Source organism: Sceloporus undulatus, chromosome 1 (assembly GCF_019175285.1).
Source record: "Sceloporus undulatus isolate JIND9_A2432 ecotype Alabama chromosome 1, SceUnd_v1.1, whole genome shotgun sequence".
NCBI classification, from domain to species: domain Eukaryota; kingdom Metazoa; phylum Chordata; class Lepidosauria; order Squamata; family Phrynosomatidae; genus Sceloporus; species Sceloporus undulatus.
Window position 1 is genome coordinate 213,388,265 of NC_056522.1, and position 72,089 is coordinate 213,460,353.

The window sequence follows — 72,089 nt, forward strand, 5'->3', positions numbered from 1 at the left end:
TAAGGTTCCAAGCTCTGAAATAAATACCAAGCAGCACTTTTTCTTCTGTTCCTCGCTTGCTTTCACCTCCTCTTTATTACTATTTGCAGCAACTATTAGTTCATATTAATATGTCCCTATGATATAATATTTAAATAAGATGATGGTTTGTTCTGTATGTGCTTAGAAAATAAGTGGTGTGATTCAAAGTTTCCATGATACTGCTGACTGGAGGCAGGATGCAGAAGTGGCAGTTTTAGGCACAGAGACCTACAAACCTACTGACCTCAAATGGAATTAGATAGACAACTAGTGGTAATAAATCACATTTCACAGAGGGCTCCCACAACAAACCACAGGCTGTCACAGTCCTAAGGATACTGATTAGCTTGTATCTGTGCAAGTCTGATGCAGCAGTATCAATTTGTTGGAATTTATAGGACTGGGGTTTTAAAGAAGTAGAAATGGGTCACTCTCGGTTCTTTGTTTTTCTGAATGATGTGCTAGAAAAACAAGGTATAGACTCAACTGCAGGGTACTTGGCCTGGGAAAAGCAAAGAACACAGTAATGAAAGAATGCTTTGGCCATGTGCTGATCAAGTGGTTTGGAGGAAGCTTGTAACTTTCACTCTCTCCTTTTCTCCCCATTGAAGTTTGTGGCTACTTTATTTTGATTAATATGGGGGTAATGTTGCACTTCAGAACAAAGTAGGTTAGTGAAATGGGACAGGCATGACAAAATGGAAGTCAACCAGAGGCCAGCTAAGATTAGATGAGTCTTGAGAGACGTTCCCACATTTTCTGCTAAAAGTACATTCTTCCACAGCATAAAATACAGTTGGCCAGCTTGAATTAATTAATTAGGAGTCGTCACTGTTTTGTTTTTTTTAAATCTCCAGGGTCTGGTTAATGGTGTCATCACTTGACAGGAAATATATAGGCTTGCTAATACCACACAGACGCTACTGGTGATTTAGGCTAATAACTTGAACTAGGGAGGACTAAACGCATGGAACTGACCAGATCAAGCACTTAAGTGATCATTCAAGGCTTTGTTTTTGCTTCAATGCTACTTTCTAAAAGGCAGATCTGGTTGCTAGTTAGTTCAACTAAGAAAAACATGAAACATTACACTTTCACAGCACCAAGCTATGGAAAACCGTAATACTCCTTCTTTCCAAGTGTAGGGCCATATAGGTGTTCTTCCAGGATGCTGCTAAATACATGTGACAAGTAGAGTTGCCAGAGTCCATTATTATAAGGGATGTCACTTATATGAAGGTTGGAAATCTTTTCCTTTTGTATAGACTGAAGAAGATTCCTCTGAAATCCCATATTTTGAGGTGTTGGTCCTTCATACAGACAGAAATGTGTGCACAACGTAATTCATGCACATGGAGAACATTTTAATTTTACCCAGAAACATGTGGCTAAGTTAACTGAAATCAGTATTTTTATTTGGAATTTAGATAGAACATGCACTTGTTAATAGCTGCTTCTGGATTGTCAACCATGCATTTTATGAATTTTAACTGCCCTTTATTGCTGTTTTGAAAACCTGACAACATTACCAAAAAGTGAGCGCAGAGAATTTGAAAATGTTGTGAGGCCTTCTACAGAATTTTATTATCTTTATAGGTTCACAAGTGGCCTCTGTGGAAGAAAGTGCCTCCCAACAGCACCAGTTGCCAGCAGTTCTGAACAGGAATAGGGACCTGTGTTCTGGTAAAATGATGTCTGGATTTCTGCAAATGCTTTCTTCATGGGGTAGCCTTTGGAAACTGTTATAGAATCATAGAATCGTAGAATCGTAGAGTTGGAAGAGACTGCAAGGGCCATCCAGTCCAACCCCTTGCCATGCAGGAAATCACAATCAAAGCATCCCTGACAGATGGCCATCCAGACACTTCATTTGGTGCAAAATACTGCTTCTGGACTTCTGATTAGGACCAAGCATCTGAATTGTATTTTATTTTATTTTATTGAATTGACACCCTGTCTTTCTCCCAAGAAATTCAAGGCAGCTGTTGCCAGTTTTAAATCCAGCCTATTGCCAGGTACAATTTGAATGGCTCATTCTGATATTTATGGTAATATATGGTTTAAAATCAGTATATCTCAACATCTGTTTTCTTCCCCATGAACTTACTTGATAGTACGGAGACTTCAGGTTGTCTGATGTTTTCAGGTGAAGTAGTGATGAAAATAGTATTTTCAGTTATACATTTTCTGTGATTTTTTGTTTTAAGTGGGTTTCCCCATAGTCATAAAAACCCAATGGGAAGAATAAAAGAGCAGTGAGATTTTTGTACATTCTTTTCCTAATTTCTCAACACCCCAAAATATTCCACAAGAATTATTCTGCAGAGAAATACACTTTTTGTGCAAAAAATTCTGCACATGTTTTCTCTGCATAAAATGTGTTTCCTGCACAGAAAACATGGGAGATTTTTTGAGCTAGATAACCCATTTAATTCTCCACTGAATACTCATTCTGGAAAATCTGGGGATTGCCTACTGGGAGAATATTGTGAAGAAATATTCATTTTCTCACACACTGAGGAGAAAACTTTAGTAATTATTCTTCCTTGCAGGCAAGGATGAAATAGTGAAGGAATTGAATTCTTTGGCTCATGCAAGAAAGTACCTGTTCAGTGTTCATAGTCCATCTCTAGACTGCTTTCCCAGGAAAGTTCACCTGGTGCCATCTAATAATAATAATGATGATAATGATAATGATAATGATAATACATTTATATCCCGGCTCTCCTTGCAGATCAAGGCAGGTAAGAACAGAATAAAATACAATCATAAAAACCAAGACAATTCCCCAAATCCCCCAACCCTCTAACTCACCCTTTTTACAAATAATACTAAAACCTTACAATAATAAAAATAAATAAATAATATGAAGGCAAATTAAATTTGGGCAGGTGGGACAGTTCTGATTTTTTTTTTTTTTTTTTGAAGGGAGGTCAGTCTGGGAATGCCCGCTGAAAAAGATCCTTCTTGATCACCTTTTTAAAGGCACAAAGAGATGTAATAAGATGGATCTCCTCCGGCAGGTCATTCCAAATTTTTGGAGCAGCAGTTGAAAAGGTCCTTCGGGAAGTTGCAACCAACCTGGTCTTCTTTGGCTGCAATAGATTCTTTCCAGAGGACCTGAGTGTGCAGGAAGAATTATATAGAAGGAGACGTTCGCGCAAGTAAGCTGGACCCAAGCCATGTAGGGCTTTAAAGGTAATAACTAATACCTTGTACTGTGCCCTGAAGCTAATAGGCAGCCAGTGTAAGGATTTTAGAACAGGTGTTATTTGGTCGCATCTAGATTTTCCCACGACCAATCTGGCTGCCATATTTTGAACCAATTGAAGCTTCTGAACTTGGCACAAGGGTAGGCCCATGTAGAGCACATTGCAGAAATCGAGATGAGAGGTTACCAGTGAATGTACTGCCATTTCTAGGTCCCCTAGCTGCAAGTAGGGTTGAAGCTGGCGTATCTTGGATATTGGTGCCTAAGGAAGACCTTAGTATGTGTCTAGACACTTTTGATGATATTTTAATAGAGTGGGTGGAGGCCTGTAGGTCAATTTTGCACCTGCAAGACTCACTGGAAAATGTACCAGAACCTTGCACAATGGGGAAACTAGAAGAAAAACAAAACAAGAAGAGGAATGGGTGGAAGTTTTCTTTGAAAATGATTATTTAATATGAAAAAGTTGTGGGTGGATGTACAACCTGTCCAAAACATGTAGTGTCACTCCTTGTAGGCATGACAATTCACCTTCTAAAAATCCCTCCCCCAGTTTTTGTTAGAGTTCTTTGGGATGGGTGTCCACGGTATAGACCCATTGCAATCAAAATCTAACTGCTGTAATAGTTTGGGTCTAGTTTTGCAGGAAAATCCATTGCTGCTTATCTGCTGTTGGAACATTGCCTGGTTTTGTTTTCCAAAACGTGGTTCATAGAATCATAGAGTTGGAAGAGACCACAAGGGTCATCCAGTCCCACCCCCTGCCATGCAGGAACTCACAACCAAAGTACTCCCAACAGATGGCCATCCAGCCTCTCTTTAAAGATCTCCAAAGATGGAGACTCCACCACTCCCTAAGGGAGTGTGTTCCACTGTCGAATAGCCCTTACTGTCAGGAAGTTCCTCCTAATGCTGAGATGGAATCTCTGCTCCTGGAGCTTGCATCCATTGTCCCAAGTCCTGTTCTATGGAGCAGCAGAAAACAAGGTTGCTTCTTCCTAAATATGACATCATTTCAAATATTTAAACAAGGCTATCATATCACCTCTTAACCTTCTCTGTGCCAGGCTAAACATCCCCAGCTCCTAAATCTCTCTTCATAGGGCATGGTTTCCAGACCCTTCACCATTACCCAAAACTGTGCTTCCTGATGCTCAGGAAACTCCACCCTCTGATTCCATCAGCAAAAGACTAGGAACCTTATCACACCAACAAAAAAACCCAACTCCTCCCCAACAGGATACAGTCACCTTTCGCATTGCTACTGGGAATTCTCGCATGTAACTTGCCACCGATGCTGCCAGGCGACTGAAACCCGCATGCAGCCTGGGTCCAAGCTGCACTCACCTGTCTGCTTTTCAAAAATGGGAAGCTCCCATTTTTCAAAAAGTAGCTGGCTGAGTGAGGCTGGGACCCAGACTGCATGCAGGTTTCCATCACCTGGCAGCATCGGTGGCAAATTACATGTGATAATACCCAGTAGTAACCCAAAAGGTGACTGTATTCCATTGGGGAGCAGTCAGGCTTTTTGTTGGTGCAATAAGGTCCCAGCACTTACATCTTATGTCAACACTGGTGAAACAGTCTATCCTCCACTACAACATTGTAGCCCATGAACCCCAGGACAAATTTTGGGGCACATTCATTTGTAAACATCATCACTTATTTCCTGGGGCAGCTACCTCAATCTACCTAATGGCTGAGCTAACCCTGTGGAAATCTGAGACAACCCAGTTGCTTGGTGCTTTGCAGTGATATTTTGCTGCACATACTTGAAGTTTTAGATTTTTGGCATAAAACAATAGCTTTACAGTGATATTAAACTGACCCACTAGTAGTGTCTTCAGATGGATAAAAAAAATCTCAAAAAGAGATGTTCCCATTGTTTTTGTACCTGCACATTCATGGGTTTGCATCAAGTCTCTGTCTTGAAAAAAGTACAGGTTTCTTTACTTTTTCCTCTACTTCCTCTTCCCCTTCCCACTGATCTTGTGTTATATCCATCCTTATGCAACATTTCAGAAGTTGATTTTCACCAGTATCCACTGAGCTTTTATATTATTATTCAGATTATAGTGCTACATTCGAAGTGGTACATTTTACACTAGTTTGGCATTAGGATTATTTTCTTTTAGTGCTAACATTCTTCTTTCATGTACTTGATTTCTATTGAATATCTGTCCTGGAAAGAATAGCTGTGTTTACTTGTTGGTGACCAGCTTTACTATGTGTGTGTGTGTATGTGCCCCCAAGCTCCCTGTCGACTTATGGTGACCCCGTGAATTTCATAAGATCTTACTAGGCAAGCAATACTCAGAGGAGGTTTTGCCAGTTCCTTCCTCTGAAATACAGTTTACAGAATCTGGTATTCATTGGCAGCCTCCCATCCAGAGCTGACTAAGGTTAGCTTCCAAGGTCAGACAGGATCTTGTGCCATTACACAAGTACAAATGCATTTCATTTCCAAAAGTGCTCGGTTAATTTAAAGTGACCTAGGAAATAGGAAGAAGATTCTTTCCTACTGCTAGGAAGTCCAGGAAATACTTCAAGGGAAATGTCATGGTTTGTACAAGAACAAAATCTGGAGACTTCTAGAGACCCCCCCCCCCATCTGAAGGTGCTCTAAGATTTTAAAACGCTGTGGATCACACAAGGCTTGAAAAGAGGAATTAGAGCAGGAGAGTAGCATCTGTGACTGTACAATATCACACGACACTGCATCTGTCCAGTAACTGTCTGTGGCCCATCCGTTGCTGGACCACTCCTTTTCATTAAGAGGCAAAACCCATCAATGTCTCCTGATCGGGCTGGTTTTTCACTGTTGATCCACGTGTGAAACATTCCTCCTGAAGCAGTTTCAAAATGCAAGCAGTCACCTGGTGCAAATGGACATGATTCTGCTCCTCTCCCCCTCCCCCTCACTACTCCCTAGCAGACTGTTTTTCTTTTTTTAAAAAAAATTACTTGTCTTTTTCTTTCTTTTTTTCTTAACTGAATGGATTGCCATGATTATGCAATTGTGCTAAAAATAAAAATGAATAAAAATAAATACAGAACAAAATGCATGCTGGGAAGGGGTTATGGCAGGGAGTTTGAGTTATGAGGCCAGTGTGAGGAAGACAAAAGCAGCTCCATCACACTTTTGAAGAGCTGTGGAGTAATGACTCCCAACCCAGTCTGTTTGTGTTTCCTAAACTAATGTGAGTGTGGCACGTTATGAGCCTGGTGTGATAAAGTCCAAAGATTGCACTGGGGTATAGGGGATCTGGAGATACTCAGTTGTTTATATTCCTGTGCTCAGTCACCTGCGTTCCTCTTCTGATAACTCAATTGCCATTTCTTTGATTTATCCTAAAGAAGAATGAAATTACTCTTTTGTTTCAGAGATGATATTACTGAAGCATAGAAAGACCATGGTAGCACAGAACAACACACTCAGAAGCTTATTTTTAGTAGTTTAATTCAGCTTAGGTTTTCCTGGTCCACTGAGGATGCATCTACACTGTAGAAATAATGCAGTTTGACACCACTTTAAGTTGTAGCACCATCTTATGGAATCCTGTGATTTATGGTTTTTCAAGGTCTTTAGCCTTCTCTGGTAAAGAGTGCTGGTGTTTCACACAACTACAAATCCTAGGTTTCTGTCAAATGGAGCCATGGCAGTTAAAGTGGTGTCAAACTACACAGTGTAGATCTATCTAATGAGAAGTATAAATTGTTCCCTATAACATGGCAATGGTTATGTCCAACCTGGACATTATTGAAGATGTTGAGCTGACTTACACCATCCAGTTTAGATCTGAGAGATAGACACTATATTCAGTTAATAGATGAATGTAGTCTTGTTGCCAACATTTGGACTTATTGTAACAGGATCAGAACTAGAAAAAAAGAGTGTCTTTTGTGTGAAACATGCATGTGATTTACAGAACAGTTTTAATGGAAAGGAGTAAATCTCACTGAGGCTAATGAGATTTACATCTTAAAAATGTGTTTAGTTAGATTAAAAGAGCTTGTGTGGTGTAGTGTGTGGTTTGAGTGTTGACTAGGACCCCGAGAGAACAGGGTTGAATCTGTGCTCAGCCATGGAAACCCACAGGCTGACCTTTGGCAAGTCACACGTTCTTTCAGCCTCTGAAGAAATTGTGTCAAGAAAACCCTAGGATAGAGTTGCCATTAGTCCATGTCATCTTGAAGGTACATAAAACAACAGTAAGATAACAGCCTATGAGCCAGATTTAATTGTTAGTCCCAACTATCATTGAACCACTGAGTCAACAGAACCCATGTACTTTTTGTAAGGTTCCCATTAATTCAATGTGTCTGCTCAGTTTGGAGCTCACAATTGGATTTAGGGCTTAGGAGTATGATTACATATTTAATGTAGAAGCAATCAGTGTTTTTTTCCCTGCTTAATTTTTTTCATTTTTCTGCTTTAATTTAATTCACAAAACCTGATCAGAAGCATGATTGTGGGTTTTGCTTATTTTTAAACATCCCTTCCCCCAGGAAAAAACAAGTATAATGTTGGATTTCCTTCTCCTGCTTCCCTAAGTGTAATATCAGACAGCACAGCAATAGTTTCACCGTGTGTGTGTGTGTGTGTGTGTGTGTGTGTGTGTGTGTTATGCATAAACATTAGCCACAGAAAAACTGCATTGCAGAGATGTTTTTAATAATATAGTGCCTGCATTGGTGTCCATCTCTTTAGTGAGAAGAACAAAAGTATCGAGCTAGGAAAGAATAACAGGAGAACACTCGGCTGTCTCCAGAAATTGATGTAAAACTTTGGAACCCCATGTCTTCAGTTTCCTTAGGTTTTTTTGCCAACAAACCCATGACCGGAGACATCCAAACAAAACAGACCTTACTGGCAGGTAATAGAAAAGGTAATCTAGCTTTAAAAGTTTGAGCAGTGCAGCCTTTGTTCCAGACCAGGAAACTGAATTGTCTCCTTACCTCCACTGCAAAATGTTGAATTCTCATTGGTCAGGGTGACATGTTTTTTGGTCAGTGCTTGGATCTGCTTTACTCTGGACAGATAGGTAGTGAGAGAAATAAGTGATCTTGATCATACCAGACTCCCAAAATCCACAGTTGATGGCTTTTTGCCCCTGAACTAAATGTTGTAGTAAGAGTAAATTTCTGGTGCAGATTTAGCAAATGATATAAGCTACTTCATATATGAAGATATGAAGAGAAATTTAAACTGCATTTCAAAGAGAAGGAGACTAGTTCCATGCTGGAACAAGTTCCATGCTGGAACCAGCTTGGAACACATTCCAGTATGTTTAATATTTGCAATTGCTTATTATTTAGATAGGGATCAGAAATATTTACTCTTTGCACCTCAAGTGGAGTTTGCTAGAATTTTGGAAAAGATCCGGTGTGCTAAAAGCCAGAGCCATATAGTTAAGTAAGTTGTCACGGTAACTAATGGTGTTTCCAGAAAAGGGAGAATCTCTAAAATCACACGATAATGACCCTAATAGACCTTAGCAGGTGCCTTCAATGCAATTCTAGAACTCTTGGTTCATGTACACATGGTATGATGCTGTGGTGCTTATGCAGTCAATGAGGAAACCAAAATAGCACTGAGCCTGATGTACCATGCCTGCATTTTTCCACATTTTCTTCCGCTGATTCCATCTTATCCTGTTGGGTCTACTTTTGACAATATTGTTTTTTTAAAATATATTTAGAATAGTAGCCAATGTTCATTTTCAAGAGGGTAAATAATTTATAGGAATGCCTCTACCACTGCCCCCTACTTCTATAATGATGACACCCAAATATACTTCTCTGTGTCTCTGATTGATGCAGTGACCAGGGATGGCATCTCTCCTCTAAATGCCTGCTTGGAGTCGGTAATGGGCTGGATGAGGGAAAACAAACTCAGCCTGAATCCAGAGAAAACGGAAGTACTGGTGATAGGTTCATCGGGTCCGGGTAGTGGAATTTGTTCACCTGTCTTGAATGGGGTCACGCTCCCCCTGAAGGATTCAGTTCGCAGTCTGGGGGTGCTTCTGGACTCGTTGCTCCAACTGACATCTCAACTGGATGCGATGGTCAGAAGCGCTTGTTATCAGCTTCGGCTGATATGCCAGCTGCGACCCTACCTGGATCGAAGGGACCTTGAAACTGTAGTACACGCTATGGTAACCTCTCGATTGGATTTCTGTAATGCGCTCTACATGGGGCAACCCTTGTACCAAACCTGGAAGCTGCAGATAGTGCAAAACATGGCAGCAAGATTAGTCGCTGGTGTTTCCAGGTCAGACCATATAACACCTATTTTGAAAGATCTCCATTGGCTGCCTATTTGCTTCCGGGCACAATACAAGGTGTTGGTTATTACCTATAAAGCCCTAAATGGCTTGGGCCCAGGGTACTTGGAGGACCGCCTCTCCCCATATAATCCGCCCTGCACACTCAGGTCTGCAGGGAAAAACTTGCTGGAGGTCTCAACTGCGCGTTATGTGAGGACCTCGCAACGGGCCTTTTCAATCTCAGCCCCGAGAATATGGAATAATCTCCCTGATCTTTGGACTGGTTTAAGAAGAATCTCAAGACCTTCTTCTTTTCCCAAGCTTTCCCCCCATGAGATGTGACTTTGGTTTTTCCCCTCTATTTGGTAACGACTCTGGCTATGTTTTTCTGGATTCCCCTACTCAGCTACTCGAGTATTAGTTTTATATCTTGTTTTATCTGTTTTATTGATTATTGTAATTTTATCTGGATTTGTACGCCACTTTTATCTGAATTGGAAAAGCGGGATAGAAATAAACTTTTATTACTTTATTATTATTATAAAACTTTTCCAGTTGAAGGAAATCGTAATTTTATAGGGTACATTTTTTGCACTTACACCTAATAGCCATAAAATAAAAGCAATTGCTTGGCTTTCTTCTTTGTTTATGAGAAATCAAAAGACAGCTGGAGATCTAGTGTGTGCCCTTCTGCTCTATTTATTTCCAACTCCAGATAGTCAAAATAGCATGAGGAACCTGTGCTGTGCCCACATTACACATACAATGAGGATGCATGTGAAACTCAAACTTTAGCCCAATGTGACAGAGAAAGTAGAAGTATGGCACCACTGAACATTTTTGTAATGAACCCAGCAAACACAGACCTTTCCCCTCCAGGATACACCTTGTCAACTCCAGTAATGATGATTCCTTAACTCAGCAGGAAAAGATGTGGTCAACAATTTTTTGCATGGTAGGTAAAAATGAAATGATGGACAAAGCCAGGGGCCATCAATTTGTTTGGCACTGCAAGATCAAGGAGTTTAGCACACTGTACTTTACTTTGCATAGTACAGGAGAAGTCCAGATCAAGTACAAGATGCCTCCTGCCTGGGCATAGAGACATGTGATAAAATCTGTTTTAAAAGGTTTCAGACCATGCCTGGCTTGGGGGAAAGGGCAGTGAGATACATTCCTTACTTTGTAGACATGGGGGGGGGGGGTTTGAGGGGGGCAACAAGAGCTGGACAAGAACCAAAGATGAGTCAATACTATTTACTGTTGTGTACTTCTCTCCTGCACATAGAAATGATAAGCATGCAGTCTTTCAGAGATATAGTTTGTACTAAAGTTTGGATATAGACTTGGTTGACATTATTGGATTGCTCTGAATAGCACAAAGATCTGTCATTTTATCCTTGTTGTAATCCCTCCACTAATGCAGATCACTACTATTCCACACATTAACATTTTCTGTAGTGGTTGTGGCCAGTTCATTAGTTAGTAGGCAGCCTTCTGGCAATGACCCTTTCTTTTGGACAAGCCAGGCTGGTCCTCAGATGGGAGGCATACAGTCCAATACTGAGCCATTACTTAAAGCCCTAACAGCTTGGTAGAATCTGTCAGTTGATTATTGTCCTCTGACATATCCTTTAATAAATCCACATCATGCAAAATTCAAGAAGGTTTAAAAAAAAAGAAAAGAAAAAGTTTGTATATTGCATAGATCACACATTTATTTCCAGCCTTCTTCTGGGAGCTTGGGTTCACATACAAAGGAATGTTCAACTTCAGCCTTACAACAATCTTGTGAAGAGCATTTGGAAAAGGTTGGGTTCAGCTCAAGTGAGCTTCATGGCTGAACCTGGATTTGAATATAGATCTTCATACCTAGCTGTTTAGCCACTGATACTCTTTGCTGTACCCACAGTGAGTTATGTATCAGTCCTGCTCCACCTAAGCCAGGCTTCTGAAATGGAGAGAGCTTAGGATAACCAGGAATGGATTTCTGTACAAGAGGACAGTGAGTGTATTTCACTTTTGGTACTGGATAATCCTGCCTCTTGTCTGACTGTTAGATCCTGGGGTTTTAGTAAAACAAAACAAAACAATGTAGATCAGACAAGACTGAAATCTGCAGGCTACTAGAACTGCAGGCTTTGTGGAAAAAAGTGGGTTTTGAGGAACAGTAAGAGAGATTGAATTTTATTGGTGGCCTAGGATTGTTCTTCATATCTGTCCCCTTTGTCACATTCTGTTGTCTGTTTGTTTGAGCTGGTTCACATTATACAAAAATGATGAGTACTGTATTAAGTAACAGTTGTCTCTTTTCTTCAATGGCAATGTATGAAGCAGGAATTGCACATCTTACCTGGAATCAACTCTGGAACTCAGAAGTCTTCTCTTCATTAAGAACTGCAAGCTCTTAATTCAATTCATGATGCCTTGCTGAAGCAGGGAAACAAGAGGTGGAGCTTAAAAGTCACTATGTGAGAGCATAAAACCTGGACAGGTTTGAATCTGAGCCATTGGGTTTCTATTTGTGGGGCTGTGGGGAAAATGAGAATTTTATAATATATGTTGCCTTCCATTTTTTCTTTTGTCTGTTTCCTTTAAAATGTGATGATGCTTTCTACTGTATTATAGATACAGGCTTCTTTTGATATTCTTGCAAAACGTCTGCACTGGATCATAGTACATAGCATGCCCTCAGGACTGTAAATGAGCTCTTCTCAAATGCAATGTAATTTTGTCATGGCCTTGTTCATAGAGAGGCCACATGAATGCCATCTGAGTGGCGCTGAAAAGATGCCTGGTGAAAGAAAGGCTCCATTGGTCCACTTGAGAGTGTCACCACACTATTGACATTTCTGTTTTTGAGACCGGTTTTAGCTGTTTTCAAGTTGTTATGATGATTAAGAAATTGCAAACCAAAGGTCCAGGGGGCATTTCTTAACCCAGCAAACAGGGCCACCTATTTGACACCAGCATCCCTTCTTGAAACTACCAGGAAAAAACACAAACCCCCACACAACCCTGTCAGGAAGCTTGACAGATCTCTTGACACTCCTTGTAGCTCTCTAAATGAATGGGGGCGGGGAGCCTGAAATTTGAAATAGCTCTTGCCTTTTATGCAAGTAATTAGAACTTCTGGGGCTTAGGGAAAACCTCAGTGATGTGTTGCTCAGTGGAAAAAAATGATAGTTCCACATACTTCAAATTGAAGTGAATTTGAAGCCAATTTAATTAAAGACTATAGAACCTCTTCAAGAAGTCTAGCACTTACACATGCTATTTTTGCTTTGCTCTTTATACTACTCTCATTATGACTCTGACTGGTCTCAGGCTAACAGTAATGAACTAGATTGGCTTTAGATTACTTTATAACTAACTGTAATAGCTAATGATTGTTTACTTTGGAAGAATTCAGCAGCACAATAGCAACATTAATTCAGCAAGGCCAGGATCCTCAAGGCATTTGTTTCAGAGTAATCCTTTTAGGTACACTGGGTGAGATCCAGATGTAGTTGGAAGAGATCCATTGCATTAAGGAGATTTCAGTTAGTTGTCTGTAACTACAGTCCAACTGATTTTAAAGGGTCTACTCTATGCATAACTGAATCTGATCCAACTGAGCAGATGGGGGGGGGAGGTTTGCAGCCAGTGTCATGCTCCTATATGGCATAAGTTCATGTAGGGCTGCCTCATATGCCTGCCTTCATAGGGAAAGGGATTCTGGAGGCACAGAAAATTAAAATCAGTTCTTTCATACCTGCCTCTGCAGTTCCATCACTTGATTTTTCTACATTTGTTGACTGTTCACTTGAAGACTGACAGCTGAAATGTATGGACTGACTCCACTGAAAAATCTTGCAACGTGAACAGCTCTCATTTCAACACTGCTTTAGAATTCCACCCTGTCTGTAACACCAGCATTTGTCTCTGCTACTTAGCATGCTTTTAAAACTCCTTCACTATTAAGCCTGTTCCTTCTGTTTGTATTAACATCTTGGCATCATGGTTGGCCTTTGCAGCTAACAACAGTGCTTTTGCAGATGTTTCTGTGACAGTTGTGTTTGGCTTCCCTTTCTTCCTATTAAGAGTGACGATGTGTTCCCCGCAAATGTAGCAATGAAAGGGAGTCACCCACAAGGCACGTACCATTTGTCTATGCAACTCTTTTGTTGTCATTTCTTCTTGCCTTAACTGTCGGAGGCACCCGGTTTAAGTAGAGTTCTGCAAGACATCGTCAAGACATAATACTGATAGAGCTGTCTGTGATATTCATAGCTGTTAGTTTCAAACCCAGATGCTAGAAGAGTATAATGTTCATTGCTTTTTCCAAGGAGTCTTTTTTCCCCTTGATCTTCAGTAACTTCTGCATTTCCTCACTGAGGGTACTACGGTAGTTTTGGGGGACAGTCCTGAGACTGCCTTAGTGTATTACAACAGACAATGAAAATGCCTTTGAATCTTACTGATCTTAGCCTTTATCAGATAGGTCACATCATTGTAAATGGCTGGAATCTGTTGGGCAGTTGCAAATGTGTAGTGTAGAGTTATGCATTTCTGACTGTTTAGTATTCACGATCCCTAGCTTAGGAGCTATGTAGGGACTGCAAAAGTTCCTGAAATCTCACTTACTATTCCCCAGTCCATCAGAAACCAGCAGGCTGCTTTCCGATCAAGCACTCCCCAGCATAAGGGGCAATTGCAACAGAGACCCAACTTCTACCAATCTCATGAGTGATCGCTCACAGGGAGGGGGGATGTCAGTCAGTTGCTTCCCAAGTAACAGGGCAACTGATCTTCATCAACTACAGTGGCTGCTTCCCGGTAAGTGGGATTTGGTGGAGTTGGGATGGGATTCACTACATAAAACTGTAATGCTAGTGTTTATGCATACATAAATGCCCAACAGGATTCTGGCCAAAAATATTGTTCAAGTTCAAGTTCAACTTTATTACGGTCATAGACCAGCACAGGTAAAAATGGGATACAAAATAAAAGAAGGCAAAAACAAGGTAAAAACACAGGTTAAAATCAGTATTTAAAGTATCTTTTTAAAATCCAGTGTGGCAAGATTGGTACTAACCTACTTCGGAGGTCATTGCCTAGTCAAGGAAATTTGTTGTTGTTGTTGTTGTTGTTGTTGTTGTTCTGTGACTTCATGTCATTTAAGGTGAACCTATCACTTGGCAAGTTTCTTCAGAGGGGGGTTATCATTGCCATCCTCCGAGGCTGAGAGAGTGTGATTTGCCCATGGTCACCCAGTGAGTTTACATGGCCAAGCCAGGATTCAACCCCTGGGTTCCAGAGTTATAGTTCAATGCTCAAACCACTAAAAATTGAAAAGACATAGCTTTTTAAAAATCGCATCTTACAAAGGTGAATGGTAGAATTAAATGCTAGCAATAGAATTAAAGCAGTTAAAAGAATGACAATTGAACAGAAAACAACAAATATCCAGTTCAGTCCATTTGGTAAGGCCTTTTCCCCTTAAGCAGTCATTGCTCAAAGGACTGCCTAAAAGCAGCCCCGATTGACCTCAAAGGGGTGGGATATAAATTATTATTATTATTATTATTATTATTATTATTATTATTATTATTATTATTTATCCAAATCAAGTTTTGCATCTGATACTTGCAAACGGAAAATAAAAGCTGGAATGCTGTTGATTTGTCCTGGCTATGGTAACCCACTGAATCAATTGCTGAACTCTCACTTAACACACAATTAAATCCCATAGAATCTGTGGTTCTGCTCTAGTTGAGACTCACAATAGGATTTAGGCCCAAACTTTGGCAATTGTGATCAAGGTATGATTTAAAAAGGCACATGATTCATATAAAAGACAGCTCTATAAAGCTCTGTGTAGCAGTGTAGATGTGTGTAATATGGAAAACATGCAAGGTACATAACATAGTGTTCCTAAACCATAGCAACATCTGTTGTGTGGGCTTTTTGTGGAAGAGGCTGATTAATATTGAGCTCAAAATTCAGCACCCTAAATATTTGTTTTTTTAAGTGTAACAGAAGATGACTCAGGCAAATTCACAATCAGAGAGACTCTCTATTAGGTTTTCTCTTCTCATATCAGTACAGTTAATACCTTAGTATATGTTGGGGTTTGGTTTCAGGACCCCATGTGCATAACAAAATCCATGGATGCTCAAGTCCCATTAAATACAATGGCAGAGTAGAATGGTGCCCACTGTATAAAATGGAAAATCTAGGCTTGCTTTTTGCATATATATTCAAGCTGTGGATAGCAGAATCAATGGATAAACAATCCATGGATATGGTGGGCCAACTGTAATTTTGTTTGTTTTTAATCCCTTTTATTATTTGGCTATTTATAGTGCTTAGATACTGGAAGTGCAAACAGTGTGTGCATGTTCTTGAACTACTGTGGTGCAATGGTTAAAATGTGCCACAGTAAATTTGCTAGTATTTAAGGTACTATATGATACTTTGTTATTTGGAGTATTTGGACACATGGACATGGTTGACATTCCCCCCCTTAAACTTCCTTATCTTGTCAAACTCTTTGAACTGTATTGGTGTAATTGCATAGAATAAACAATTGTCTCTCAATAATCAGAAACCTTGCTTTTTGAAGGGAAAAACAGGCATGCAAACTGAGACGAAGGTCATCCTGTCGAGGAGGACACTATGTGGGTTGTGAAAAGATAACATTCTGCTGTATGTTGTGAAGAAAAGGCACATTACACTAGGGATGTATTTCTTCACTAATCTTAAAAGAAGCACAGAGTAATTTTCACATTTTTTTTCCTGCTGCGAGAGAGTATCCAAAAACCATATAACCTTCAAAACGCATTTGCAATTTGGACTTATTCTGTATGAAATTCACCAGTGGCTGTTTTGCACAGAAAACAACATTTTCGATGCAGGAAACATTTTCTGCACAGAATATAATGTTTCTGTGATAAATATTTTCTGCATATAAAATTATATTTTTGTGTAGAAATATTAATTTCTGTGCAGAAAATGCTGTTTCTTTTTCTGTGCAAAATACCTATATTTGAATTTTGCACATCATAAGTCTCAATAGTTATCATTAGTCCAGGATTCTTCTCATCCTCATTTCTCAACACTCAAAAAACATGTTTTTGACCATTTTTAAATTTTTTTAAAAAAATTCTGTCTGTCCCTACCTTACAGCTACAGTCATGGCACTGTCCTGGAGTGTGGTTGCAGAACTATAATTTCTGGCACTGGCCAACTTCTGTCATTTGTGTGGCCACACAAATTGCTAGAAATTATAGTTCTGCACCTAAACCCAAGCCAGATATTTTATGCTACACCTGTGAGAAAAAGACCTCTACTGGTTTGAATGAGCCTCCTGAGAGAGTATGTGTTTCACACCTAATCATAACCTGGGCCACATTCACACTGTACAGTTGTAGTGGTGTGTTATCAATTGAATTGCCATGGCTGCCTCCTTCAGAATCCTGGGGTGTGTAGTTTGGTGAGGTACCAGAAGAGCTCCCTGGCAGGGAATTCTAAATACCCCACAACTACAAATCCCAGGATTCCATAGGATGTAGCTCTGGCAGTTAAAGTGGTATCAAAATACTATAACTGTGTACTGTGAAATGTGTGCACATCAGATCTCTCTCTCTCTCTGGCTTTGCTTCGCGAACGAAGATTCAGGAAGGACTCATCCCGCGCTTTGTACAAGCGCGTTGGTGACTAAAAAGGCCAATTCGGGATAAACAGGTCCGGTTGCAGAAAGCACAGCAGAAAGTCTCCTTGGGTGATGTTACCAAGTTGCGGTTCTTTCTGCGTTGTCGTTTCTCTTCGAGGCTTGTTCGGCTTGAGCTTTCGAAGAAGGCTGCAGCATCATGGATAGTGCATCTCCATCCCTCCCGATGCGAGGCCAGGGAGGACCATTGTTGGTGATCTATCTGGCCAAGCCTGAGATGTTGTTTCAGGGAGTCCTTGTATCTCTTCTTTGGGGCGCCCCTCTTACGCTGACCCGTGGCGAGTTCACCGTAGAATACTATTTTGGGGAGGTGATGGTCCTTCATCCTAGAAACATGTCCTGCCCAGCGCAGCTGCGTCCTCAATAGCATGGCCTCAATGCTGGTGATCCCTGCTTGCTCGAGGACAGCAACATTTGTCACATAGTCAGTCCAGTGTATATTTAGATAGATAGTGGTGAGAATAAACTGCCACAGAATATAAGGATTGTTGTTGTGAAGTTGAAACAGTGCAAAACAGTTTTAAATTTTCAACAGCAACAACAAAAATGTGCTGAGGTGCACAACATTTGGAAGACACCTTTAAGTCTCTTCCTTTTAAATCAATGAGAATTAAGTGCTTCATTTTGGATGGATCATGTTCTTGGCACTGACCTGTTGTGGATAAATGTGCTTTATTTCCTAATAAATCCAATGCTGTTTTGCCATGTGCTGCCATAAACGAGAGGGGAATGGTCCAATGCTGTGGAACAGGAGCACCTCTGGTACCATGTAGCAGTGTGTGTTTAAATGTTAATTTAATGTCTTCACAAAGTGGTCCTCAAAGGGTGAGGTGGGATCCCCTGGGCTGGCTTTGAGAGTTGCTCAAGAAGGGCATGAGACTTGGAGCCTCTGATCCCTCCTCCTCTTCCCAAACTTTTTAATGTGTGAAATTTACACAGGCATTGAGTTAAATATTGAATTTACTTAAATAAAACTCTCCTAATTTGAATAATGTTCATTTCATTTCTATGCCACCTTTCTCCCAGAAAGGTACCCAAGAGTGCTCACAAATAAAACCATTTTAAACATTTACAACAGAACTTTACAGTGCTCGGCCCTGAAAACCCAGTAGGTGACATTGGCCTAGTTACACTCTCTCAGCCTTAGAGGAAGGCAAACCTCTGAAAAAAAAAAATCTTGGCAAGAAAACCCCATGATAGGTTTTAGCATTACTGTAACTTGAAAACAACTTGAAGGCATGCAGCAACAACAGCAATAAAAATTTAAAATTAATAAATAAACAACCCAAAGGATTTACTCAAAATAAAATGAAGTGTATTGTTTGTTTCAGGACTGTTCTAATGTTTGCATACTTGTGTTTGCATTGCAGTTTTTGCAAAGCTTTTATTAATGTTTCAAGTACTTCAGAAATTCTAATGTGTATGCCAGCAGATGCAGTTCCTTGCTAAATGTTGGGAAATTGTGATGGTAGACATATTTAATATGTTTACATGTGTGTGTGTGTGTGTGTGGCTACCATATGTAATAGTATCCATATTTAAATCTAATAATGCTGTGAAGAAAAGTGCTGGTTGCTCATAATACTCGCCTTAATGTGTTGTATGTCATCATCTGATTTTTTCCCCCTTTAATATAGTACAGTACTATGTATAACCTCAGGTAATACACACACACACACACACACACACACACACACTAACTGGAGCAAAATAGCTCCACTACTCGGAATGCTAATTTGTCAGTTCTGGGGATGTTATAAGTGGTTGTAGCTGCACTCTCTTAGCCAGTTCGCTCAGAGAGTTCATTAGGCTCCCTATGAGGTGCAAAAGAGGGAAAGGAAGCTGGTGTGGAGTTATTCATTGTCTTATGACTCAATTCTAATCACTTCAGTCAGTGTGACTGACAGAGAAATGCTTTCCACTGTGATTGAGAGTATTGATTCCTCAGCCCCTTTTGGGGCACACGGGAGAGACACAATCAGAGCCTTCACGTTCAAAAAACCTCTTCATCTGCCTTAATCATCTGATCGATAATCAGCATCAGGACTGGGGATCTTCAACAAAGCTTTTGCCAATGTCTTTATTTTCTTCCTTCTATTTGGCTACAATTCTTGCTGAGTCAAGGTGATCGTGATAGATCAGAAAAGTGAACAGTAAGCGGCATTGTTGACTATCTTGAGAGATTTTTCTCTCCTTTATTTCTTCCTCTCTCTCTCACTCTCCTTTTTTCCTCTTTTTCTCTTTCCTTTTCCTTTTCCTTCATGGACCATTGGTTACCATGCTATCATCTTCATAATACTGCTGGGAAGAAACAGAGACTACTAGTGTGAGTGACATCTTTTCTCTGAGCCACCCAGCTGGAACTGGAAAGAAACAGAAAACAAAACCACCCTCCACAATGGGATAGCTCATGAGTAACCTCTTGGACAATGGCATTTAGGTGAAACTAAATCTGAACGGCATTTGTAGATGAGACAGTAACTAACTGTGAAGTCCTTTGATGTCATGCCTCGCTTGATGGTAGACTCTGTATCTATGAAGTCTACATAAATTGGGGTAGAGGGTTGCTCAGACTTGTAAAACACACACAAAAAAGAAAGTCTGCCTTTCGTTTTACCCATCTGCATTATTTTATGGCCATTCTGTGAGAATCAAAAGAATGGGTTTCTTCACATTCAAAAAAAAAAATGACAGCTTTATGCATATTGCAATTATAAACAATTTCCTTTTAGTTACACAGGAATTGTACATTTTATGTGGCTTGATTTAAGAACAATTCAAAGTGGCAAATTGCAGATGGCTTAAAGGATATATCTTCACTGGGGAGACAAAATGACATTTATCAAAAGCTATCTACATTGCCTAAATGGGAAACGTTTCCAATTAAAATTTCATCCATGTTTAACCAATTTTTCAATTGAATTACCAAAAAAAAAAAAAAAAGGCAGCCAAGAAGAAGCATAAAACACACATAATCTAATGTATCCTCTATGAAGGGAAAGCCTTTCTTCTGCCGATTTCAGAAGAGCCTCATCCAATATAATCACAGCATTCATTCCAATTTTGAGAGCAAAGTTGTCCAGACTTCTTATATGTTATGCGGTGTCAAGCAGCACAGTGCATAGCACTAATTCCTCAAGTGAAAGAGGCAGCGGTTTCCCACAGCAGTTCCTTGATTTAAATTACAGAGCACATTTATTATGCTTCTGTTCCTCTGACTGTGAAATACCATAGTACAGTAGCTTTGTTCTGACCCCTTCTCCAAAGCCCTGCCTCAAAGTGTGACTAATCTAGTGCCGGATGACAGCTAACTTCAACATCAGACAACACGAAAATTGAAGATACTTTTTATCCTCTTGCCAATCTGTGAGTGTCTGAATAAGCCTCGTCAACTTCATTACAAACTCATCATCTCTTGTGTAGATAATGATAGCCTAGGCTGGTGGAGAACTCAGCTTCTTGTTGTTTTTACTGACTCTTTCTGCCTTCGGGCCAAGCATCTGCGGGGATAATGAATGGAGCGATTCTTTTGGCACAAAACAAAAGGCTCTTGGGGTGGGGAAAGGCCCATGGCGTCAGTCTAGGCCCGGGCTCTTACAAACTCAAATTCTTTGTTATGAATTGGTTTTCAGAAAAGAGCTCTGTAGTAAGCAGAGAAAAAGAAGGACACAGAGTAACTTTGTACTATGTGGCTTGGAAGCCCGAAGGCAGTGATCACGGGAATGCGTTTTCAGAAGGCCTTTCTGTATCCTGTTTTAGGTTGCTTTTTGTCTGAATGCCATCACATTGAAAGATGGTGACATAATGTAAATACAACAAGAGATTTTATGTGGGCTTGCACACTTATTAACAATCTGGCTTAAGTAACAAGCCTGAAAGTATTTTGTTCAGTATTCAGGTACAATGATCATTCTCATTCTCTATCCCGGCCCATGAATAGTTATTTTGTTGCTAATCCATCGGATAAGCTGCAAGACCAAACCATATTTGTATAAGGCCTGTGATTCTAATTTAAAAAGGATTTAAAAGAAGATAATTAGGAACTTTTCCAGAATTGTCTACCCCTCCCCTCTCTACTTTTAAATCTACATTCATTAAAAAGAAAGCAATTGTTAGGTACAATTTATATTATGTTTGTTTCTGACAGTACCGGGTTATGTGCAAAGCAAGTCTCTTGCCAACAGATAAGAAAAAATCTCTTTAGAACTCCAAAACCATTTTACCAAGGACTTATAAATAAAACAAACTCCTTGTGTTACATAGAACAAAGGCATCAAAATAATAAAAGGTAACAGCAGCAGCAACAATAACAACTGCAGCAACAATAACATCAGCAATAACAAATTGATATTATTGTACTGCCTGCTTGCAAAGATCTGCTTGCTATACGCAGGGTTGGAGGACTACCGGAAGAAAGAAACAAGAAAAAGGTCTAGCTATATATAGCATTTGACAACGGTTTGAAGGACTGATTAATGTCCATAACAGAATTGACAAGTCCCTTCAAATCCATCAGCAAGTGGTGGGGATTGGGTAGTCCTCACAATGATGGTGGTCTGAAGCTCCTATCCTATATCACATCTTATGTCATATGGGGCCTCCACAATCACATGAGTGGCGTTTCTGGTGATCAGCGGGTCCCCGTAACCATTCTTCTCATTTGTCACATGAGGAAACCCACCCTCAGGAGAAGCAGTAGCACACTGGACACCCTGTTTTTTTGGAGCTCTTGCAAGTATGGCCATGGCAGCCACAGCTCTGGGAACAGGGGACAGGATAAGCATGTCAATGTGGTGTGGACTTGTGCAAACAATGCTGTACCATCGCATTGGCCACTGTGGCCAACCCATGGCCAGTTCCAAAACACAGTGCTCCAGGACTGGGACATACAGCCAGTGCAGCCAGGGAAATGTATCTCCAAGGACTTCTCTGCTGCCTGTATGTCAGTTATGGAAATTGGGGCAAATTCTTAGTTTATGGAGAGAGCTGCCTAGGTTCGTAAAGGCATACTGTCAACTTCTGTTAACAGGATAATGCCCACTTTTGAATTTGCAATCCCGAATCTATTTCGGGTCTTTTTCTCCATGCAATAATCTCCAAGGGCTGTATCCCAGATCCACTGCATAGTATCCTTGACTCAGCTTGCCACCTGTATTGCCACACACACCTGTTTTAATCCAAACTGAAATCCACCTGGGACCCCATTATGTAGCCATATCAGGGGTGGCTAAGTTTATGAAGTTTGGTAATCAGTTTGGTAAGCCATCTGGGACCCCCATTATGTAGCCACATCAGAAACACAGGAAGGTGGTGCTTCTGCAGAATGCATGTGTTTGTTGTATCAGTTTATGTTTGGTCACACACACGCAGCAGCTGTGTGTGAGGGTTATTCCTATAATGTGTGTACATATTTGCATATTTGTTTAAGCAAATAGCTTTTGTTTTCCATTCAGTCTGATTGCCCACTTCTAGAATCCTCTAGAGAAGAAGGGGTGAAATGCTGTGAATATGTGCATACAGACATCAAATAAAACAAAAACAAAAAACAAAAGAGGCAACAATGCCTTTTCTGGATGCCAGAACAAACAAGGAGCTATTCCTCTGTGGTGGAAATAATCAAGTGGCCCAGATGACCACCTGACCAATGTGACTACCACCAGCATGGCTCCATCTTACCTTATCCGTGATTCATCCATATTCCCAATTTGGGGAAATCAAACCACATGTTTTAAAAATCCAGTTCTTCCCCCAAAACAGCACAGTATTAAAAAAAAACAAACTTAAAAGCCCTCATTGAAAAGAAATGTTTGAAAGGAGAGGAATGTGATGTATTCCAATAGGACTTAGATCGAGGTAGGGATGCGTTATTTAGCCTGTGTAGATTCAGCTAGAGCTTGGCACCCTGACTGATCTTTCGACTTCAGATCTTTATCAAGGATTGTGGGCATCTTTAGAATTTTGTAAAATATTGCTCTATGTCAATCAGTTCTTGCCTTGGTCCACTGATTAGTCCCCCTTGTTTGTAGTTGGAATGTTGTTACAACATATGGGCAGGAGTACTTTCTACTTCTCCAGTCCTCACAGTGTAGCCTGCTTGAGGTTATCTGAGTGGAGAGGGGGAAATGAATTGATTTGGTTCATTTGGCAAGGCTTGTTATCACTCCAAGTCTCATGAGGCTAGGCCTGGGTTATCAGGTGTATGGATTTGAAAAATTCAGTGTCTCAATTTCATTGCATTTCTCCAAATTCTGCCTGCATTGTCATCCCATCCTTCCTTCACATCCAGTTATAAGATTTTGTTTTTTTCTTCCTGCATAAACTTCATACACATTTTTGTATTCTTTTTATTTATTCAGTTATTATTACATTTTCATCTCATGTATGTAAGGGTGCATTTCCCCTTATGCACATATTTTTGCATGCATTTTTCCTATTGACAAAAATATGTTTGCATGTATCTCTTTTAACTATATGCATTTTTAGTCATCTGGATATGGTTTTGTAAGCTTTTTAATTTCTATGAAATCAATTTTCTAAGGCAAGATATGCTTTGGCTTGCAGTGAGCCTCAGGATTTGTGAAATCTTGTGTCATGACTTGTGTCATGAATCTTGACTCCAGACAAATTCTTTTCCATCCCTAATTGTGACAGTAGTACAAAACTCATATATTTTTCTGTATCCCCTACCCCTTCTATTAGGACCCACAATTTAATAAGTCTTGCTTTACTACTGAGATATCAGTTTCTGACTTATTTTCCTTCATAGTTCACCCAAAATAGGGAGTTTCATTTTGCTATAGTGCAGAGCTGATGTAGCATGAGACTTGAGACATTGAATAAGAAGTGGCCAATGGGTCTTACTAAAGTCTCCCATCCCATCCCAACTACATGGCATTTGGGAAAGGTGGCATAACTAGGCTGGGCAAAGGGACAATGACTAGAGCGCTGCTGGCAGAGACACCAGCACTTATCTGACAAGACACTCCATCAGACTCTTTTGAAGTCCTATGGAGTGGCAATAAGTGCAGCAAAGAAGTCTTTCTATGCTGTACATATTGCGTCTGCAGAGTCACGTCCAGCAGAGCTGTTCAGGGTGGTCAGGGTGCTGACTCAGCATCCACCCACCCTGAACCCAATTTTAGAACCAACTAAGGCCTGCTGTGATGATTTTAACAACTTTTTTGCAAATAAAATCTCTTGGATAAGGGCTGATCTTGACACTGGCATTATAACAGAAACAACAGGAGAGGCATCCAGAGCTTCCGTGGACTCTATTAAACTGGATCACTTTGAGTTTGTACATACCGATGAAGTGGACACGCTTCTTGGAAGTGTTCGGAAGACGACGTGCTCTCTCGATCCCTGTCCATCTTGGTTGACCGCCCAGGGTGGTGATGCAGTAACATCATTATTACAACTTATAATTAATGCATCTTTCAGAGAGGGTAAATTTCCATCTAATTTGAAACTAGCAATAGTTAAACCTTTACTGAAGAAACCCTCCCTGGACCCCCTGGTGAGAAACAATTATAGACTGGTCTCCTTGCTGCCATTCTTAGACAAGGTGATCGAGAGAGCGGTCACCTTCCAACTCCAAGCAATTTTGGATGAAGCCGATTATCTGGACCCATTTCAAACCGGCTTCAGAGCGGGATATGGAGTTGAGTCTGCCATGGTCGCCTTAGTCGATGATCTCCGTCTGAGCATCGACCGGGGAAGTGTGACCTTGTTGGTACTCTTGGACATCTCAGCGGCTTTCAATACCATTAACCATGGTATCCTTCTGGAACGCCTGAGGGAATTGGGTATCGGGGGCACTGTGCTCCAGTGGTTCCTTTCCTACCTCTCAGGCAGATTCCAGATGGTGCATTTGGGGGACACTTGCTCCTCTAACAGGAAGCTGACATCTGGCGTCCCTCAAGGAGCTATTTTGTCCCCCACTTTGTTTAACATTTACATGAAACTGCTGGGAGAGATCATCCAGAGACATGGGGCACGGTGTTATCAGTACACTGATGACACCCAAATATGCTTCTCTGTGTCTCTGACTGATGCATTGTCTAAGGATGCATCTGTGTCTCCTCTGAATGCCTGTCTGGAGTCGGTAATGGGCTGGATGAGGGAAAACAAACTCAGACTGAATCCAGAGAAAACGGAAGTACTTGTGATAGGTTCCCCAGGCCCGGGAAAGGAAATTTGCCATCCTGTCCTGGACGGGGCCACACTTCCCCTGAAGAACGAAGTTCGCAGTTTAGGAATACTTCTGGACTCATCCCTGCAGTTGACATCTCAAGTAGATGCGACGGCCAGAAGTGCTTGCTATCAACTTCGGTTGATACGCCAACTGTGACCCTACTGGGGCCAAAGGGACCTTGAAACAGTGGTACATGCTCTGGTAACCTCTCGCCTAGATTTCTGTAATGCGCTCTACATGGGACTACCCTTGCATCAAGTCCGGAAGCTTTAGTTAGTACAAAATATGGCAGCCAGATTGGTCACTGGTGCATCTAGGTTTGACCACATAACACCTAAGCTGAAAGCTCTTCACTGGTTGCCTATTCGCTTCCGGGCACAATACAAGGTGTTGGTTATTACCTATAAAGCCCTACATGGCTTGGGCCCGAGTTACTTGAGGGACCACATCTCCCCGTATGATCCGCCCCGCACACTTAGAACATCTGGTAAAAACTTATTGGAAATACCATCTTCCAAATATGTTTCCTCATCCCAAAAGGCCTTTACAATAATGGCCCCGAGGTTGTGGAATAGTCTTCCTGACGAGCTCCATCTCACGACCCCTTGGAAACATTTAAAAAGAGACTTAAAACCGTACTCTTTCATCAAGCTTCCCCCACCCCCGAGGAGTGAAGACCAATATGCCTGTTTGATAGCGATATTCTGCCTTGCCCCTGGATGTTTGATGGACTGATGTTATTGTTGTAATATCTTCTTCGTATTTTATAAGATTATTTTATGTACTTGTTTTTAGTAGTCTGTAACCCCGCTTCGATCCATCGGGAGAGGCGGGGAAACATAAATAAAATTTTATTATTTTATTATTATTATGATGGGCAATATCTGGTGGCTCTTTTGTGTGAGCCCTTTATGTGAGCCCTATTTAGGGAATAACATGGAGACATTTGTTAAAAAAATACTTTTTTTAAAAAAAAGTAGAAATAATCTGAACCATACAGAAGATCTGTTGGTTAATCTCAAAACATAATCTGATTTGCTATGATCTACTTTTGATCTGGTCCTCCTCCCTCATGCAATTTGCAGAGCCTTTCCAATGTTATTCTATTATTGCATATCGCCATTGGCCATATAGCAGGGGTTTGTTGGAGTTTTGGTTCAAAAAATTTGCCTACTCTTACTAACAATAAAATATGTTGTTATCTCATATGACTTTCTCAGAGAAAATCATATTAGTCTGTTTTCAATATCTGAAAGTGTTATTGTATTATTGTTAACAGATGCATTTGAAGAAGTGGCCTGTAGTCCATGAAAACTTATGTTGAAATAAATTAATCTTAAAGGTGCCACAAAACTACTTTTTCCTTTCCTTTTATCACTGCCTTGCTGTCTTAGTTCTTGCAGCAATAGTTCTAGCCCTATCTTTAAGCATTTTAGGCATCAAAAGACTCTATATATATTTCTGAGGAAAGAGAAAGAACAAAGTACTCCTTAGACTTTCTAAAACCAAAATATCTTGGCCTTGAATGAACATTTCATGGCTGTCTACATACAAATAATAAGGTGGGTTCAAACAGGTATTAAACTATATAATACTCTGACCACATTGGGTTGAACTCCTCTTTTTCTTACTGGGTTACTGGGTCTGGTGCTATCATCTTCAAAGTAACCATGAATGCATGTATTGTTTGGGCATGTTACAATAAGTGTTTTGCCTGATCAAACAGGTGCACACGTTACTGAAGGGCTCACACAAAAGAGACCTTAGCTGGCAGTCTGGTACACATTCAATCGGTTGGTTATTCGCTAGTGTTGATGGCTGCTTTATGTACAAGAAAGATCATCTACAGGCAGAGGTCTTTCCCACCACCAACTTACTGAACCTTTTCAGCAGGAATTCTTGGGGTTGAACCAGGGATCGTCTGTGCTTTACTGGTGAACTATATGGTCATTTTCTTTTGAAAATGAAACCAGCATAATAGCATTTGTAGTATTAGTGGTGGTATTTGTATGTTGCTTTCGCACATCAAGCTGCCCAGAGTAGCTCACAACACAAGAAAATGCTAGTACAATAAAAACTCAAATTCATTGCAAAAATACTTAAATATTTCCTTGCTCTGATAGGCTAGAACCTATAATCTTTCCTTTAACTGTGATTTTCTGTGTGTGTTCATTACTGAAAGGTTCTATATTTTCAACGGAAATTCACTGTAGAGGCCATTATTTCAGGCAACTTACATTAATGAATGAGATATACTGTATCTATGTAATCATACACATGAAAATTCAGAAGTACATACCACTGATTTCATTTAATTTTACCTACTGAAGATAAATGGGTATTAGATTATCACATCACAGATACCTAGATGCTTTCAGCTGTTCTTTTCATTCTCTTTTCTCCTGTGCTTTCCATAAAATCTGCCTTCTCTTCCTCATCCCCCTACCCAGTAACCCAGAAACTCAGCATAACACTTCCCCCATCCCAGCAACATATCTTCATGGTCAGCAGAGGATCTTTTCAGTGGTGGCACCCTATCTATGGAATGCCATTCCCAGGGTGGTTCACTTGGAGCATCCATCTTTTCCAGTCTCTGTGAAGACCTTTTTAGTGTACCAGGCATTTTAAAGCCTTTTGTAGGTCTTCTCACTGTTTTATGTTGCTGCTGCTGTTCCTTTGGTTTTTATTATGTGCTGCATTTTCTTTTTCTACCATTTGCTCAATGGTTCCCAAATGTTGGTCCTTTTGATGTTTTGGACCTCACCTCCCAGAATTCCTGACTCGTGGCCAAGCTGTCAGAGACTTTTGGGAGTTGAAGTCCAAAACACTCGGAGAACTAAAGTTCGGGAACCACTGTAACTGCTAGTTTTATCTGAACTTAATTGTGTTTTTATCATTCCTTGTGGTTTGCATTGTCTGTGTTCAATTTGCCTGCATATTACTCAAAACTACAGTTATCACTCCACACATAAACACATTCACTGCTTCCACAGTGTTGATAAAAGTTTCACCTATATGGTTTCTGGCTGCCATTAAACTGTTAGAGGCAGAAGAGCAGTACAATTTTTAAAAGATAGCAACTGTACTGGTCAGCTCTCCTGCCATTTCTATTAGTTGAACTTCTGAAAATATACTCTCCATATACTTTCAAAGCTAGCTTGTGAGAAAAACATTTATCTCAGACAGAATTTTGGCTCATGCCTATTCTGTTCCCTATTTAAACAGAACATGTGAAAACTGGGCATAATATTTTGATATATTTTAAAGTTATTGTTTTAAAAGTCCAACAGCTTCCTTTTCAGCTGGCAGTTAGGACCATGCAACAGCCTAGTGAATCTGGCCCTCATGTCTCCATCTCACCTGTCTCTATCATATTCCCGGATACTTTATCCATAGATTCAACCATCAATGGCTTGAAAATATTCCATATATATATATATATATATATATATATATATATAATGGGACTTGGACATCTATAATTTTGGTATTCACACAGAGTACTGGAACCAGTGGATACCAAGGGTAATAAATTTATTTCTTTTCTTCCCCCCTCCTCCCTCATAACCTGTGTTTACTGTGCATTTCAAGAAACAGTGTTAGCCCATTGTATTGGCTTGCATTCACCAAACATATCAGCCAAGTGCTTTCAATTGTATTGGTATATTAATTTTGCTGTTTAGATTGATTTTCCGACACTACTTTCATAGGGATAATCAGAGAAAGAGGAACAATTTACCAAGATGCCTTCAAGTAATTTTGTGCTATTATGAACAATTTAAGCAGACTACTTCTCACCAATAACTACTGGGTTAATAAAAGAAAGGAAATGAGGCTAAATGAGGTGATGCCTCACTATCTATTTGTTTTTTCCCCTTGTTTTTTTTTAAAGTAGCAGTTTATTAATTATATAGTTAGCTCTTGATGTTTCATAATTAAACAGTGAACTATATTACGATTTGAGATTGATGCACTGGTGTCTACAAACAGAACAGATTAATGTAATGTTTTTCTACCTTCGACCTTGTATCCTTGAGTCTCTTGATTCTGTGTCACCAAACATAGAACTGTAATAGAGTTGAGGTCTAGCTAATAGTGTGCGCTATTGTGACTGTCATGCTCCATCTTTGTAACTTACTGTGCAAGGTCCCCAAAGTAGTCTGTACACACAGAGAAACACGTGCAGGAAAAGTGAAAGTGAAGGAGAAAAGGCCTGAAAATGGAAATTTCTTCATTCCACCCATTTGGAATCAATCTGATCTGCAAGAGCAGGTAATTCTGCTGCGTCCTGGAAAGAAAATCTCTTTAAATGCCACATGGTTAAAAAAGTGAATACTATTCAGGAACCAGTATGCAAAAGAATCTAGTAGTACGTTCGAGACTGTCAAAGGTCTTTTGCATATTGATATTCCATATTAACATGGCTATGTCTTTGAACTGAATTCAGAAACCAGTTGGACTCTTCATCTTCTGCCTCCTCCTCATTGTTGGCATTCATACCACAGTTCCAAAGGCTGTGATGCTTACAACAGCCTTGTAAGACAAGGCAGTATTGTTTCATATTCCTGATGGGATCTGAGTCTGAAAGATGGGGGTTTCCTGAATACCAGCCAGGCTGCATAGGCACTGTAGAAATAACCTAGGTTGACACCATTTTAACTGTCCTGGCAGCATCTCATTCTCAAATCTCAGGCCAGAAACTGAGACTAAGGTTCTTGTGACTGAATGTGGGCCAGAAAAGGGTCAAGAGGTAGGCCAGAAATGTTTCTAGGCCAGCTAATAGTAGAAACAGGCATCAGGGCAAACTAGGTAAATGGGCCCAGAATTTAAGAAAACTCTATTAACCAGGGGCATGAAAAACTCTGGGAGGGGGACCAAAGCATTTCCCCCCAGCCAAGCAGATAAGAAAATGCACCCAGCAGCTCCGGCATGCTCATAGCTTATGTGGGCTCATCTGACATATGAAGAGTTTTCCATGCTCTGCACTACTGCTGGGTCTTGTGAGAGGTGCACAACCTGCCTGCAGGGAGTATTTCCCAACGCCTGTCCCATTGCTAGTAGAGCTTGTACAACAAAGATGTCTTCTCTCCCTGCCTTGGTCCAAATGGCAGAATGGACCCAAGGGCATTTACCCAAAAGCCCCTCCTCAACTTTCCTCTTTGATGCACAAGCATTACATACATACAACAGTATTTTGCCTGAGCCAGAGAGCTCAGATGGGTGAACTATGGTTATGGTTTCTAAGCTTTAAAACCACTTCACATATAAAAATAAAAAAATGTCATCCAGTGTTTCTCATTCTGGGATTTTCTTTCTCACCTAGAATCCAAGGGGTCATTCACACTACAAAATAACCCAATGGGGAAACCTTGGTTGCCTCGGTGCAGTTTGCAGGGGGACACCAAAAGGCCCATTTAAACTGGTGAATTTGGCACCGGATCCCTTAGTGGTCCCTTTTTTTTAAGAACCTCAGTGATCCACATCTCCAACAGTGTGAATACATTACTGGATTGATTAGGAAATGGAGATGCCTCCATTTTGATTCAGAACAGTGGTGAATGGGAACTTCAAATTGGATTTAAATGCTATGGAAAGATTCACTGCCTTAAAATTATGTACAGCATGGTGGTAAATGTACAGCGCTATATAAATAAAACTTAATAATAATAATTGTTATTGTAATGATAAAAATGTTGTGGGAACAGTGAATCAATTTTGAATCGATTTGCAGATATGAATCTCTCTGTGCAAAAAACATAAGTGTGACTGACTCCCAAGGGAGGCATAACGAATCCCTGAGGTTTAGCCAATGCCATGAGACCTGGCAACTCTAACAGGCTTCAATGTTCCCTTTTATCTCAACCCAGCAAAGGAAATTCATGTGTGGTGGTGGGATTTTGCATACACAGTTGATGTAGCTTTTTTGCAAAATATGTCAGATATATTCAGAGCAAATAGATTTTGACATTAGCTCAGCAGTAGGACATTAATACTACATGTGTGTAGAGATGGGTGAAACAGTCAATTGATACATTTCATCTCCAGTTTTGCTGGTATAGAGACTTCCATGTTATTCCACATGAGCTTCAATAAAGACAGTGAACAATTCTCAAGGTAATAGCCAGCGAGGGAGATGGAAAGAAACCATTAACTGTGCATACTTAAAACAGAAACAACACTTCCTGATACGAAATATTCCATGACTGCACAACGGGTGTTTTCCATCTCTGTCCCCCAGCTCTGGAACTCTCTTCCCGGTGAGCTCCACTCAGTTGCCTCCCTTGATCTGTTTAGGAAGAAGTTAAAAACCTTCCTTTTCCAACAGGCTTTCCCCCAGATGCTGTGATATCTGCTCTCTCCCCGTTGCACCAGCACTTTAAGCTAGTTATTGTTGTGGTTTTAATCTTGTGATTTTTTTATCCTGTTTTTAATAATTTTAAATGTATTGCTGTGTATTTTTTATATGGATACTGTTTGTAAATTGTACATTGTATAGTACCTTTGTTGCAACCCGCTTTGATCTGCCAGGAAAAGCGGGCTATAAATAAACAATTTATTATTTATTATTATTATTACTTCTCTTTGATGATTCTCTGCCATGAAGTCACAGAAAAATACAATGTCCAAAATGTCAGGTTAGATTTTTGGACTTATCTTTAGTTTCCATATCTCCAGATTTTGGAACCACCTTGTCTGATGAAGAATTCTGGAGAATTATGTACCATTCTGGTAACATTTTAATGGTACTAATAAAGAAGTTGCCCACCTTGAATTTCAATCTGTTGCCAATTGGTGTCACATTTGGATGTATTCATCTATACTCCCATTCTATCCCATGAATCTTCCCCTTTTTAAAAAAAAGCCACAAGAAGATTTGTATTTCAATATGTTTTTCTGCATATATACAGAGGTTTCCCAGAATTTGCTTTGATTTGATCTGGTATGACCTCAAACACAGGGAATATGAAAGCTTACTTATTAGGAAAGAATTCAAAGATATACTGTAGCTGCATTGGTCTGTACAATCAGTATGTAGAGAGATCTTGTAGCACCTTTGAGGCTAACTAAAAGAAAGAAGTTGGCAACATGAGCTTTTGTAGACTAATGCATCTGAGGAAGTAGACTGAGGTCTACAAAAGCACATACTGCCAACTTCTTTCTTTCAGTTGGTCTCAAAGGTGTTACAAGATCTCTCTACAAACTTATTAGTAAATGACATTTTTGACCCTGACATGAAAGTGATTTTAGGGTGAAAGGAGACCATTCTAAAGCATGCTAGGTTTTGACAAATGTTCAGGGCATTTTAAGCCATTTGTCTGCAAGGCAGAAAATATATGTTCAAACTATCCATCACCATTTCATTTCTAAATGGCTTTGCTCCTGACCCCAATTCCCCCAATAAGAAAAGTAATAAGGGTTGCCAGATCAGGATCATCCCAAGCCCTGAGATCTTAGGCCCAAAGCCTGAAAACTGAAATCATAGAATCTTGGGGCTGGAAAGAATGGCAAAGGCCATCTAATGCAACCCTCTGCCATCCAGAGGGATGGGCTCAAGAGTGTTGTTTGAAGGATGGTGCCATCCTTGTGGTATCATAAAGCATGATAAATTAAGCATCAAACACAGTTACACTGAGTATACCATTCAAATACAAAACAACAACGGGCTGTCTGCACTGGCCAGGATGCTCCAGGGTCAACCAGAGTATCCTGGCCCCACAGCTGTCCCATTTCCCTAGCTGCCTTGGCATCTGTTTCCATGGCATGGTAGCTGGCTGCACGGGTGACTCACTGAGCCAACTGGCATGTCCACTGCTGCTGTGAGTCACTTGCTTCTGAGGTCAAAATGAAGTGTCCGGCATCAGTGGTGGCCATGCCAGGCAGCCCAGCTGGATGCCCATGTAGACAGCTGCCATGCTGCAAAAACAGAGTGCTCCAGACCTTCCTTGAAGATATAGAGAAACAGGTACAGTTGTTTTTGTTTTTTGTTTTACCCAGTTATAAGTCTGTAAGTGATGAGGTGGCTCTACAGTTAAGATACTGAAACTAACAATTAGAAGATTGTTGAGCGCAAAGGTGTAATAGCGCATCATGCTTCTAAAATGCCTCAATGACATTTTAGAAGCGTGACGCGCTATCACACCTTTGTGCTTCAGGAATGTTCCAGGAACCTTTTGTCAATGGTAAGGCTCCATGTGATAAGCTCCCTTGTTATTCACAGGGGTTTGATTCCAGGACCACCACCCCTCCTGTGAATACCAAAATCTGTGGTTGCTCAAATCCCATTACATTACCTACATCCCTTATATAAATGGCAAAATCAAGGTTTGCTTTTTGGATTACACACACACACACACACACACACACACACATTTTCAAACTGTAGATGGTTGAATTCATGGATATAGAGGGTAGATGAGCAGGAAGGGATATAATTTGGCACTTTTTAAAAAGGTTTAATTTTGATCAGCAAAATCTAATCATGAGCTTGGGTCTCACTTCTGGCTGGCGAAACTCTGCTTGTCTAGTGGAAAGCACAACTCTACTGTCAAGAAAGTAAAAGGATTTTATCAGCATTCAAGAGAAAGAGGAGGAGGGAAATGTTCGGAGACTTCTCACTCTGCAGTCTATGTTCAATCAGCCTACAGCTAATGGAAGCCCTCCAGTGCTAAGCAATAAACAAACACAGTTGGGCAAATAGTCCAAAATCAAATCTAGTATATAAGGTGGACAATACATAGTTAGTTCCATTACAGAACACTCCCCTGGGAACCAGTGCGGCTTCTGAGCCCTTCTCATTACACACCAGCACCATCTGTAGCCAGCCTGAACCTTATTGGGGAATTTATAAAGTACACGGCAAAAAAATAGACTAGGAATCAACAGTCAGAGAATCCTATTTCAAGTTTAAATTCTGCTTGTGAAAGATCATTTGGTTTTAGACTCAGCAAACAGTAGGCCCCATCACTCACAATGAACTACGCATGTAACAGGGATTACCGCAGATCCGAGAGACTGAAGGTAATTGCTACTTTCCACCGGGAGACTGTGTACTTGTGCTTGAGAGAGATACAGTACAGGGCCATTATCTGCGAGTCTTCTATTTCCCCCTTCTCACCGTCACCCAAAACCCCAACAACAATTGGAGCCATCTTTTTGTATTTCATTTCTCTCTCCCTATAAATTATGATTATGATAGGATTTTTTTAAAAAAAGGGCACTGTATTTCATTGAGAAAAAATCCCAAACACAACTCTAAGCTAAAGCACAGCTTTGGGAAGTTACCTTATGGAGGAAATTAGTTACTTTTATAGTTCCAAGGCCCAGAAAAACATACCCTCCAACTGTCCAAATTCATGGGGATAGTTGGAATCAATCCTCGTCTCACTATTTAAACTGCATGTACAATGTCCCAGTTTCTCTCTTCTCCTTCTCTTTGTCCTCAGCTTGCTTCAACTGCTGCAAAATGAGTGTTAAAGTCAGTTAATTCACTAAGTAGAGAGAGGAGGAGGGGAAATCTTGCTCTTCCCAGTCAGGTCAGACAAAAGCAAACTGCTGCAGCCTCTCCTAGTGGGTCCTTGCTCATTAATGACTTTTGCCATTGGGAGCACACTCTGAAAACTGCACATGTGCTGGCTTTCATTTGTGAAATGTTGGAAACTCTCAACAGGAGTTTCTCAAAAATAACTAAAATAGATGCCTTTTAGTTTGTATAAGTTTATAAGCAACTGGGCTGCGGCACTAAACGGATCCTTCTCTAGTCCCCTTCATTGTTACCTCAACAAAGCCAGCGTTTGAACCCTGTGATTTTCTGCTTCTGCCATGTAGAGGGACTACACTCTGTAACTAAAAAAGCTAACTAAAGGTTACAATTACACCTCAAAAAGCAATAAAACTATCCCATACATTCATAATGTAATGTTAAGTATACCTTCTTTTTTTGAAAAAGAAATTAATTATAAATAACTTGGTATTTCTGGTTTGTCACCTTCTAAATTCTTGATAAAGAAATGGGGATAAATAGGTGGGTTGGGCCCAAATAGCAGGAAAGTACTTTCTCATGTGCACAGAGGGACTCCTGCCCCAACTGTTTTTGTTGTTGTGTGCTTTCAAATCATTTCCAATTTATGGTGACCCGAAAATGAAACTATCATGGAGTTTTCTGGGGTTGAGAATGTGTGACTTGCTCAAAGTCACACAGTGAGCTTCCAGGGCTGTGCAGGAAAACACAGCCCCGAAGGGGCAGCCTTCAGCAGCCCCTTTTACAGCCAGATTGGCCATTCCAGGGTGTGAAAAAGAGCCACAAAAGGCAGCTCCTTTTTGCATCCTGGAAAGGGTGCCATAGCTGTGGCGCCATGGCTTTACGGTGCTCCTTCGATGCTGCACTGTGCAGACGCAGCACCGGAGGAGCACTGAGATGCTGTGTGCTGTGTGGTGCAGTGCATGGTGTCACATCGCCCTGGGGGCAGAGCTAGGGCATACGTCGTGTAGACACTGTGCCCCAACTACGCCTCCCAGCCGGCCTTTCAGGCTGGTCTGTATAGGGCCTAAGTCAGGTTTTAGTTTAATGCTCAAGCCATTACACTACTCAGTAGCCTCTTTTGCTACCCCCAAAGCTATTGTGTGGAAATGAGAACTCCCTCCACTATAAAATGTAGTAAGGGTGGAATAGTTAGGTATCGACATCATGACATAGTGGTTTAAGTGCTGGGCTACAACTCTGGAGACCAGGGTTCGATTCCCAACTTGTGCCCACTGAAACCCACTGGGTGACCTTGGGCAAGTCACATGTCCTCAGCCTCAGGGGAAGGCAATGGCAAACCTCCTCTGAACAAATTTTGCCAAGAAAGGCCCATGACAGTTACACCTTAGGGGTAGCCATAAGTTGTAAATGGAGGCACACAACAACAACAACAACAACAACAACAACAACAACAACGCTAGGTATGTACAGTCAGGATCATGTGCAAATAGATTGTGAATATCTAGCAGGCTAGTACACATGACACTTGTGCCCCCAACTTTAATGATCACTACATTTAATGAAAGTCTGCATAGGAGTTTAAAGGACTTGCATCTAATTTTCTCCCTGAGAAATGTAGATTTTTGCTTGGTACGAATGCAAAATCCTTGACTGCCTGTTATGGGGAGGCGGGAGGGGAACCGATAGGCTTGTAGCAACAGTGTCCTTTTCTGGAAATAAATAGTAGCAATAATAAAGGCAGTAACATGACAACAGCATCAATTGAACCTTTTCATTTGCTACTAGGATATATTAAGAAGATGGTAAGAAAGGAAAATAAGCAACTGGTGATTAATTTGCTTATAACAAGCTAGAATTGAGTTAGCCACCTAAATGGAAAACAGATTACGAAAGAGTGGTTCATGGGTGAAATAATCTATTAATGGTAGGATTTAGGCATTTAATAAGATTTAAAATTGCGGAAGAAGAACAGCAATGGCTTTATTAGTAGCTGTATTCTGCTTGTGTCTTTTTGGAGCTTGAGATGCAAATGGTGGTGGTGGACTAGTCTAGCAGTGGCACTTTATTTCTAGAGTTGTTCAGCAATGGTAAGGGAAGGCAAATACAATTTGCAGGCTCCAAGAGACCCATTTCTCCAGTGCCTTAAAAAGAACTTCTTGGTAGTAAGAGCTGTTTGATAGTGGAATATGCTGCCTTTGAGAGTGGTGGAGTCTCCTTCTTTGGAGGTTTCAAGCAGAGGCCAGATGGCCATCTGTCAGGAGTGCTTTCATTGTGTATTCCTGCATGGCAGAGGGTTTGGATGGTCTTTGTGGTCTCTTCCAACTCTAGGATTCTGTGATTTTATTGTTCTTTTTTTCCCCTCCTTCACAATCCCTGTGCCTGTGGCCTTTTTCCTCATGTGTAATCACCTATACTGCTGCACCAACCGGATTTCAGCCATTAACTGTCTTTCAGATACGATGCTCTTCAGAAAAAGGATGGTGCTTACATCCTCCTTCTTCCCTTCCTTTGCATGACATAATGCAAAACTTCAGGGTCTTGTTAAACCACAGTTTCCCATTATGTCTGAGGATAAGGAGCCACATTAACACTGAAAGACAGAGACAGAGAGAGAGAGAGATCTTAGAACACCCCACTCATGCCCCTAATCCAATTTGTGCACAAATTATCATAAACACTCTTAGGAGAGTTGGAGGGCATTTTCACCATGTTTTGGGTCCCTTCAGGTTATTTTGGGCTCATGAGATGATTTTGTTTTTCAAATATGAAGTGACCCTACATCCTGTTTGCTTCCTGTTTTTTTTTTTTTAAAGATACTTTGGGGTCTAAAATGTCCAAGGGGACAAAATGTGATGTAAATGTCCCCCATGTCATTTGGAAGGTGCAAGACCATTTCAAATTTTTTAAAAATGTGATTCTACACACACACACACACACACACACACACACAGAGAGAGAGAGAGAGAGAGAGAGAGAGAGCCTGGGAAGCTGTATATGGTCGGTGGGCTGTCTTTTGCTCATCCTTCTAGTAAAGTCGCTAGAACCAGCTAGAACCATGTTTAGATAAAATAGAGATATATTGATTTACTATTGTAGAACATAATCAGTTGTTCTAAATGGAGATTCATGGTCAGATTTGCAAGTTTTATTTAAAAGGAAAGGAAAGAAAACTCATTTACAGTAGGATTTAGTGTGGGTTGCATCACAAAAGAACAATGTTAAAATGCTGTGATATTTTACATTATACTATATGGGATATGCTTTGGAATCTGTGGGTGGCATCCTGTACAGTCTTTACAAGATCATAACCTGGACTCGCAATTTCATAACTTTTGGAATTGATGCTTATTGAACCTTCCTCTTAAGGCCCTTATGACACACACACCCCAAACCTACCTCTTAAACCAAGCAGCACCCAGATAAGGGTTTCCAAGGTGCTATAAGTCATCATATTGGGAAATGAGGACTGCAGTGTTTTCCTGGTTTGGGGGTGCATTGCTTGTGGTGGGGGGGTTTAAGAGGTTGATTTTAGGGGGGGTGCATTAGCAGAAGTAGCTATGTCTGACAAAGCAGGATCTCGGTCCATGTACAACATAATAATCCAGGAAATGCAAGGGCCCTGAACTGAACAGGGAGGGTGCAGTTTGGTGATTTGGATCATACCCTAATGTGGTCAGTGCAGGATCTGGATCTGGAGTGTAGCTCAGGAACTTAAATTGCTGCTAATCCCTTTCATTTCTGTAAGGAAATCAAACCAGTTTCCAGATTCTGTCTTTGAATGAACTTTGCAACTAGCAATTGAAGAAATGTGTGGAGCTCCAAACAGGTGCATTAATTTAAGTGTAAGAAATGTGAGGTGTGAGGGACACCTTCTGTAAGGTGTCTCACACAAGGGCACATGCAATAGGGTTGCCACACTGAAAACTGGAAAGGGCATCTGTACCTTCAGTAGTTGTCAAGAAGAAGGAATTTGAGCAGGTGTTGCTTGTCAAGGAACAAGATAGCAAGAAACACTTGCTGTAACTCTCTCTTCTATGTGTGTGTCTTCTTTCAAGACGCTTGTCAATTTATGGCAACCCCATGAGTTTCATAGGGTTTTCTGAGGCCAGGGATATTCAGGGGTGGTTTTGCCAGTTCCTTCCTCTCAAATATATCCTGCAGCACCTGGATTCATTGGCGGTCTCCCATCCAAGTACTAATCAAGGTTGACCTTGCTTAGCTTCCAGACAGAATCTAGTGCCTCTATGGGGTTTAGACCAACTTCTACACAACCATTAAAGGAACAAGAGCCACCTCTACTTTTCCTTCTAGCAACACTAATATGCACAAAAGAAGAATTCACAGCATTTTTAAATCAAGGAAGAATGAAAAAATGAAGAAACCATATTTTGCCTTCCTAACCTAATAACAAACACATAGCTTTCAAGTCTTGCCAGTTTCTGCCTAGCACCACAGCTGACTGTGTATGCTAACTAGCAAGGGATAAGTAGGGAACAGTGGGGAATGCAATATTGTTAACATTACCTACAAGCTTTCCCTATAAATGTTGTGGCTGAAGGTACCAGAAAATACTAATGAGAATATTATCATGACTGGATTGCTATGAATTGTCCAGTTCCACTCCAATCCATCGAATATAACATGGTGTTTTGTATGAGGTATTGAAAACAAAATGCACTTTTCAAGGCTACTTTAAAACATCTGTTAACTCCCCCAGAAAGCACCAGAGAGCTCCAGGACAATGCAGTCTGCCCTGGAACTCATTTAACTTGATGCTATCTAATTCAGGACCTGTTTGGGTTTGGTTTCAGGACAATCAGCTTTAGAATCTGGACTTTGAATGAACAACTTGCACAGCTTTAATAATAACCAATTTCTTCAATTCCATATAATACAGAATAATATTTTTATAATGAAGTATAATATTCCATATTAAAAATACAGAGCTATTTCATCAAAATAACAATACAGTTCTCCCTCCATATTCATGAGGGTTAGGGGATTGAGACCCCCTGCGAATATAGAAAAATCGCAAATAACTCTGCTCTGCACTCAGAAACCAGTTAAAGGGAATGGTGGGTGGGTGAAGAGATGCAGGATCCCTTGCTCCTTTTCCCCCACCATCCCGTCCCTTTCACTGGCTCCCTGCCCCTTTCCCAGCCTGATCACATCTTTCCCCAGGGGGTGATCAGGCAGGGAAAGGGAAGAGGAGCCTCCATCTGCCCAAGTCTCTTTCCCAGCTGGATCGCTGCCTGGGCTGCTCAATACCATGGGACCAATACAATGCCTATATTTTGCTCTTCCCCCAGTCTGAAATTGTTCCTGCCCCAAGACAAGATTGTTAAACTATTTTTTTAAAACAAAGGGAAAACCAACCCTGGATCTCCCACTGTCACAGCTACTGTGCTCTTCTTTTAAAAAACATTTTGCTCATATGGCCATGTTTTTCATTTTCTTGTTGTGTACAGTAATGTTAACATACATTAGTTGGATTTGTCTTTTATTTTCTTTTGCAGTTTTTTTAAATGGAGGACACTTGGAAGATCCTTGAAAACTGAAGAACAACACATTGAGACAAGACTGTGTACAACTGAAGTGCAATCACCAGAACAAAGCCTACCAGGGTATATTTAAAGCAAAGTGGAGTGTTTTCAAATTAAAGCCCCATCTTCAAAATAAAGGGCAGCTGGTGATGCTGGCCTTATCAGAAATAATTGTTTGCTTATGTTATAGCTTGTAGCTTGTGATAATTTAAGATGGTTCTTCTTTTCATTGGAATTAATCAACAACTACTGTGTTGTGGTGGCAAGCAATTTATTGGCATATGTATTTCAAACTTGATCTGGAGTGAGTTTCAGTAGTGATTCTTGCCAGAAGGGGCTATTGATCAATTCGCCTTCTCTGCCGCATGTTCCAGCACTATCACTCATGCTATGCCCAATGCTGTTTTGGTGAGTCCACCTTTCTCACTTTCAGGGGAGTCAGGAAGACATCAGTAGATGAAAGAAGAACAAGTGAAGACCAATTATCCTATGTCTTCCACTGGAAGCATCCTGTGAGTACATTTACACTTATATTCTGGGATACAACTCTTTTACTGTGAGCAACCCATTTATTGTACAGTGGGCCCTCTACATTTGTTGAGGTTAGGGTGCAGGACTCTGAGAAAGTGGAAGAACTGTAAAACAAATTTAAAAACTCATTTTTTAAACCTAAGAGAGTACCTCTCTAGAAATATCTAGGTCCTCCAGAACAATTCTGTAGTTAACATCCACCAGAAGTTGACCACAGAATCATGCTGGAGGATCTACAAATGCATAAAGAAACGTTTTCTCTAGGAATCTCTAGGTCCTTCAGTGTGACTCTATGGCCAACATCTCGCAGAGTTACACTATTGTGATTCCTAGAGAGAATACATTAATCAAATCCGTGAATAATCAAATCTGCAAAAGTCAAAGCCACAAATGTGGAGGGTGGCTGTACTGCACTTTGCATGTGTGTGCTAATCATTTATACATTTACCAGATAAAAACAAGTATTAGACTTCATGGCAGAAGTTTCCACAGTCTACCATATTTTTACTGGTCCAGCAAAGGTGGAAGGTAGGGAATAATGAGGGCATTGCCCAACCAAATAAGAGTTCTTTTCCCCTGTTGCAATTTTGCTTCATTGCTCACGTTTCTAGCATTGCAGAGAGTAAGACATTGGGATTCATTCACCAGGTAGAATTCTTATTTTTGTTGTGTTCCCATTCCCTTTGTCTGCCTCTTTTGTTTGGATACTAAACACTATTTCTAAATGCTCAACTGAAATTCTAAGTTACTATTAGAAATTTGAAAACTGAAGGAAACTTGCATGGGGATACAGAATTCTTATGGGGGCCATTCTCTCAGCCACCCTCCCCATAGCAACACCCCTGGGCCAGGAAGAAAGAAAGAAGATGCCTAACTTCTTTTCTTCTTTTCTCCTCCCCACACTTGTTTCAGCTTAAGACATAGCTTTGAACCTTGTTCATGGCTTTCCCGGATTTTGCTGTTAACTGCCAAGTCCCTGTCAGATTGAAATTGAAACAGCAGAGAAAAGATTTCCAACAGATTTCCTTTTCCTGCAGCCTACCCCCACCCGTCTTTCACCTCTAATGACATTACCATTATCTGTCCTCTCCCACTGAACCACCTCAAAATTTTAAAAATCTGAGTTTCAAGTGTTTTTATTAAATTAACTCCAACACTTTAAAAAAAAAAAGGAAGAGCTTTTATAGAGATAAACAGCTTATTGGATCCTTGTAGCATTTAGTAGATTTGTGGATTCATTCACTGGAAGGAGATGTGACTTTGAAATTCAGGAGTTTTTAAACAGCAAATTCCCATTTTAAAGAATGAATGAATGAATGAATGAATGAAAATGCAGATGAAATTACACCTGAGAAGCTCCTGAATGATGTCACTTCAAGCCTCCTGAGGCTCATTTGTGCAATTCACCTTTTGAGCCCTGAATGTGTCATGGTTTCAGTCACTATGATTGATCCTGCAGATGTCCATCTACATTCCAGTAACTTTCCTGCTACTGGGAGGATCCCTTTCACATCATCATCTGCTAGTACTTCTATTGTGATAGTTTGAGAATGGCTGAGGAAATATTGTTATGAATTGCTTGAGTCAGCTTTGTCTTGTGGCCACCCTATGAATGAGAGGTCTTGCAGACTTTGAAAGCTGTAGCTTTCATGATTGTGAAATAAAACCAGAATATTGTTTGTGACATCAGAGGTCAGTAACACTACTCTTGTCCTTCTCTACAGATTTTGGCACAGATCAGTGGTGTTCCCAACCATGGGTGCTGATATACTTCCATATCTCTATTTTTATTTATTACTTTGTATTTTGCTCTTTACAATCATAGAATCACAGAGCTGGAAGAGACCACAAGGGCCATCCAGTCCAACCCCCTGCCATTCAGGAAATCACAATCAAAGCATCCCCGACAGATGGCCATCCAGCCTCTGTTTAAAGACCTCCAAGGAGGGAGAGTCCACTACACTCCGAGGGAGTGTGTTCCACTGTCGAACAGCCCTTATTGTCAGGAAGTTCCTTCTAATGTTGAGGTGGAATCGCTTTTCCTGGAGCTTGCATCCATTGTTCTGGGTCCTGTTCTCTGGAGCAGCAGAAAACAAGCTTGCTCTCTCCTCAATATGACATCCCTTCAAATATTTAAACAGGGCTATCATATCACCTCTTAATCTTCTTTTCTCCAGGCTAAACATCCCCAGCTCCCTAAGTCGTTCCTCATAGGACATGGTTTCCAGACTCTTCATCATTTTAGTTGCCCTGCTTTGGACACGCTCCAGTTTCTCAATGTCCTTTTTGAATTGTGGTGCCCAGAAGTGGACACAATATTCCAGGTGGGGCCTGACCAGAGCAGAATACAGTGGCACTATTACTTCTCTTGATCTAGACACTATACTTTTATTGATGCAGCCTAAACTTGCATTGGCCTTTTTAGCTGCCGCATCACACTGTTCACTCATGTTCAACTTGTGGGCTACTTGGACTCCAAGATCCCTTTCACATGTCGTCTCATTCAGCCAGGTGTCTCCCATCCTATATCTGTGCATTTTATTTTTCTGCCCTAAGTGCAGTACCTTACATTTCTCCCTGTTGAAGTTCATTTTGTTAGCTTTGGCCCAGCTTTCAAGTCTATTTAGGTCATTTTGAATTTTGATCCTGTCCTCTGGAGTATTAGCTATTCCTCCTAATTTGGTGTCATCTGCAAATTTGATAAGTATGATCCCAATTCTGTTAATATGTTATTATTATTATCCAACTCATAGATAAAGATGTTGAATAACTCTGGCCCCAGGACAGAGCCCTTTGAGACCCCACTGGTCACTTCTCTCCAGGATGAAAAGGAGCCATTGTTGAGCACCCTTTGGGTTCGGCCAGTCAACCAGTTACAAATCAATGTAACAGTTACTTTGTCTAACCCACATTTTACAAGCTTGTTTGCAAGAATGTCATGAGAAACCTTATCAAAGGCCTTACTGAAATCAAGATATACTATATCCATAGCATTCCCTTCATCTACCAAGCTGGTAATTTTATCAAAGAAAGAGATCAGATTTGTCTGGCATGACTTGTTTCTCTGAAACCCATGTTGACTTTTTGTGATTATGGCATTGCTTTCTAGGGAACCTTCTAACAAAAAAGATTGTATGTACAGCGCTGTGTAAATTTACAGCGCTTCATAAATAAAGGTTAATAATAATAATAATAATAATAATAGATATTCACAGACTCTCTGTTTAATGATCTGCTGAATCTTTCCTGGTATTGATGTAAGACTAACTGGACGATAATTGTTGGAATCCTCTTTTCCCCCCTTTTTGAAGATGGGAACAACGTTTGCCCTCCTCCAGTCTGCTGGGACTTCTCCTGTTCTCCAGGACCTCTCAAAGATTATTGCCAATGGCTCCGATATTACATTTGCCAGTTCTTTTAATACCCTTGGATGTAGTTCATCTGGTCCTGGAGACTTAAATTCATTTAGATTAACCAGGTATTCCTCTGCTATCTCTTTACTTATTCTGTGCTGAAATTCCCCTATTCTGTCCTCTGCTCCATTATCCTCAGGATGAGCACCCTTTGCCTTTTCTGAGAAGACTGAGACAAAGAAGGTGTTGAGTAATTCTGCCTTTTCTCTGTGCCCTGTTAGCATTTTGCCATCTTCTCCACACAGTGGCCCTACCGTTTCCTTCTTCTTCCTTTTGCTGCGGACATATCCAAAAAAGCCCTTTTTATTGTTCTTAACCTCTCTAGCAAGCCTGAGTTCATTCTGTGCTTTAGCTTTTCTGACTTTACCCCTACACATGCCTGCTATTTCTTTGAATTCCTTTTTCATGATTTCCCCCCTTTTCCATTTCTTATACATGCTACGTTTAAAACTTAGCTCAGTTTAAAGTTCCTCATTCATCCATCCTGGTTTTTTGAGACACCTCCCATTTTTCTTTCTCACTGGAACTGTTTGAAATTGTGCCTTCAATATCTCCCTTTTGAGAAACTCCTATCCATCCTGAACTCCCTTATCTTTTAGTATTTCTGAAAATGGGATCACCCTCAATATTTCTCTAAGTTTACTGAAATCCGCTCTCCTAAAGTCTAGAATGTGTGTCTGACTATGCCTGGCTTCTCCTTTCCACTGTATAACAAACTCCAGGAGAACATGGTCACTTACACCTAATGACCCCTCCACTTGCACCCCATTAACCAAGTCATCCTTGTTGGTTAGGATCAGATCTAAAATAGCAGACCCCCTTGTTGCCTCTTCCGCCTTTTGGACCATGAAATTGTCTTCGAGGCAAGTGAGAAATTTGCTAGACCTTGATGATTTTGCTGAGTTTGACTTCCAGCAAATATCAGGGTAGTTGAAGTCTCCCATCACTACTACATCTCTCCTTTCTGAGTGTGTGGTCATCTGTTCTAGAAAGGCATCATCCAATTCCTCCATCTGACTTGAGGGTCTGTAGTAGACTCCCATCATAACATCCTTGTTGTTTCCCTCCCCTTTAATTTTTATCCAGATGCTCTCCACCTGGCTTCCATGATTGATGTCCTGGATCTCTTCACTGGTGTAATTATCTCTGACATATAGTGCTATTCCTCCTTTCCTGTTTGGCCTATTTCTCTTAAAAAGGTTATATCCCTCTATTTCCACATTCCAATCATGAGACTCATCCCACCAGGTTTCAGTGAGGCCAATTATATCATATTTGCTTTGTTGTACTAGGAGTTCGAGTTCATCTTGCTTATTTCCCATGCTCTGTGCATTAGTGTAGAGACATCTAAGCCCATGTGTTCCCTTTACTTGCTGCCTGTGGAAGTTTCTTTGCCTCTCACTGTTGGGTCCTTGCACTTTTTTTCTTGTTCCCTCTGTGTCAGTTTGACTATTTTTGCCATCCCTTTTGCCTTCCTTAATATTGTCTCCCTCCTCCACGGAACTCAGTTTAAAGCCCTCCTGATCACATTCTTGAGACTGTTGGCAAAAACATTTCTTCCAACTGGCGTGAGATGCAACCCATCCGTTGCAAGAAGTCCCTCCTAATGTAACCGCAGCCCATGATCGAAGAATCCAAATCGTTCTTGGCGGCACCATCTTCAGAGCCAGTTGTTCACATACACTATTTTCCTCTCACTTCCTGGGCCATGCCCTTCAATTGGCAGAAGAGACGAGATGACAACTTGTGCATCCATTCCTTTCAGCTTCCTACCAAGCACCTCGTAATCTCTTTTGATGTTCTGAAGGCTGTGTCTTGCAGTATCATTGGTTTCCACATGGACCAAAAGGAAGGGGTATTGGTCAGCAGGCTTGACCAGTCTTGTCAGCCTCTCTGTCACATCATGGGGAGACAACACACCTCTCAAGACATCTTGTCAGGCCTACAAATCACTGCTTCTGTACCCCTAAGCAAGGAGTTGCCCACTACTACCACACGCCTCCTCTGAGGCTTAGCAGTGACTGTTCCCTCGGGTGGGATTCTCAGGTTTGCCTGCTCTGTCCCTGAAGTCTGTCCATGCTGCTCTTCTTCGTCCTCCTTGATAAGGGAAAGAGCTTCGAATCGATTCTCTAGCTGCAAGCTCCCAGAACAATTCCTTCTTGGCTTACTTCTCTTTGTGACATTCCTCCAGCTGTCTGCCTCCTGTGTATGGCAAGTGACCTCTTCCACCCTAGCATCTTCCTCTGCATGGTACTCATCCAAGATGGTTAGTTCTATTGTGTCCAGGAAATCCTCTTGTTCCCTAATATGCTGAAGTGTAGCTACTCTTGACTCCAGCTGCTGCACTTTCTCCTCCAAGAGTGCTACCAACTTGATCACAGAAGCTCCACCCCTTCAGCAATGAGCACACGGTCTCAAGCACACAGTCTCAAAATGGCTGCCAAGCAGCTCTTCTCCTCTCTCTGGCCGGACTGCTCTGAAAGGCTCTGGAAGTTGGTATATAAAGCTAGTCTGCTAGCTCCGCCCCCTTGTGACTCACAGATGTGACTCACAGAAGCTCCACCCCTTCAGCAATGAGCACACGGTCTCAAGCACACGGTCTCAAAATGGCTGCCAAGCAGCTCCTCTCCTTCTCCTCTCTCTGGCCGGACTGCTCTGAAAGGCTCTGGAAGTTGGTATATAAAGCTAGTCATACAGTAAGAATTACTCTATCTGATAATTTAATAGCATGATATTTGGATTAATAGTTGCAGCGAAAATGACACACAGGCATTACTTTCAGTATGACCCTTGTACAAATGCCATGTTGATAAGTTCTTTCTCCTTTTCATTCTCACAGCCATACATACGTACCCTATACAGTACATATGTAGACAAGCACCTTGGCTTGTCAATGGATTTTACAACACATTAAAAAGTTGAGTTTTAAAAGCTGGGGCACCATTCATTATGTAAAGAAACCAAAGAATTAATACTAGCCATGAACTGCATGACCTCAATTATGCTGAAGTAGATTCAGCACATTTCTGGTGCTAAATTCAACCTGAGCCTTTGTTGTGTTTTGCTCTTAAATACAAAGTGTACTTGAACCATTGCAGGGACATGAAAAACTGCAGGATCATGCCTTTAGGTTACTGATGGGCAACCTTGACCATTGCAGCCATTATACTTTTAAATCAAGGAGCTCTGAATGCTGTTGTTTTAGCTTCACTGAAGCTAAGTGGGTGTGGACCTGATCAGTTACTTGATAGCAGACTCCACTACATGTTTTCTAAAAGAAGATCAGGATGACAGAATCATTATCATCATTAGTGACAAATAATGCCAAGGTTTCAAGTATTCCACTTTTAAAGCCCAGTTCTGCGAGATAACTGTGTGCATATGTGTATGTTTTATTCAGCCTGCTCATACTGAGAAGTATATATAGTTCAGCCCCGATGGCCATTTGAGTCTGACAAATCTCTCTGATCATGACTCATCAAACTGCAAATTGTGCATTAAAGGCAAGGCTGCCAATGGGATCTTCTGGGTTCAAGGCGCCATTTATATTCAATCTCCATTTGCAGTGTGATCCCTGGCCACATGACAGCCTTTCTCAGATAAATGCCCTCCTTTCCTCCCAGTAGGTTCCCTTGTACACCTTTGCCTTCCTGATTAGAGGACAGCAGTTGTGTCTGTGACATGAGGGAGGTGTGAACAAGGGGCAGAGATCCCTATTCATGCCATCGAAAATAAGTGCTGCGTCAGTGCTCTTGATCCATCTAGGGACTGCATGTAAACAACATGGCACAACTCTAGAAAACTGCCACCATAAAATATTTTAAGAGGCAGAGTGGAGTAAAATAAAATAAAAATGTCTTTTTATGTGATATCTCAGAGTAATTCAGGATTTATGGTACCTTAACCTTTAGAATCCAAAATATTAAGCTATGTTTCTTAGAGATAATAACTCGGTTGTCCCTCACTTATGTGTCTTAGATAAAAGCTTACTGCTTCAGAATCCATGAATGCTCAAATACCCTTGCGGGCCTTTAGTAGTAAATCTTATGGAATAGCTTATGGCCAATGTAATGGCCCACAGTAGCCTACGAATATCATGAATTCTAATAATACTTACATCAGTAGAAACATGAAGTAATGTCTCCATTGTAATTAAATGATGTATTTAGAGCAGAGCACTAAATGGTCCCCTAGTGTGTTGGTGATATATTCTAATAGTCTTCTCTTTACAGCCCCACACGGTAATATTCATGCGTTATTCTGGAGGGCTTTGCTTCTTACTGAACATTTGAATTGCAACATTAAGTGGTAAAGTGGATTACAGCAGGGCCTGCATGAATATGGATTCTGATCAAGGAACTAAGTGCTTGAAAAAATAAATTGTTACTATTTAAGTAGAATGATTGGCAAAACATTTCTACTCTGAGGAATGACATAAACTATTTAATCTTTTTTTTAAAGGGTCCTAGATATCACTCTGATTTGCTGCAATTAAAAGCATAACAAGAGAAGCACCTGGGCCAAATTCGGCTAAATCATATCCACTGCAAGACCTAAAATTAAATTTGGGTTATTTGAGGCATCAATTCATTTTTATACTAATTATATTACTACCTTACTTGAAACATAATTCCAACAAGATTCAGGCTATTGTACATGTCAGGTCAGTAGACTGCTGCCGACAATGTGTTTCATATTTATAAAGAAAATATCTGCTATTTTGGAGGAAGAGAAAAGGAGAGAGGGAGAGGGAAGTGCTGATCTTTTCACTACCGAGTGGGAAGCAACAGAACTGTCCAGCAATGTGTTTCAACTCTTTATTTGCTCAGTAAATCAGGTAATTTTATACCAGCTGGAGGCACTAAGGGCCTGAGGCACAGCTAAGGGCATTTTACTCTACTTAGTCATGGCCAAAATGGGTGGAGAACTGGGAAGCACATTGTGGTCTATGTAAAACTGTTGATGGCATGTTGTCATTATGAGGAAATGTTATACGTAATGTATATAAAGCCATTGTTAAGGTAGATTTCTCTCTGCCTTCCTTAGTAAAGTCAGATATCTGAATAAAGATATTTACATCCATCCAGGTTTGTTTTTTAATTATATTAGTGCAACACTGCTCAGAATTATCAAGTGATGGCTTAGAAATCAACAAGAACAACAGAACAAACAACAGTTTTATATTATTGTTGTTGTTGTTGTTGTTGTTATTCACAGTTTACCAGTTTTTACTAACCAGTTTTGGGCCATCAATGATCAATCCAAGAATCTGGGAGTTTGTGGAGTATCACTTCATAATGTGGTCCATTCCAAGCAATGTTGCTTTGTGCAACCATGCTGTTGTGATCCTAATGGTTCCACTGCCCAGGAAGCAGTCATGCAACCAATATGGGTCTATTCCCCTCTCAATGGGGAAGCAGCTGGATGATGATCCCACCCCTTCTCATGAGTGATCTGTAATGTGACAGGCAGAAACAAGACGCTTTTACAATGGCCCCGTGTGCAAGTGGGATGAGAATGTCAGTGCACTGCTTCCTGATTTACTGGGGAACATACCCCAGTTGCAACAGCTCTTTCCTGGTAAATGGAAATTGGGGGACTTTCAGAGTGAATACTAAAGAGTCACAGGTGCATAACACAAGGTTAGGCATTTGTAACTGTCCAGCTGGATTCTGGCCATTATTATTAACAACATATCTCTTGAACAATGTGTAGTTTGATGGGAGCTGGAGCATCCATTGAAATAAATTATCTAATGAATTTTGTTCCTGAAACATGGAGCTACTCCTCAGAATCCTCTTAGTCACTCATAGTATTCTGCTTGTGTTTGACTGCAAGCTGTGATTTCTTTTCCCTTATTACAAGTAATACAGTGTATCTCCTAATATCACAGGTTTGTGTGGATGAAGCTCACGAATGGCAACTAATCGGCAAAGCAGCTGCGTCTATGCAACGAGTTTTACAGATGAAGGGTTGTTTACTTAGAGAGATCTACAGAAGGTCACAGATCCTGGCTTCACACACCTTGAAGAGATACTGAGTTTATACAGCCAAAAATGTTTCTGGTCTGATGAGCCATTTCCAGCTGGTTGTGTCAGAGTCTTCCTTGGAGAGCATGTTAATAAGAACTCTTTACTCCTGTGCATTTTCATGTCTTGATTCTAATGGACTAAAGGAAAAAAATGACCTTCCACACCCACTGAGCAAAATCCAGCCAAGCCTAGGCTGAATGTTATGTGACCCCAACCAATCAGCTAGCTAAAGGCAGCCTTTATCATTTATTGGAAATTTATTAACCTCCACTAGAAAACAACAAACTTGATTTCCCATAAGCACAAAGAGGCAGTCTACACCTTTCTCCCCCTCTGTCAGCTTTTAGCCTGTTTATAGGACTGAAGGTTTTTTAATGATGATATGAAATGTTTCAGATTCTGAAAATATTGGGGTGGGGGTAGGTGGGAAGGAAGGTTGACTTCCCCAACCCCAAGAGAATGTTGGAATTTGTTCTAACTTTCTCAGAAATCTCTCCTCCCACTCCCCACATACCCAGTACTTCTTTATGAAAGTAGTTTTCCCATTGCCCACAGTACAATGGCCTGGCTTATGGACTTGTCAGTACATAGATCCAGCTCCATCATTGCCCTCCACAACCTGGGACAGCAACCAGAGAGCTACCAGAACATTGTCTCTGCCTCCTTTGTTCCAAGACTTTCATAACAAGAGTACATGGCTAGATTACTAGAATTTGACGTTTCCAATCTTTGAGTCCTGACACTGCATGGGAGATGATGATGATGGTGATGGTGATGGTGGTGATGATGATGATGATGATGATGATGATGATGGGTTCAACATGATTGTCCCTATGGAACCATTGGCTCCATTCACATACATTCTGTATAATACAGTGTGCCCGCATCATACATGGCTTTTAGCTTATGCTGAAAGCCACATGCTGGATGAGTCTTCAACGGGGCTCCAGCATATGTGGTATTTCCCTTACATGGGGGGTGTGTGTGTTTCCGGAACAGATCCCATGTGTAAGGGAGGGGCACACTGTAATACTGCAGGATAGCTTACAATAGAATCAGTTTAAATAATTTGAAATTTACAACAATAAAAATAATTTAAATAATTTAAAAACATATCAAACCACTGAGACATTAAAATAAATTAATTTAAAAATTAAATAAGTCTAAAGCTAGCCAGGATGGTGTAGTGTTTTGAGCATTGGACTATTATGCTAGACACTAGGGTTTAATTCCCCACTCAGCCATGGAAATCTACTGGGTGACCTTGGGTGAGTCACATACTCTCAGCTCTAGATAACTTCATGGTATGTTCACTTTAGGGATGTCATAAGTTGGCAACAACTTGAAGGCACACAACAACAACAACAACAACAACAACAACAACAACAACAACAACAACAGATGTGCACATAATTTTAATTTAAATCAATAGTCCACCCAAAGGCTTTAATAAAAAGCTAAGTTTTAACTTGGTGCCAGAAGGAAACTGATGTCAGCATCAAACAGGCCTTATAGGGGAAGTCATTCTACAAATGAAATGCCACAGCAGAGAAGGGTGTCCTCACCAAATACTGTATATTTCTCCCATTGATGGGATACAGACAAATGTCCTTCCAGCAGATCTCAATCCTTAGGCAGGAAACCATAGGAAGATGCAGTGAGTTTCTTTCTGTAGTTCACTCTCTGTCTGGCCCACCTCAGAAGCTTTGGAGCATAGAGCACACTTCCATCATGATTAGCATTCATTTTGCTACCTATCAAGAAAGAGCTGAATGGTTCAATATGTCTGTGACACCTTCTTCTGTGAACCTCCTTTAAGTTAGTGTATTTTAGGATGCAAGCCAATGAAATGAACAAATATGGTTTCTTTAAAAAAAACAGTATAAATATCAAAGCGGATGGTGGCTGAAATATCTGTTGTTTTTGTTTTTGTTGCAATAAGAGTACTTGCTTTAAAAACACTTGACCAGACAAAAATTATCTGGTGTTTGCCACATCACTTTACCAAACCTCTTCTGACTTTTGTCTGCAGAAATCTGACTTCTGCCCATTTCCTTTTACCCTCAGCCCAAGGAGCTGCACCTTCCAACTATCCCAATTTGACAGGGACAGTCTCAATTAATCTTCTGTCATTTCCCCCCTTCTTCCTATTTCCCCCCGTTATCCTTAGCTTACTTCAATTGTTTCAAACTGAGGTCAGAAGGCAAAAGTAGTTTGCCCTCCATAAACTTGGCAATGTAGAGAGGGGAGGAAGGGTTAGAATCTTTCTCTTCCCAGTAAGTACAGGCAAAAAGGAATTGCTGTGGTTCTTCTTTATCAATAAGTTTTCCTTGACCACTCTTGACAAATCTTGATCATGCTCTCATGTTGCTTGGCCCTGTTCTCATCTATGAAATGTTGGAGAGCATAAGAAACTTGCACACTTTCTGGAAGCTCCTGCCAACCTGTGTCCCTTCAAATTTCTTCCACCTTGGAGCCGTATCTAGAGCTGATGTCATTGCATCGATTCCTTTCAGCTGTACTATTCTCCTAGCCTTCCTCTGCACTGCTATACCTCTTAAATCTGCCTGCCATCCCCTGGTTCTGGCTAAGATCCATTTCAGGGTAAAAGATACCTCCCCCCAATCCATGGCATCCAATAAATGTAGGCTCACAGTGCTGCTCATGCAGTGCCTTCAGCACCTGAATTTCTCTGAATTTCCCAAGTATTATGTGAATCTGTCTTGAGCAATCAAGTCTGCCAGGTAAGCATAGGAGGCTGGGAAAGGGGTAATTGAGACTTTGCTGGCAGTTCAAAGAGATCTACAATTCAAAAAGATTTGCATTATCCCATTTATTTAATGCTCCCCTGCACCTCCTACTCACCCACCCCCTGGACTTAACACAGTTCCCCCCATTGGTTCTGTAAATATAATGTTCACACTTTTACAGAATTCCCCATGGGTTTAGTTAAAAGTTTAATAAATTCTGCTTTGCTTTGCTTTGCTCTGCCCTCGTGAATGTATAAAAGGGAATGAGCCGTCGAAGTAAGATCTGCCCTTAGAATCATACTTCAGAAAGCGCAGGGTGCTTCCGCTTTGCCCTCCAGCTTCAAACCTGTCTGCGCCGTGTATTTGATTCTTTCAAAGATGATTGTCATGCACTTTATGGAAATGTACTTTCTTCCCTGGGTCCCTCTAAAGCCAAGGAAGCATTGGAGTGAGGTGCCTTTTTGGATGAACCTTGGAGAACACAGTATGCCACAGAGCAACTGCTTGGGATACCAGTTCCAACAGTGAATTCCTTTGAGGATGAACATCTGTCTTCTTGATGTTAGCAGATTGGGATCCAGCGTGTGCTCCTTGACCGATCATCTGACTGTGTGTAATGGTACTAATAACAGAGGATGGGAAAGCTGCTATTACAGCATGGAGGGGGAAAACCTAAGACAAGCTAGCCCTGTTCGTAATAGGACCTTGTTTTGAAACTGGTTGTCCCCACCTCCTTATTTTAAAGCTAGGAAATCTCTGCCTCTTGAGTTCAAATGTGTCTTGACCAGAGTTGGGGAAGGTTACATTTTATAGAAGTAATTAGTTACAGCTAATTAGTAATTAGTTACAGCTAGGGTTGCCAGAACAGAGCCAGTGTGGTGCAGTAGTCTGAGCACTGGCCTATGATTTTGGAGGCCAGGGCTCAAATCCTAACTCAGCCATGAAACCCCTGAGTGACCATGGGCAAGTCACACTCTCTCAGCCTCAGAGGAAGGCAATGGCAAACCCCCTATGAAGAAACATGCCAATAAAATCCCATGATAGGTACACCTTGGGGTCTCCATAAATTGGAAACAACTTGAAGAAAGCAACAACAACAACAATGGTTGTTGCATCCCATTTCACAGCCCAAAGCTAGGGATGATACCTGGTGATGTCACAAGGGGTGTGGTCTGATGAAGTTATTGTCATACATCTAGCATCGACCACAGTTGCTCAGAGCATGTCATTCAAATAAAAAATACAAACCTAACAAAAGAGACAAAGAGGAAGAGAAGAGTTCTTTGGAGAGTCTAGAGAAGTAGTTCCCAACCCTTGGTCCTCCAGGTGTTTTGGACTTCAGTTCCCAGATGCCTCAGTCAACTTAGCCAACATCTGGAGGACCAGCATTTGAGAACCAGTGAGCTACAGTGATTCAAAAGCATCCTTGGAGAGTCCACTGCTACTCCAAGCTGCACACTTTTCTTTTTAAGTTTTTCCCCCCTCAGAACAGTGCTCTTGTCCTGAGGTTTCTCCCCTTGCCCTGGGAAATGGGGTTGGGTACTGAGATCTTGGAACCCTAGTTACAGCTGCAAGACCTAAGGGGGGGAAAAGAAAGAAAAAAGTTGGTTGCCCTTATGGCTATAGGCCAGAATCTTGTTGATGCATGAGGCTCGCAGTTGCACTTTTCCCAAGATTGTACAGTGATGATAGCAAAAGAAGGCAAATAAAATCTGCTGGCTCCAAGGAGGCATTTCTCTAATGTTTGACTTCCTTCATAGCCACATAAGCCTTTTCCTCCTGCCACCACAACCTGAACTGATGTCATTACTGCTGTAGTGTACCAACAGGATTGTATATTTGTTTATTTTGTGTCCTGCCTTTCTTCCATCATGGTTGCTTGCATTAGTTAAAAAGGACAAAGTACACTAAAAAAACAAACCCAAACCTGTTTGATAGAAACAAGCATTAGATAAACATTTTTATGAAAATAATAAATTACAGCAGTTTAAAGCCATTAAAACATTGTTTTTAAAAAGCATAATACAGTCGACATCCATGGTTTAACCATCCACAGCTTCAAAATATTTTTAAAAATAATTCCAAAACGGAAAACATGATTGTGTTATTTTATATAAGGGGCACCATTTAACTACACCATTGTACATAATGGGACTCGAATATCCATGCATTTTGATATCTCTGGAAGGTCCTGGTACCAAACCCAATGTTCTGTATGAAAAAAATGATTTGTCTTGTGTGTCTGTTGCAGTTGATGTTTTACTCAATTTGCTTACATAGGTTCTACCAGAAGGAACATTTTGTCTCAGCTTCTATACCATAAATCTTACTTGAACCATCTTTACTCACCTCACATTAGCCTATGAAGGCAATGTTCTTAAAGGTTGTTCTTATGCAAATTTTAAGAGTAGGAACATACCACTAATTATCTTGCCCCAGCAGAGGGTGCTACTTCAGCAGCTTTCCTGGGGTGGGTAGGATAATTATAGGAAAGAACAGTAGTCTCATGTGAGCTACATCTGCACTGCAGAAATAATGTGGTTTGATCCAAGTTTAACTGCCATGGTGCTATACTATGGAATTCTGGGATTTGTAATTTGGGAGATATTTTGTCTTCTTTGTCAGAGAGAGCTGGTGCTACAATAAACTAAAAATCCTAGGATTCCATAGCATTAAGCCATGGCAGTTAAAGCGGTGTCAAACTGCATTATTTCTGCAGTGTGGATGCAGCTGTGGTAATAAGCTGGACTCCTCTGTGTAAGAATCTTATACATGTGTAAGTGTCACTACCAAAGCAGTCACATGTTTTTGTTTGAGGTACAATATCTGCATTCGAAGATGTGCATTCCATCCTGTTGTGCATGCACATGTCTGCCCTTACCAAAATTGGCCACCATATTCTCTTGCTTGATGTCTCCATTCAACATAAGAGTAGTGTAGCACAGTCAACACACATAACTGCATGAAGGATCTTGGTCATTGCCTACTCCTGTAGTGTTCCTTCAAACGCAGTGTACGATTCAGGAGAAAGGGCAACACTGTTTTTTAGTGAAGGATCCATTTACCTAATCTAATATCACTTATATCAGAGATGGGGAATGTGCATTTCCCATCGTGTCTCACCACTGACTATGTTTTCTATGACAGATGGCATTCTCAATCCAACAACATCTGGAGACCAAACATTGTCCAAACCTGCTTATGTTATCCCTCATATACCAATGGAGACCTGTTTCCATGTGGCAGCACCTTAATCTTTATGCTTATGAGATGGGAAGGAGTTTATATAAATACAGCATTATTAATGCCCATCAGTGGCTATTTATCTTGGTGGATTAACTAGAACAATAAGACCAAGATCTCAAAAATTGCAGTATTGATTATTGCCTTGATTTTATTCTGACTGACGTAGTAGTTAGGAAAGACCTTAGGAGAACATCTACATGGGCCAAATAAAATGGTCTCACCTAGTTTCAGAGTAAGCTGTCCAAATAATGTACATTTGGGGCCAAATTCAGGACTTTAAGGTCCAGTACACACCGCCAGGACATGATGTCCTGGCAGCGATAGTAGGACTCAGGACCGTGCACCAACAGCATGGGCTCGAGCCCTACTACGTGCAGGTGGTGGAATAATGTGGCATCCCATCCACACGGGCGCCACCATCTTTACATAGCGGATGCATAGTGTACACACATTCCAATGCGTCTTTTATGTCACAAGTGATCCATTGATGCACTCGCGACGTAATCAGGGTGCTGGGGAAAGAACCTGGAAAAATTGGGTTCTTTTAACTCTGGAGGGATGTCACATGGTCTAGCAGCTGTGGCATCCCTCCAGAGTTAAAATGGGCACCTGCAGACTGCTGTTTTCGGGCAGTCTGTACTGTGCCTATATCACCACAGGGTTTTAATCCAGTGGAAAAAAGTAGGGATTTACCCCCTTTCTGAGCAAAAAATCAAGATATTTGCAGTCTACGTGGACTGCACTCTACAGTGACTTCATTGTGGGGCTGGGAAGACCTATCCAGAAATACATACAGTACATTCACATGCATGGAGGAGGGAAGAAAGCCAAGCGTGGCCATGACTGTGTGACCACACATGCTGCAATTTATCAGAATGCATTTGGCAGGTAGTTCTGTATGAACAGTTCTCTTAGACTCACCTTGTTGTGTGGTGAATGTGTAGAGAAGCCCGTGGTCACTACAGATCAAGACAACCCAAAGGTAAGCTGGATTTTCCTTTCAATGTAAACATGCCCTAAAACTGTGGCTAGCTGGGTTGCTAGACTGAAAACTGGATAGAGTGCCTTACCTGTAATGGTTATGTAGAAGAGGGAATTATATATAGTAATTACAGTACAAATAGGTGTCACTGTCATGCAACCAGAAACACCTGCTGAAATTTCCTCTTTGACCCAACTATTAAAGGCAGAAGAGCCTTCTTTAGTTTTCACTCTAGTAGCCCTAGTGGCAGATATTTTCTGATGGCTGGTGAGAGGTGTGTTCCCATTAAAAGCAGGTCTTTTCCAGAGTGGCAGTAAAATCGCTTTATTTTGCAACAGTTGTCATCCCCATTTGCACCATTCATGTGTCAATCATATCACAGCAAAGTCTTTCCCAGCGCCACCGGGGCAAGTGGTGGTGCAGCAGCAGCAGCAGCACAGCCATCCAGCTCCCAGGGAAAGTTCCCAGCAAAGCAGCGACGGTGCAGCAGCAGCACTACCAGCCAGCTCTGGGGCAAGCAGGGACCTTGGCTTGGGCTGCATCTGCGCTGCATAAATAATCTTGAGGGAGCAAAGCAAGGCCAGGGGACCCGGGAGGAGGACGGGGAGAGCAAGAGACATTTTTTTTAAAAAAAATAGAATTAATCAAAAAATTGGCAAAACAAGTAGTTGCTTTACCAATATACTTATTTTTTGATCAATGCTATTGTTAAAAAAAAGAAAGAAACCAAAAAGGCAGCACTGGGGGTGTCTCTGGGGAGGGATGGTACACACCCCTCTGCCATTTGTCCCTCGCCTCAGAATGAATCAGTTCTGATCTGGCGTGCCCACTTATTGAACATGCTTCAGAATCAATTCTTGGGGGGGGGGACACTTTCAAACCAGTGTCAGGAAACCCCAGGGTTTTTTTTGCGTTTACCTCACTTCTTTCCACTTGGAAATGCTCAAATGAGGATCGAAAGTGATTTCAAATGGGAATGAGGGTCATATGCCTCGAATCACGCTTTAGAGCAAATTGTAGTGGGAATGACCCCTATGGTAACCCTAAGGTTAACCTATCATGTGGTTTTCTGGGACTGAGCATGTGTGACTCACCCAAGATCACCCAATGGGTTTCCATGACCAAGTGGAGAATCAAACCCTGGTCTCCAGAGTCCAATGCCCAAACCACTACAACATTGTGGCTTAATATAGTATAGACATTGAAAAAGGTACGTTGAGAAGGCAGAGTGGGGATCCTGTTCCAGCTACATGTCAAGCACAGTTAGAGATAATTTATGAAAATCCTCAGTGGGATACCTGAGCTGTATGCTTGACTATCTTCTATTATCATGTACTCATGGGAGAGTCTCCTCTCCTTGGCATCTGCTAAAAAAAATAAAAAAATCCTAAAGCTCATTAAAGCCACACTCTCAGTGTTGTAACCAAGTGGCTAAAATATTAGGGCCAGGATTGGCATCCATGTTAGGGATGACTGACAACTCATTCTGGTCTGCCAACTCAGGAAGTTCAATGGCAGAGTAACACTGTGACACAGGCCCCACCTGCAGAAGCCAAATAAAGCATGCTCATTGCTGTGAGTTACTCCCTCTGTGGGTCAGAATGAGGAGTCAGCATGCCGGGGGCACAGTGGGATACCTGTGTGAATAGCCACCTGGTGTTGCAGCTGGAACACATAGGTAATGGGATGGGGGGGGTGGTTGGGCCAGAATACTCTGGACTGCTCTTGGAATATCCTGGCTCATGTAGACACTACCCTAGGCAGGGAATCATGTTCTATCCATTGACATCTGTCCTGGAGTTTCAATAGGTTAATTATATCTAACACACTTTTTAAGATGAATATGAATTGTACAAAATAATTGACAGCTACATTTGCTTCCTTTGCCAGTGTCCTGCCACCCCACTTCATTCAGATGATAAGCTCTGGAACTTGGAAAGCTTCTTCTTTCTACATATACTAAGTGCAGAGCTTTGAAAAATTACAATGCCCAGAAGATCCCGTGAGCACTATTCAGGCTGCCGTGTTTGTGTGTGTGTGTGTGGTATATCACAAGGTAACCTTACCAAGTTCTGATTAAGAGTTTGCAGCTTCCCAAATTGCTTTGGGAAGTCTAGGGACTAAGAAGGACAATATATATGGACTGTAATATTGGAAGATTTCTCCAGTTAGTAGGTAAATCATAAATACACATTGGTCAAGGCTGAGGCAAGTAATTGACTCTGTAACTTTGATGGCCGGGACAGAAGCTCCTTTCAGGGCAATGGATATGTAATAATCTACTTGTTTTGAGCAGGAAGACTGCTCCTTTATAGGAAATGGTTTCTGCTATCCTTCTTTGGAGAGCATTGAGTTACTGAACATCTCAAGTTCTGTCACATACCCTGTTGCTAAATCTACTCTTCCTCAGCCATTCTTCTGTCTTATTTGTGCTATTTATCTAGAAAGTATGTCTATACTGTTTGTCATGCACAACAAATGAGAGGCCATGTTCAACAACTGATCCATAATATGAATGCACAAATATACAAGATGCACAACATAACTAAAACATAATAAACATAACTAAAAGTCCATCAGCTTAAAATCAAAACAACAGATGTAAAAAATCATGAAACACAGAGGCAAACACAAACATTTTCAGCATGTACCTAAACTCACCAGATACAGTATGCTTTTTTTTTTCCTGGGAATGGATGAGAAAGACTGGCCACCAGAGAATGGCTCCACCACAGAAGAATTTGTTCTTCTGGTTGTTGTCAGATTGATGATACTGAAATGTTGTTGTTTTGTTTTGAGTTTTAACTTATGGTCAAATGCAGTGGTTCCCAAATTTTGATCTTCCAGTTGATTTGGACTTCAGCTTCCAGAATTCCTCACTGTTGGCCAAGCTGCTTGGACATCTGGGAGTTGAATTCCAAAACACATTGAGAATTAAAGTTTGGAAATCACTGGTCTAACGGTTAGATCTAGTATCTTGTACTAGTAACTTTATTGTATATTCATTATAGATATCTTGCATATATCGTATCTTTGCATGTTTGAGTTAAGGATCAGTTGTTGAATTCTGTCAGATAAACTGAGGAACAACCTGAGAATAACTGGAGCAGGACTATATTCAGAAGGCCATACATACTTTCCTTCAAGTAATCTCATCCTGAAGCATATTTCACAATATTTATTTGTTGTTGCTGTATGGCATCAAGCCAACTTATGGCAACCCCACCTTTTCTTTTCTTGGCAATATTTATTATTCAGTAGAGGTTCACCACTGGCTTTTTCTGAAGCTTGAGAGAGCATGACTTACCCAACATCACCTAGTGTGTTTCCATATCCAAATGGAAATTCAAACCCTGGTCTCCTAGTCTACCACTCAAGCCATTATACCACACTGTGTTTCTAGATGTATTTTTATTTTTTAAAAAATCATGCTTTGAGCCTTCTTGATGTGCCTTCAAGTCAACTCCAACTTATGGAAACCCTATCTTAGGGTTTTCTTGACAAGACTGATTCAGAGGGGGTCTGCCATTGCCTTCTCCTGAAGCTTGAGAGAGTATGAGTAGCTTAACATAACCTAGTGAGTTTCCATGGCCAAGAGGGGATTCAAACTCTGGTGTTCCAACATCTCCAACACTCACTACACTACACTAGGTATAAATTAAATCAATGTATGGAGAGAGAGAGAGAGATTGTAACTAATAATTGCCCAATGAATTTGATACATTGTAGGTTTAGGTGTGAAATCATTATTTCTTCACAGGCTGATATTTATTTTATGGGATTCACTGCCTCTAAATGTAGTGATGGCTACTAGATCACAAGGCTTTTTTTTAAGGGGATGATGATATGAATTTATGGAGTAGACTTGTATCAACAGTTTTATTGTTGTTTCTATTGTTGTTGTTAACTGTCCCCAAGATAACTTCAACTTTTGGAAACCCCATGAATGAGAGACCTCCAAGTCACCCTGTTCTCAACTGCCCTACTCATGTCTTGCTTACCCAGGGCTGTGGCTTCCTTGATTGACTGTATCCATCTGGAATGTGGTCTTCCTCTTTTCCTACTGCCTTCTACCTTACTAAGCATTATCATCTTTTCTAGTGAGTCTTGTCCTCTCATGGTGTGGCCAAAGCACCCCAGTCTCAGCTTAGTGGCTTCTAGCAAAAGTTGAAGCCTGATTTGCTCTAGGACCCACTTATTTGTCTTTTTAGCAGTCCACAATATCCTCAAAATTCCTCTCTAGCACCACATTTCAAATGAATTGATTTTCTTCCTATTGACTTTCTACAATATCCAACTCTCACAATCAGAGGTAGAAATGGGAAAGACAATGGCATGGACATTCTTAACCTTAGTATTCAAAGATATATCTTTACACTTCAGGATCTTGTCTTGTTCCTTCATAGCTGCCCTTCCAAGCCCCAGTCTTCTTCTGATTTCTTGACTACAGTCTCCACTCTGATTAATAAATGAGCCAAGGTATGAAAAGTCTTGACTGTTTTAAGACTCAACAGCTACTTGCTATTTTATTTTGAAGAAATGTCCTTGTTTAGAAGTACTGTACCTCTGAATAATTGGTGCCTGGAGGTAAAGATGAAGGGATTACTAACCACCTTGTTCCTGTCCAGTTTTATTAGCATCTGACACAGAGGTATAGCTATGGGGAGGAGAAAATGAGTACTTCCCCCTCAAATGAGAATTCAGCTTCTCCCTCCAATGAAATGTTCCTTAAGTACACAAATTTCTAACACTGCAGTAAACTAAAACTTTAGTCGAGCATTTAGAAATAAACAGTTTAGGCATCCAAAGAAAAGGGGCAGGAAAAGTGACCAAGTGAGTGCCAACAAATTGAATAAAAGAGTTCTAGTTGCAAATGTGTTTTAATGTCTTACTCTCTGCAGTGCTAAAAATGCAGAGACTGAAGGGCAGTTTCAAGGGGATTGGGATGGAGGTGGTAAAATTCTTACTTGGGAGTAATACCCTCATTTTGCCCCTTTCCCCCCCCCCCCCCCCCAATTCAGTAGTTATACTTCTGAGGGTTATCAGTTTGATACCCTTGGAAAATTGAATGCTGGTAGGCAAGACGAATCTTGATCTGATTCCAAAACTCAGTTTCTTTTTGCATAGATCTGGCATTTTGTGGCATCTTTTAGGCTGAAATCCAACATAAAGCAATTAACAAAAGATGAAAATTATTTGCATTTTCATCCTCCTTTCTGCTTGTAGTGTATGAAATCTACAAAATCTACAAAAGATTACATTAAAACCATGCAAGCAAACAGTTACTCTTGAAAGGCCAGGGCATCATTTACTTTGATGGAAATGACAGCAGAATGATCCAAGGCAGAGGATGTTCCAAATTCTGACACACAATTTTGTTGCATTGGTTACAATAAGCCAGGGGTAGGCAACCTTTTTGAGCCGGGGGCCGGGTTGCTGTCCCTCAGACAACTGGGGGGCCGAAGCCCAAAAATAAATAAATAAATAATTTTAAAAAAATTAAACAAATAAATAAACTGGGACAAATGTAGGACAACATTGTCAAATGGTGGACACTTTTTTTAAAAAAGTGGAGGACACGCAAAAAAATTTGCTGATTTTTAAAAAAACGTTAATATAAATGCATGTTTCTGAGGCATCTATAGACAATTGCCCCCCTTGCCCCTGTGCACGAGAGGCTAAAGGCCCCGGCGGCAATCAGCGGCAGGACCGGGCTGGGGCTGGTCCCAAGGCCTCGCCGGGCCACATCTGGCCCGCGGGCCACAGGTTGCCTATCCCTGCAATAAGCCATCCATTTCAGAAGTGCACTGAGCTCTCTAAAGCTGGCCCAAACCATCTTGCAATGGGAGGCAAGCAGAGGCTGCTGCTCCCTTCCACATTGACCCAGCCACTTCTCTTGCCACTGCTTCAACCATCTGTCACTCACTACATCCTTCTGCCTAACAAGTACAGGTGACCTGGTCCTGGGAGCATCAACGGTTGCACTTGGTAGCAGAAGACTCCCTTGTTACAACAGCTGCTGCTGCACTGGCTACCAGAATGTTTCTAGGCAAGATTCAAACTGCTGGTTATGCTGATGCAGCCCTATATGACTCAGGTCCTGGCTATCTGAAGGGTCATGGGTTCCCATAGGAGCTGAACTATAAGATCTTTTGAGAAGGCACTTCGCAGCACATGTACCTTCATAGGCACTTGTGGTAAGAACATAGGAGAGGGCCTTCTCTGTAACTGCTCCCAGGAAGGCTAGCCTGGCTCACTTCTTGTTGTCCTTTTGTTGTCAAGTAAAGACATATCTAGATCATAGAATCATAGAGTTGGAAGAGACCGCAAGGGCCATCCAGTCCAACCCCCTGCCATGCAGGAAATCTAAATCAAAACATCCCCTATTCCAGCAGACTTTTGAGAACTGGTTGTTTTTATATAATGGACTTTTTATAGCTCTACTGTTTTTAATCTATACTTTTAAATTAATGTTTTATAGGACTTTAATTCTGTTGACAGTTTAATACTGTGTTACTCATAACTTTTAATGTGTTTTTCTCTATATATTGTTTACTTGTCTCTCTTTTTGTTCTTTATGCCACCTTGAGTTCCACTCTTGCAGAAAAGGCACAATATTGATTGATTGATGACTAACTGATTGATTGATTGATTTGGGAACTGAGCTGCCTATGCTGGGAAATGAGGTTCTGAAATCAAAATGAAGACGATGGCAATATGACCTTGGGTAGACAGTAGAGATGGTGGGGATAATATCCATTTTCTACCCCTTCTAATCTGCCACCTGAAACAGGAGTTTGTTATGGCTTCATAGTAGGACTGCCCCAACCTCCCTGTTTCCATCTGAACTGAACTCTACCTACACCATAGATGTAATCCATTGTTTCTGACTTCAGCCACAAAAAAGTCACCATGAAGTTGGAGCTAAACACAGTTCCAAAATCTAACTGGAAGGTGTTGCTCTTCTTCTTGTTGTTGTTAAAATATATTTGCTTAATTATTTTATTTTTATATACATACATCATGTATACATTTGAGAGAGAGAGAGAGAGAGAGAGAGCTACTGGGGTGAAGTGATATGAGCATTTGACTAGGACTCTGGAGACCAGGGTCTGAATCCCTGCTTAGCCATGGAAACCCACCTGTTGACTTTGTGCAAGTCCCATTCTCTCAGCTTCAGAGAAAGACAAAGGCAAACCACCTCTGAATAAATCTTGCTTAAAAAAACCTGCAGTGGGGTCACCATAAGTTGGAAACAACTTGAAGGCACACAACAATACACTCACATATATGCACACAAATGAATATATTTAAAAGCATACAGAAAGTGAACATTAAAGAAGAATTAAACTATTCAAAATATTAAAACAATTTACATCTACTTTTTAAAAAAGATAAAACACAATTAAAAAGATAAAAAAAATTAAAGAGTTCAGTTTGAAACAGTATAGCACCCTCAGCCCACTGTTTAAAAAAATCATGTTTTAAAAGCTTGTTGGGATAAAAAGGTCTGTACTTGCCAATAGAAAGACAGCAAGGAGAGGACTGTTCTGGCCTCCCAGGGAAGGATGTTCCAGAGTCTAGGGGCAGTCCACCAAAAAGTCCTATCTTTTGACCCCACCATGCTTGTGACAGTGGTGGGACTGAGAGATGGGCCTTTTCCAAGGTTTCAGGGTCTGAGCAGGCCCATATAGTAAGATAGGGTCTGCCAGATAGATGTGACCTAAGTTAGGTAGGACCTTCCCATTAGGAAGCAGATCAAACCCTATTTTTAAAAGAGACCATAACATGACTTTTACCTTCAGCACCAAATGGGCTATGTAAATGTTGTCAGCATGAGGGTAACCCAACTTTTAGGGAAGAGCCACCTTCTAGGGGTAAAACATAGTCTTTACATGAAGCCGCTGAGTGAGATCATTCAGAGACATGGGGCAGGGTGTTATCAGTATGCTGATGACACCCAAATTTATTTCTCTATGTCTCGGACTGTTTCAGTGACCAAGGAGGGCATCTCCCCCCTGAATGACTGCCTGAAGTCGGTAATGGATTGGATGAGGGAAAATAGACTTAAGCTGAATCAAAATAAAACGGAGGTACTCGTGATAGGAAACCCCAATCCGGGTATGGAGATAAATTTGCCAGTTCTAGATGGGGGTCACACTTCCCCTGAAAGACTGCGTCCGCAGCTTGGGGGTGCTCCTGGATTCGTTGCTTCAACTGTCTTCTCAGATTGATGCGACAGCCAGGAGTGCCTGTTATCAGCTTCGCCTGATACGCCAGTTGCGTCCCTACCTGGAGCAGCGAGATCAAGAAATGGCCGTACATGCTCTAGTAACCTCTTGCCTTGATTTCTGCAATGCGCTCTACATGGGGCAACCTTTGTGCCACATCTGGAAGCTTCAATTGATACAAAACATGGCAGCCAGACTGGTTGCTGGAAAATCCAAGTTCGACCATATTACACCTTTTTTAAAATCACTACATTGGCTGCCTGTTAGCTTCTGGGCACAGTACAGGGTATTGGTTAGCACCTATAAAGCCCTACATGGCCTGGGTCCAGTCTACTTGAAGGAACGCCTCCTCCCATACAGTCCTTCCCGTACACTTCGATCCTCCGGGAAAAACCTCTTACAATGTAGAAAGACCAGACTGGCGGTGACCTCCCAGAGGTCCTTCTCACCGCTCCAAAAACTTGGAATGACCTGCTGGAAGAGATTCGCCAATTATCCTCACTCAAGGCTTTCAAAAGGTGACAAAAACCTTTCTCTTCCGGCAGGCCTTCCCCGATTGATAATGTCCAGAACCATTTGAATCCTCCTCCTTTTATTATTTTCCTTTTATAATTTTTCTTATTTGCAGTTTGTTTTTGTTTGTTTTTTAATTTTTATGTATTGTTATGTGCTTTTTAATCATGTTTTACTGTTTAATTTTATAGTTGGGCCGGGGTCTTATTATTATTATTAGCCTTTATTTATAAAGCGCTGTAAATTTACACAGCGCTGTACATACAATCTTTTTAAATTAGACGGTTTCCTTCCCTCAGGCTTACAATCTAAAAAGACATGACACAAAAGGAGAAGGGAGTGGTGGTGGGGAAGGGGATGAGGGCCAGCAGTCTTCTCTACCTCCGAGGCCTGGATCAGGGGAGATGGACTGGAGGGACGACTTGGCTTCTTGGAGCTAGCCTGCCTCTCTCTCCCTCAAGATGGTGGCTGAAGGGAGGGCTCCTCTTCTTCCAGGCAGGATGGTGGAGCTAGCCTGCCCTCTCTCTCCCTCAAGATGGTGATGGGCTCCTCTTCTTCCAGGCAGGATGGTGGAGCTAGCCTCCTCTCTCTCCCTCAGGTGGTGGGTGGGCTCCTCTTCTTCCAGGCAGGATGGTGGAGCTAGCCTGCCTCTCTCTCCCTCAAGATGGTGGTGGGCTCCTCTTCTTCCAGGCAGGATGGTGGGAGCTAGCCTCCTCCTCTCCCTCAAGATGGTGGGTGGGCTCCTCTTCTTCCAGGCAGGATGGTGGAGCTAGCCTGCCTCTCTCCCCTCAAGATGTGGGTGGCGTCCTCTTCTCCAGGCAGGATGGTGGAGCTAGCCTGCCTCTCCCCCTTCAGATGGTGGGTGGGCTCCTCTTCTTCCAGGCAGGATGGTGGAGCTAGCCTGCCTCTCTCTCCCTCAAGATGGTGGGGGGCTCCTCTTCTTCCAGGCAGGATGGTGGAGCTAGCCTGCCTCTCTCCCCTCAAGATGGTGGGTGGGCTCCTCTTCTTCCAGGCAGGATGGTGGAGCTAGCCTGCCTCCCTCCCCTTCACGATGGTGGGTGGGCTCCTCTCTTCAGGCAGGATGGGGAGCTAGCCTGCCTCTCTCTCCCTCAAGATGGTGGCTGAAGGGAGGGCTTTTCTTGTGGGGCTTGTTGTTTTTATTATTGTGTATTGTATGAATTTTGTTGTTACCCACCTTGATCCTCAAAGCAGAAGAGGCGGGATATAAATAATAATAATAATAATAATAATAATAATTATTATTATTATTATTATTAGCCAGTTCAATCTTTGGCATCTCCAGTGAACCTAATTGTCTGAGATCCTGGAGAAATATTCAGTTATCAGTCAGAGCAGGCAAGACTGGGATAGCTGGACAAATCATCTGGTTTGGTATAAGGGCCCTTCTTGTGCTGAGTATGCAGTGCTTTCTCTTGTTTGCTTGGACTTGGGTAGATGAAACTGGAAAATGTGAGTGGGGGAATGTGGGGGAATATGTGAGTGGGAAGGGATGTTCAAGGAATGGGTGTCTTTTTCAGATGTCATTCCTCCATGTGCATTCATCTCTCTGAGGCTTAAGATCTGACGACTTGGCATAGAAAGATAAATAGCTTTTAGAACATTGTGTCAATTTATATTAATTGGGGAGGGACTAATGGGTTTAGCAGAACTGGAACACTTTTTTTTTTTAAACTGGCTCTTTTTTTAGGATTATCATATATACACCGAAGCAGATAAATACACGAGAATGAGAATAATTTCCTGCTTTTCCTGGGCACACAGTTAAAGTACAGAAATTGCAAAGCTAAAAGCGAACAGCCCAACCTGTTTTAATCAAAGGAGTCTAGCAAGAAACAATCAATTAAAGAACAGTCTGATTCTCTGTGACATCAATGTATGAAAATCTGTTAGACGCCAGATTGTGTCTCAAGACACATATGATGAACTGAACAAAATGACCTGCTAATAGCTTTTACGGGTAATAAATGCATCATGTTATTGGTAATTCTGCAGATGGTAAATCAAGCTAATATCCGAGCTGAAACAAGCTACTTGGTAAATATCCTTCAAAAGCGTTCTTGTAATTCCCTAATTGTATCACACAGAAAACATTATTTCCAATTTACCCACTTTAATTTAAAATAGCTGCTTTCTGTACGCAGGTACTTTAATGTTTACTAAGTGCTGTTCTGTACCTTTGATTTTGGGGAAAAAAAAAACCTTGAATAAGGGAACAGAACTCTTATTCAGCATACATTTTAAAAATTATAAAAATATAATATCCGCTTCTGGCTTAATTATACATTTTTAAAAGATGCTTTAGAAAGATGAAATGCTAAGTTGGGACCATTAATTATGTAATACAATGAAATGGGGGAAATGTACAGATTATAAATTATTAGGGTTTACAAGAAAAGAACTGAAAAACCTCAACCATGTTCTACTTCCTTTGGTATATAAATTAGTCAGTTCAAGGTGATCCAGCATCAGAGTTTCTAATTAGACACAATTTTGGTCCCAAGCCCCCCAACATCCCTAAAAAGGAAATAATTGCTGGAATAATTAAAACAAAGCAATTCTTTTTAAAAATTCCCTTTCTCAAAAGTTACCCCATAGTTTCAATTTAGTTACCTTTAAAAACAAACCTGAATAGTACAAGCCACTGACCTGTGCAACAAAATACATTCTTCTCCTTTCCATCTCATCATCACCTCAAAATTCACAACAAAGCCTGGAGCACAATATGGGGCCACACTTGAACAATGTGATATACCTCTTCTACACTTTAGTGAAACAACCTCTGTAACTCTAAACATATCTATAAAGGTGCAGGAATACTGAAAAAGGAATGATGCAATCCCTCATTAAGTTACCATTGTAATATAATTTAGTGCATCTTCATTGCTAGAAAAGGGAGATTGATTATAAATATTTGACTATTGCTATTTGCAATCTATGTATATTAGATAATAAATGAACTAGTTAATCCAAAGTGTGTCAAACTGTAATATACAAAGCTCTTAGTGGGATGACCTTTGCAACCTATGGAATAAATATGACAATATCTTTTTATTCCCCAAACAAAAAAATGGTTGGAATTCCCAGAGCAGTGTGTGGTCAGAATAAAGACCTCCAAAGAAGGAGATTCATCAGTATCCAAGGGACTGTGTTCGACTGTCGAATAGCTCTTACTGTCAAGAAGTTTCTGCTAATGTTTAGGTGGAATCTCTTTTCCTGTAGCTTGCATCCATTGTTCCATGTTCTAGTCTGTGGAGCATCAGAAAACAAGCTTGCTCCATTCTCAGTGTGACACCCCTTCAAATACTTAAAGAGGGCTATCATATCACCTCTTAATTGTCTCTTCTCCAGGCTAAACATCCCCAGCTCCCTAAGTTGTTCCTCTTAGGGCAAGGTTTTCAGCCCTTTCATCATTTTAGTCGCCCTCCTCTGGACACACTCCAGTTTCTCAATGTCCTTTTTGAATTGTGGCTCCCGGACCCGGATACAGTATTCCAGGTGAGGCCTGACCAGAACAGAATAGAGTGGCAATATTACTTCCCTTGATCTAGACACTATACTTCTATTGATGCAGCCTACAATTATATTGGCCTTTTTAGCTGCTGCATCACACTGTTGACAGTAACTTGGTCTACCAGGACTCCTAGATCCTTTCCACACGTAGTCTCATTAAGCCAGGTGACCCCAATCCTATATCTATGTATTTCATTTTATTTATTTTTGTCCTAAGTGTACTTTACATTTCTTCATATTGAAATTTATTTTGTTAGCTTTGTCCCAGCTTTCTAATCTATTAAGGTCATTTTGAATTTTGATCCTGTCATCTGGGGTATTAGCTATTTCCCCTAATTTGGTGTCCTCTGCAAATTTGATAACCATACCCCCTATTCTTTCATCCAAGTCATTGATAAAGATGCTGACTCCTAGCACTGGGCCCAGGACAGGAACATGTGGCACCCCACTGGTCACTTCTTTACAGGATGAAGAGGAGCCATTGCTGAACACCCTTTGTGTTTGGCCAGTCAACCAATTACAAATCCTTTTAACAGTTGCATTGTCTAATTCACATTTTACTAGCTTGTTTGCAAGAATGTCATGGGGACCTTGTCAAAGGCCTTACTGAAATCAAAATATGCTATGTCTACAGCATCTACTAAGCTGGTAATTATATATATATATATATATATATATATAGAGAGAGAGAGAGAGAGAGAGAGAGAGAGATCAGATTAGTCTGGCATGATTTGTTTTTGAGAAACCCATGTTGACTTTTGTGATTATGGCATTGTCTTCTAGATGTTCACAGACTCTTTGTTTAATGATCTGCTCTAGAATCTTTCCTGGTATCAGACTAAATGGACGATAATTGTTGGGACCCTCCTTTCCCTTCTTTTTGAAGATGGGTACAACATTTGCCCTCCTCCAGTCTGCTGGGACTTTTCCTGTTCTCCAGGAATTCTCAAAAATTTCCAATAGCTCTGAGATTACATTTGCCAGTTCTTTTAATATCTTTGGATGTAGTTCATCTGGTCCTGAGTTCAGGGTTATCTTGTTTATTTCCCATGCTCTGTGCATTAGTTTAGAGACAACTAAGACAATGTGTCCTCCACCCTTGCTGCTTGTGTAAAGTTTTTGGGTCCTTGCACTGTTTGCCTTGTTTCTTCTATGACAGTTTGACTATTCTCTCCAGCCCCAGGGAGACAACACACTTCCTGAGACATCTTATCAGGCCCACAAACCACGGATTTTGTACCTCTCAGTGAAAAGTCCCCCATGACCATTACACACCTCCTCCAAGACTTAGCAGCAGCCATTTTCTATGCTGAGTCTACCAAGATGTCCTGCACTGTCCCTGATAAGGGAGAGGGCTTCAAATCGATTCTGTAGCTGCAAGCTCCCAGAACAATCCCTGGTTTCCCTACTTCTGTGTGTGACATTCCTCCATATGTCTACTTCCTGTGTATGTGTAGTGACCAGCAACGTCCTCTGTTCCTTATCCAGGACACTCCATTCCACTCTGTCTAGGAACATTTCTTGCTCCCTAATAAGCGGAAGTGTAGATAGCCGGGCCTCCAGCTGCTGGACCTTCTGTTTCAACAGGGCTACCAACTTGCACTTGGTGCAGGTGAACTTTCCCACATCCGTAGGCAAGAAGGCAAACATCCCACAACAGTTGCAGGTGACTGCAGCAGCTCCCTCACTGTCCATCCTCAGAAGTCTTGAGTAGGTACTGAAATAGGACTGTGAGCTTCCCTGCCCTCCACAATACTCCTACCTATTAAACACCCAGGGAACAGCCCCTTGGCCTGACTTGTTCTCCAAGTTCTGTCAGCAAGCTCAAGAGACTGGGTCTATAGCTATATAGAGAGCTTGTGGCTCCTAGCTCTTTCCTAAGGCAAGTCTCTGGAGATTATCAGATGGGGGGTATCCCATCCTTGTCCCATTCCTGTACCGTCCTTCCTGCATGATTGCTGGAAGGACATTCAGATGACATCTAGCAGATCCTGTCATTAACTGTCCGAAAGGTGCAATTGTCAGTGTTCATGCAAAAGACTTTCAGATGACGTCGCAGAGATCCCATCATTTACCCATCATTAAAGTGACATTGGCCGGCATTTTGCATTAATGGAAGTTCGCGTTATTGCAATGCCACTTTAATGATGGGTTAATGGCAGGATCGGAACTACGATTTGAAAGCTTTTTACACCAGGGGTAGGCAACCTGCGGCCCGCGGGCCGGATGCGGCCCGGCGAGGCCTTGGGACCGGCCCCAGCCCGGTCCTGCCGCCGATTGCCGCTGGAGTCTTTGGGGGGCAATTGTCTATAGAAGCCTCAGAAACATGCATTTATATTAATATTTTTTAAAAAATCAGCAAATTTTTTCGCGTGTCCTCCATTTTTTTTTTAAAAAGTGTCTTCCATTTGAAAATTTTGTCCTACA